Source organism: Vicugna pacos, chromosome 7 (genome assembly GCF_048564905.1).
Source record: "Vicugna pacos chromosome 7, VicPac4, whole genome shotgun sequence".
Lineage (NCBI taxonomy): Eukaryota > Metazoa > Chordata > Mammalia > Artiodactyla > Camelidae > Vicugna > Vicugna pacos.
The window spans coordinates 1,515,516-1,587,604 of record NC_132993.1 but is presented as its reverse complement, the minus strand read 5'-3'; the positions used below and the strand labels follow the sequence as shown (position 1 = coordinate 1,587,604).

At 48.8% G+C, this 72,089-nt stretch overlaps 2 long non-coding RNA genes across 3 annotated transcripts; one reads left to right on the top strand and one right to left on the bottom strand.

Annotated features, from left to right (window-relative positions):
* Window positions 1–7,202: 7,202 nt before the first annotated feature.
* LOC140697264 (uncharacterized) lies at window positions 7,203–16,677 on the top strand. Its single transcript, XR_012074115.1, has 3 exons — window positions 7,203–9,024; window positions 11,582–11,654; window positions 14,813–16,677. It is a non-coding gene; the product is annotated as an uncharacterized lncRNA (long non-coding RNA).
* Window positions 16,678–35,393: 18,716 nt separating this feature from the next.
* LOC140697262 (uncharacterized) lies at window positions 35,394–71,348 on the bottom strand. 2 transcript variants are annotated; one of them, XR_012074113.1, is made up of 5 exons: window positions 70,338–71,348; window positions 57,432–57,629; window positions 36,858–37,053; window positions 35,886–36,397; window positions 35,394–35,806 (listed from the first exon to the last, which is right to left on the bottom strand). It is a non-coding gene; the product is annotated as an uncharacterized lncRNA (long non-coding RNA). The 2 variants fall into 2 exon arrangements; XR_012074112.1 differs by having other exon boundaries at window positions 35,394–36,397.
* Between the last annotated feature and the right edge of the window lie 741 nt (window positions 71,349–72,089).

Sequence of the window (72,089 nt, the reverse complement as noted above, 5' to 3'; positions counted from 1 at the left end):
CAGCCCCAGACGAGCGCGCCTGACACTGAGTGTCCACAGGTCTAACAGCGCAGGGACTCTGTGTGTTCTGCCTTTCTGATCTGTGATGCTTCTCAAAGGCCAGCAGTCCTGATAACACAGACACCACTGAATTCTTCGAGCAAAATGAAATCCCAAAGAAGCTAACGAACAGAAGAACCCTCCAGGCTGGACCAAGGGAGCTCCCAACACGCAGCAGAGGATTCACCGGGCGTGTCGCTCACGTGCCCCGAGGGTGCCGGGAAGGTCGGCACGGGTGGGGACAGACCCTGACTTCAGGGTCTGAGCCCTCTGCACAAAGATGCAGACAAGGACGTCAGTCCACCAGGCCCAGCGCAAACTGTGCTACGACTTTAAACACCGCATATCCAGATACCCGGATACCTGGATTTAGGGTTATTATTTGAGAAGCAGAAACATACAAAAATGTTTGTAGTACCAAAGCCCATCCGAGGCAATTACAAATCTCCAGGCAGATCTGAGACACGGGAGGGACCGGGACGCACTCCCCCAGTCTCCGAACTGATAAAAGAATAACAAATAAAAAAACCTGCCAAACAACAAAGCTTCAATTTATTATACATGCTCATCAATTTAACCCCCCAAAAAACCCCTTAAAAGCCTGAGGGCGACCCAGCCCCTTTAATGCTCGGGCCTGAGCGCACCACAGATCAAGCCCGAGCCCAGCCTGCTTTGTCTGCGGAAGATGAAAGCATGGCGAGGACAGGTGAGGGCTTTTTGACTCATCACCTGCAATTAAGCAAAGGAACACGAAGAGAAGACGGAGGCCGAACTCGCTTCAGAAAGACGCCCTGGACGGAGCAGGCGGACGCTCGCCGTGCTGTCTGCTGACACCCTCTCCCTGGATCTCCTGCCTGGGAAGTGCGGGGGGGCCCGCGCGCGCACCCACACGTGTGCACACACACGCACACCCGCTCACACGTGGCGTCTGCACCTTACTCGTAGCGCTTTACCCGTAGTTTTCAACTGCTTGCCGTGTTTTGGAAACACTGTCCCAAACAACGCAGGTTTGCCTGACTCTTCACTGCATCTAAAACACCAGGTCCTTTGACACTACAGTCAACGATACGGGGTTGCACACTTGAAAGCTGCTAAGAAAGTAAATCTTTTTTTAATTTATTTTTTTAAATCTTTTTATAATTTTTGGGGGGGAAGTTGTGAGAGGTAATTAGGTTTGTTTAATTTTTTCATGAAAGTACTAGGGTTCAAACCCAGGACCTCGTGCATGGGAAGTACACACTTTAACACTGAGCTACACTCTGCCCCCTCCCAGGGAGTAAATCTTCAGAGTTCTCATCGCAAGAAAAGACAAACAGGGCTGTGAGAGGATGACGGTCGCTAGACTTACTGAAGTGATCATGTCCTTGTGTGTGTGTGTGTGTGTGTGTGTGTATCTCACATCCCAAAAGTCTGCTAAATAAATACAAAGGCTCCCCTTTCCACCAACATTCCAATCACTGCACACTAAGGTCTTTTCCAAAGAAGAGCGTGTTTACCCAAAATTTCCAGATCTAACCAATTTCCCATTAACAATATTTCCACAATTACACTCTTCATCCCGAAAGAGCATAGTGATTTTAATCAAGACACTTCAGTACAGTGGAAAAGACTCTGAAAAGAAAACCTATGTGCGTGTACGTCTAACTGAATCGCTTTGCTGTGCACTGAAACTAACACTGTAAATTAACTGCATGGCAACAAAAGATTGTTTAGTTGTTTAAAAGCCATTTCCACCCTACCTTAGAGCACTGCATTGTCATTTTCAGCTTCTTCTAGAAAAGCTGCACCGCTGGGAAGTGTCTGGTGTCCACCTTCATGGATGAAGCGTGCTCTGCTGTAAGTTGTGACCATGGCGTGGCCCACCCACCTCGGCTTTGTCGGAACTCAGAAGAGTCGACTGCGAAAAGGAAACCGACACTCGGTATCGCAGGCGCCCCACTGTGTGCCGCCGGTACGGCGCCCCAGTTAGACCCTCAAGGTAACTTTGACGGCAAACAGAAACCCCGATGTATCAAAAAGAGCAAGCAGTTAATAAGGCCGACTCCTCTCTGTGGCCTTAACCCCAAAAGCATGGTTTTGTCTAAAGATGATCTGGGGAGAAGTTGGCAAGGATGTATTCCCTCCCCGTGTCGGAAGAGAGGTTTGCAAGCTTCTAAAATTCCAGGTGCATTCTGATGGTTTTCATGTCTGGAGACGGATAATGAGAATGGATGTGAGCTTGCTTTCTGTCACTGGGAGGCCAGCCGAGAGAAGGCCTGTCTCTCTGCCTGTACAGAGTGCCTTCTCCAAGGTAATAACTTACTTTTAATCTCACAATTAATGAAGTAAGCAGAGCATCATGGCTGTTGGCTGGATCTTGGCCTCACGCTGGTCCCTAAGGTCCATGTTGGAGTCAGAACTTTCTAAATGTCCTGTGCATCCCCCATGGAAACCACCAGCCACGCTTCCTGTTTCTGTTACTTCTGGCCCCCGCTCTCTGCTCCCTGCTAGGCACTCAACTATAAAGTCCTTGAGGACCCGTGACCCTTCCCAAGTCAAATCAAATGTGTCCAGTTAAACAGACCTGGGTCTCCTGGCTGGAGGAGCATCTGCAGTCCACACCCTGCGAATCCCCAGCCTTTCCGAGCGAAGTGATCAAATATCCAAAGGAGTGGCCTTTCCAAGAACCCTGTCATTTTGCCCAGGAAATGAATATGCAAACCACAGCATGCTGGACAAAACACACTCTTCTTCAGGACAAGTAAAACCAGCGTATCCAAGATAGCACAGCCCTTCTAGTCCGTTCCAGACCTTCCACCACAGGACGTCTTATCAACCACATGTTTCCATCCCAGCAAAGAGTGTCACGTGATGCCCACATTCTCAGCCAGTGTTAAAATATGAAAAATACATGACTGAAGAAAAATCCAACCAAGTGGGTCGTCCAGGTAAAAATCTCAAGGGGTATGTCACGAAGGCGCCAGCTTGGCTTCCTGCAGGGAGGAAATGAATGTTTATGCCCACAAACAGGGGCTTGCAGAACCTGCCAGCTCACACTAAGTGAGAGTGAAGAAGAGACCTGCTGGCTGCTTCCTCCCCAAGTACACAGGTCACCTGACTTGCCAGGACTGAGGCAGCCGCTCCGCTCACGCATGGGATTCAGCAAAACCCCCACCAGAGCCTGGGAACAAATACGGCTGCTCTGGGAGGTGAAGGACGTACTTCAGATTTCCCATCAACAGAGCTGCCCGAGCAGAGGCAGGCTCGCATCCAGACAAGAAGCTGGACCGGGTGCCCCATCCTCGAGGGCCTCACCGACCCTGAGATTTTAGGAAACTTATGAATCTCACAGGCTCTCCATGTGGTTGTCGCTTGGTCAGGATCTGGGGACGTGGGAAGGTCAGGGCCCAATTTATTTCTTCACATTTGGCTCATGCAGCAACTTCCAAGGCGCTCGTTTTTTTCGCTATCACCCAAGGCAATATCAACCTTCCATGTTTTAACAGAAGCCGCGTCCTTTTTTCAAATGTCAACCACAGCTGCACGTGCCACCTCTATTCCTTGTTCGCCTGCCTTGTACATTCCTAGAGCCATAATTTTTTGCTACAGGTATGTTTACAAATGTACCTTCCAACCCCAGAGAAAGCTGGCCCCGGCTGCGCTCACAAGGCATCAGTCCTTCAGCCGCTGACCCGACCCTGGTAACAAGGAGACGGGAAAGGGTGGCCGAGAGCGTGAGCCTCATAACCGACGTCTTCACTTGACCTTCTCAGCCTCCACAGCCCACCTGCAGAAAAGGTGACTTGGCACAATCTGATGTTTGCTTTCAGCATGAACACTTCGTGGATCACACGGAGTCCACACAACAGACGCTGACAGCAGGCTGCCACGTGTCCACGCCACGTGGGCTCCGGAGTGAGCGACAGCCCAGCTGCACTGGGACCACCACCAGGCAGAGGGAGTCAGGAAGTGGGAGGCCCGCTGAGTTAGGGGCTGCCCCTGAGAATGGAGAATGGAAACCCTCTCTGTTTGGGGCAGTTACGAGACAGCTTCCCTGAGGAAGTGACATTTGATCTGGAAGCTGAAGAGAGAGTTGGAAGTGCTCTGCACGCAAGGGACACAGCCTGCCAGACCAGGTGGGCAGCGCGAGCATCGGGGGGCAACGGCCCCCCACCCAGCATGGCACACACGGCGGGAAACATGGCGGGGGGGGAGCGGAGCACCTCGATGCCAGATGAGGATCGCAGACTTCCTCGCCCACTGCCCTTGTACCTGCTAGCACCGACTGTACCCCAGGCACTGACCTCCTCCTGGGAACCCAAACCCCTGCCTCACATTCGAACAGGTAAGACAGACAGTGGTGAAATTAGCAAAATACACCAGCTCAGATGTTATAGAAAAAAAGATAAATGCTATACAAATATGAAAATTAAAAATAAGTATTAAAAAATAAATGCTGTAGAAAAAATACAAATGCTATAGAAAAATATAAAAATATAAATTTTACAGAAATATGAAAATAAAAATAAGTATTAAAAATAAATGCTATATAAATTTTACAGAAATATGAAAATAAAAATAAGTATTAAAAATAAATGCTATAGAAGAAATATAAATGCCATAGAAAACTGTACAGGTGGGAAGCCGCAGAAGGTGCGCCAAGGACGTGGAGATGTGCACCTGTCTAATGACAGAGCTCTCCTTCAGGCTGAGAGCCCTACACCCGGCCTCCCCTACAGCACCACGTGGCGGCTGCCACAACTAAGAACCCAGTGCCACCTACTTGTAGACCCCCAGACTTCGTGCAGGGGTTCCTGGTGGCCCCTTCTGCTCCAGGACCCCAGCCGGTACCCACGTCTCCACAGGCCTCCTGGGTCTCTGTCACCCTGGCGGTCCACACCTCGGTGCAGGTTGTCTGATCTGGTTCTCAGAGTCGGACAGGGGTTATGCATTTCAGAGAAGACTGCCCCAGAGGTGACGTGGTCCTCTCATCACAGTGTATCGGGGGTCAGGGTGCTCGGGACAAGACTCACCAAGACAAAAAGACAGACTCTGAGCAAAGGCCTTAAGGAAGTGGGGGGAGGACACGCAGCTAACAGAGGGAAGAGTGAAGAGCCTGGGAAGGAGCAGGTACAAAGGTCCTGGGGCAGGAAAGGGCTAGGCACAACAGGAGCAGCAGAGAGGCCAGGGTGCCTGGACAGAGCACAGTGCGTGAAAGGAAAAGCAGTGGGTGAATTAGAAGGTGGGTCAGATCATGGAGAATCTTGTAAGAAATGGGAGGGGGTTTTTTTTGAAATTTTTTGTGCAAATGAATGACATGATCAGAACAGGCTCAATGTGCATAAAAGCCTGCCTGCCCCACCCATCCCCCATCTCTGGGAATCCCCTCCTAGTCTGGGGGAGGGGGTGGGAGGACAATTAGTCCCAGGACCCCACCCTCCCTGGCACAGCTACTGAAAGGATCACCTGGCGCCAGGACTCTTCCCAAACCATGTCGAGCTGAGTTGGGTTCAGAATATCCTCAGAAATTTGGGCCAAGAGACACAGAGAGAGTGAAGCAGTGAGTAAAGGGCACTGGGGCTGGGAGAGCCTCCAGACCGGGCGGGGCTGGTTGCACTCAGGCAGGGCAGCCGTCCACCGAATGAGAGGAAAGCAACCGAGACGTGACAGCAGCCGCAGTGGTTTAACCTCGACTGTTGGCTCCCCACTTCCAGCTGTGGTGAGACCCAGCTGTTCTTCATTCCCTGTCTTTGGCTTCTCCAGCTCCTTAAATAAACACCCTTCCCATTTTAACTGTAGCTCGCTTGAATGGGTTTCTGGTTTTTGCAGCTTGAGTAGAAGACTATTGAGCCGGCAGGTGTGCTGGGGGCAGAGTGGAGGCAGGGCCCGGGGACACAGGCAGACCAGTTGTAAGACCTTGACATTTCCTGTGACAAGCAATCACCCTCCCTCTGATCAAAGATGCCCCCCAGGATGAAGAGGTGTGAAAATGAAGGAGTTCCCGCTACCGTGCCAGGAGTGCTGCTCATCATCATTTCCAGGAAGTACTTGAGGTTTTACAAACGAATCCTGGCAATATAACACCTTAACCCTACAGACACAGTCCCTAAGGGTGGAGTTCCAGGCACCAGCGCACGTAGGAATGGGAGATAATTTTGAGCAGGTGACTCTGTGGCCTCCTACAGGTAAGCCTGGTTGTGCCAGCCCCACAGTATTATTATAACACCCTTCACGAGAGGCAGGAAGTCGCGTAAGAAGAAGGCGTCTTGAACACTGCCAAAAGGGTTTACTTAAATCTCAAGCTTTGATCATGAATGTAACAGAAGTATCCGAGGCTGAGGCAGCTTTTTCTTTGCACATACATCAAAGAAGCTATTAGTACAAGAATCTAGAAGCTGGTTAAGATAAATATTCCCAACCAGACCGCCGGAACCGTGATAACGCAGGCACCTGGGCAGGTCGTTCCCGCTGAGCCCAGGCTCGGGGGGCGACGGAGAAACTGCTGCCCTCAGACCAGCACGGCTCACGAGGTCACGGAGCTGGCGGCAGAATCCCAGGGCTGGAAACCCCCAGTCACCTCCGCTCCCCACCGGCTCGCACGCCCGCCCGCCCGCGAGTCCACGCATCACTGACGTCAGCCTCCTGACGGTTCACTGCTCCACCTGGTCAAGGTCAGGCTGCTCCCTGGCCCAGATCAGCGGTTCCAACTGGGCCATTCACATCCCTGCTCTCCTGCTGTCCACACAGCTACTTCTGGGGGTTGGACAAAAACTAGCACGAAGTCTCCCCTCTTCCTTCTCAGAAGGGAAAAGTGAGCCTTCTTGGGGAGGGGGAGTCCGACGCGCACATCCACACCCACCGAGACGCTCCAGCTCCCTCAGCCAGGCAGCCAGCCGTGCGCCCGGGCGGCCCTCGGAGCAGCTCTTGTGTTGCCACGGCCCACCCCGCAGACACTGCGCGGCCTCAGACGTAACACCGGAAAGCCCGAGCACGACCCAAGGCTGTGCCCCACGCAGGTTTCCTCCCGCCTGGGCTCTGACCGCCCACGGAGCGCTGCCCCCGGCCCACAGCACCGCCGGAGCCCCGCCCACAGCACCGCCAGATGCCCCACCCACAGCACCAGTGGAGCCCCGCCCACAGCACCACCGGATGCCCCGCCCACAGCACCTCCGGAGCCCCGCCTCCACAGCGCACTCACCGCCCCTCTTCCCTGCATGTTGGTGTTGCCTCGCCGCAGCCACCTTTCTAACGTCTAACAGTTCAGCTGGGGTTTTGCCAGTCCTCCACTTGTCCCGTGAGCTAAACCCCACACACATCACTCCCAGCTGTCCTCTCCTGCTCCGTCCTCCCCTCTGGCCCCACTGCCCCTTTCCGGCACCGGGGCACTGAAAACAACCCAGGGTGGGGACGACCTGAGGGCTGTCTACCTGGGGAAAACCCACCTGCCTTCCTGCTGGGGGGCATCCCTGCCCCTCCTCCCCCCAGGTCAGGTGGGGGGACCCGCAGTGTCACAGTCAGAAGTGGTGGACTTGGCTCAGGTCAGTGGCAAAGCAGCTAGAAGAGCAGGGGACAGGGAGGGACATTGTGGAAGCAGACAAGCCAGAGGGCGGCTAAGAGAAGGTCACGCAAGCCGACAGCTAAACTACACGTGCACGTGGGGGGCGCAAGGGAGGTCTGCAAAAGTCACAACCGTGGAACATTTGTGAACTGCTGCGCCTCTGAATGCCTCCCTCCGTGCACACACAGCCCAAGTGGCAGGGAGTGCAACCCTCCCTGCAGAACATCGAGCGTAACCTCCGCCCGGCTCGGCGGCTGACGGCTGAGCTGAATAGGCACACGGAGGCCTCCAGGGAGCCAGGCCAGAAAACCCAAGAAAACCAAAACCCTGAGCAGAGCTATCCCTGGCTGTACATTGCTAGAGAGACAGGCAGGTTACTTGCCTTCACCCTCAGTGGAACAAAGCAGAATCGCAGTCACTTCAAGGCATTATCTAAAATGTCGGTTTTCAAATGCAAATTACAAGATATGCAAAAAATAGAAACATGTAACCCATACTCAGGGGAGAAAAAGAACAATTACAGAAAGTGACTCCAAGTGGACCAGAAGTTGAATTTAGCAAAGACCTTTTAAGAAGCTATAAATATGTTCAGAGAACCAAAGGAAAATAGGTTCAAAAAACTGACGGAAAATGTGCTGAGCATTAAGCGAACAGCAAAGGAACGGTGGGAAAATGGAAACTACAAAATAGAACCAAAAAGAAATGTTAGAGCTAAAAGTTATAATAATAAAAATTAAAAATTCACTAGATGAACTTAACAGCAGATATGAGGTGGTAGAAGAATGTATTCAGTCACCTTGAAGGAAGATCAATAGAAATTATTCAGTCCAAAGAACAGATAGCAAAACGATTGAAGAAGAATGAATAGCTCCACAGAGCCTGTGGAACAACATTACATGAACCAACATATGTGCAGTTAGAGTCCCAGAAGCAGAGAGAGAAAAGGAAGAAAATTTATTTGAAATATTGTAAAAAAAAAAAAAAACTCCCCAAATTTGGTGAAAACATTAATCTAGAGATCCAAGAAGTTCACCAAACTCAAGAAGGACAAACAGTAAGAAAAGCACACCTAGACACTCAGTAGTCAAACTGCTGGAAACCAAAGACAAAAGGAAGCTCTGCAACAAAAGAAAAATGACGCATCACACACAGGAACAGAGACACACGTACAGCTGATTCCTCACCACAGACAATGGAGGCCAGAAGATACTGGAATGACATTCAAAGTGCAAGAAAGGATAAAACTCTCAACTGAGAATTCTATACTCAGTTAAATCACCTTTCAGAAATGGTAGTGAAATAAAGATATTTCTAGATGTACAAAACCGACAGAATTTGTTGTCAAAACTGCACTACACGTAATGATAAAGGAAGTCCTCCAGGAGGAAAGAAAATGACACCAGATAGTAACTCAGACTCACAGGGAAGAACGAAGCGCACCAGAAACGGTAAATAGTGCATAAACAGACCCAAAAAAACCTTTCTTCTCTTTCATCTGTTAATCTTAAGAGTGTTTAAAGCAAAAAAAAAAAAAGTTATGTGTTTAACTACTATACGTAAAATAGATTAACAACCAGGACCTACTGTATAGCACAGGGAACTATATTCAACTTCTTGTAACAAGCTATAGTGGAAGAGAATCTGAAAATATGTGTGTGTGTGTGTATACACATACACACAAAATATTCTGGTAAATCCCTCCTATACGTATAACATGAGTTGCTTTGCTGTACACCTGAAATTTACATTGTAAATCAACTACACTTCAATAAAAAATAAAATTTTTTAAAATTATGTTGATAGATTTTAACATACAGAAATATATATATAGTGTGTGTGTGTTTGTAGGTTTATATGTACATATATATGTGTGTATATATACTTAATTCTACATGCTATGTCAGTGCAAAGTACCTATACTTTACTAAAAGAAATCCATGTTAATTTGAAGTAGACTGTAATAAATTTAAAATAACTATGTAACCTCTAAAGCAACCACAAATAATACAAAAGAAAAGCAGGCAAAGAAATATAGGTTAGAAATGAATAAAAATATTAAAATGCTCTATTTAAAAATATTTAACACAAAAGAAGGAAGAACAGGAGAACAAAATGGCAGTCATGAATCCAACCATGTCAATAATTACATTAAATATAAATTTGTTGATCACTCCAATAAAAAAGCAGGGATGATCAGACTGGATCTAAAAGTGAAAACTATATGCTCACCACATGAGACACACTTTAAACTCAAAGATACAAAGATGGTGAAAGTGAAAAAATATGCAAACTTTACACATAGGCTGTGTTAATATCAAATAGTTTTAAAGCTAAAGACTATTACTCAAGAAGGTACATGTCACAATGATGAGATGCTACAGAGAGACATATAATGATTTAGGCTTATATGCACCAAACCACAGAGCTCCAAAACACATGAAGCAAAAGCTGACAGAACTGAGATAGGTTGCAGCTAGAGGTTTTACTGGTTTTCTCCCCATAATTCATAGATTAAGTAGACAGAAAACCAGTAAGGGTACAGATTTAAACAACACTATCAAACAATCAACATCTGTAAAGCATTCCCACCCAACAACAGCAAAACACGCCTTTGTTTCAAACACACATAGAACATTCACCAGGACAGACCATATGCTGGTTCATAAAGCAAGACTCAATAATTAAAAGACTGAAATCATGAAGAGCGTGTTCTCGAACCACAATGTAATTAGATCTTAAACTGATAACAGAAAAAACACTCTGGTAAATACCTAAACATGTAAAAAGTATACAAGATACTTATAAATAGTCAATAAGTCAAAAGATAAGTCATAAGGAAAAATATAGCTTAAACAAGATGAAAATGAAAATATACCATACCAAACTTTGGGAAGTGCAGCTAAAGCAGTGCTCAGAGGGAAATTCATCACTAAAAGTCTGTATTACAAAAGAATAAAGTCTATAATTAGTAACATAAAATTGCACTTTAAGAATCTAGAAAAATAAGAACAAATTAAACCCAGAGTAAGAAGGTAAGAGGTATTAGGATTTGCAGAAATAAGTGTAATGAAAATAGTCAAGTGGTAGATAAAAATCAATGAAATGAAACCAGGTCTTTGAAAATAGCAATAAAATTTATAAACCTTTAGCAAATGTGATTAAATAGTACACACACATCACTGCTGGGTGTAGAAAATGGAAAAAAGTTTGGCAATTTCTTATTAAAATAAGAATAAACTTAACCAGACTCATTAACGTTGCTTCTAGGAATCTACTCAAGAAAAATGAAGAAATACGTGCACATGAAAACTTTCATATGGATGCACATAATAGAAGTATGCATAATATCCAAAAATTGAGGGACCCAAATGTCCATCAACTGGTGAATAGCTAGACAAAACGTAGTACTTCCATGCAATGAAACATCATCCAGCAAAGAAAGGGAATAAACTACTAATGCATGCAGCAAATGGATGAATTTCAAAAACATTATGTTCCTGAAAGAAGCCAGATAGCAAAGACCACACACTGTCTGATCCTGTTTACATGAAATTCTAAGTAAGGTGAAACTATACACAGATCAGTGGTTGCCAGACGCTGACGTTGGGGAAGGAACTACAAAAGGGAATGAAGGAGATGGGGGGCAGGGGTCAAAGTACTCTAAAATTTTATTATGGAGGTAGTTGCATGACCTCACTTAATGAAATTCAGTGAACAGTATACTTAAATGCACAAGTTGTAGTTTATGTAAATTATACATCAATAAAACTATAGTGTGTGTGTGAGTGTGTGTGGGTGTATGTGTGTAAAACCCCACATTGCTTACTTATAAACTACATTTATGCTGCTAGCCAGCACCCTCCACAATCTGACCCTTTTCAGCCTGTTTATTCATTCTTGTCTTTCACACATCTACTTTTTGGGTAATCATAATACATCTTTATTGTTTTCAACCCTCAGTTATTTGCCCCTTCTGATCCAGTTTTGTAAAATCCTATTTTGCAGCACTATTTTCAATAGCCAAGACATGGAAGCAAACTAAATGTCCATCAGCAGATGACTGGATAAAGAAGTTGTGGTATGTATAGATATGTGTATATGCATACACATACACACACACACACACACGCACACACTCAATGGAATATTACTCAGCCATAAAAAGAGTGAAATAGTGCCATTTGTAGCAACATGAATGGACCTAGAGATTATCATACTAAGTGCAGTAAGTCAGACAAAGACAAATATCACACAATATCATTTACATGTGGAATCTAAAAAAATGACACAAATGAACTTATTTACAAAACAGAAACAGACTCACAGACATAGAAAACAAACTTATGGCAACTAAAGGGGAAAGGTGGAGGGTGGAGGTGATAAATTAGGGGTTTGGGATTAACAGACACACTACTTTATATAAAATAGATAAACAACAAGGTCCTACTGTACAGCACAGGGACTTTTACTCAGTATCTTGTAATAACCTATAATGAAAAAGAGTCTGATAAAAAATATACAGATGTATGTATAACTGAACCACTATACTGTGCACTAGAAACTAACACAACACTGTAAATCAACTACACTTCAAAATCAATCAATCAATCAAATCCTATTTCACCATCTCTAGATGTTCGAATCCTAGTAATCTACCAATCCCCGACCCTTTCTTCCCCATACCTGGCACATTTCTCATCCTCTTCACCTTCCTTCCCACCTGGACCCTCTGAACTTCCCAAGCTGGAAGCAGTATTTCCCTCCTCTGAACACCAGCAGCCTCTCCTTGCCCCTTCATTCCCCCCCCCCCACGTGCCCTCTGTTCTGGTTATTTGTGCAAATCTCTGAGTTTCCTGCACAGAGGAGTTGCTACGTTAATCACTCTCACATCCCAAATACCAGAACAGTCTGCACTTGAGAAGCAGCTGCTGCACAAATTCTCATCTTGCCGTCTGCGTTCCCTCCTAGTGCCCCCGCAAGCTGGTCCTGACGGACCTCCTCCCTGCCAGAGTCCAAGGTTTCAGGACCCTTCTCCTTGACCAGCAGGGTCTGGAGGCCACGCTCACTCCTGAGACGCCTCCAGCCACTGGCCCCTCCAAAGTTCCTCACCTGTTTCCAGCCCTCTCCCTCCTCCCTGCCCAGAGCCCTGGACCTTCCCAACGTTCTGCCTTGGCGTGGCTTCCTATAAATTTTTGATCAAAGAACTTATCACACAGTTTCACAGCAGCTCCCTGAGAGTGGCTTGCAAATCTCTGTCTCAAGTCCTTAAACAGTCGTCCAGCCTCCAGCCTCACACCTCCATCCACTTCTTGACTCACCCAATAAAACCATGCTCAAAACAACTGGAACCCCACACAGCATCCTCCCTCCCAAGCCACCATTAACTGCAGCATCTCTACTGTGTGGACCAGCGGGTCCCCCACACTCCAAAGCTTGTGCTTGCTGTGTATTTATCTCAGCCTGATTCTGTGGCTGCAAAGATATGGAGGTCAGTCTGAGTCCTGTTTTCAGATCTCAACATGGTGAAGATAGTTCCTTACGCATCGAAAGCAAACCACAAGCATTTCTGAATTAAAATGCCCCACCTTTGTCTCTGTAGCCAGCGACTCCATGACGTATCCCTTTCAACTGTCTCTTCTGTTTGTTCCTTCCTGTCCTTCCCATCCCTGCCGCCGTCCCTCCGGTGTGTCTCACATTTAAATTACAGCCGCTGGTTACTGTGCACATTCTGGTTTCCTTGTTAGAGACCTGCCTGTCATCCAAACCATTAATGCTAGACTCATATTTATACCACTCTTCTCAACCCAAAGAGCCCTTCTCTTATAATGCAGGATGTGTCCCCACTTGGGGCTTTTTTTCCAGGGTCCTCTGCATCCCACCTTTGCTGTCCTCCTTCCTGTAACAGCCATCTGCCTGCTCACTTAGCCTCATTCCCACCCTACAAGGTCCAGATCAATACCTCCCTCCATTAGGGAGCTTTTCCGTCCTCTCAAAGTCCAGGGCATTTATTGTCTCCACCAATCTCACCCACTTTAATATTTCAGATGCGAGAATTTTCTACTTCTAAGATTATACACTCCTTGAAGTGGAGGGCAGTGCTTAACTGGGTAGCCCTCATAACTCCCAGAACAGTGTTCAAGACAGGACAGTAGGACCTAGGGCACCAAATTAAAAGATGACTGTGGTCCCCGATGCCCAGCAGAGCGCACACGGGCTGGGCTGAGAAGGATGGGCGTGCAGTTCCCAGATCTCCCCGGTGGGCTTCTTTCATGGAAATTTCATTAAGCTGGGACCCTAGATGTTTTCCCAGAATTACCAACAATTTTGTTTCCATTACATTTGTTTTTCCCAAGAAATAGATCCAGGGTATTATGTTTGTTTATGTAATAATTTAGAGGTAAAAACATTAGTGCAAATGCTTGAGATATAAGGTTTAGAAAACTGAAAAGTGTGTTTGAGTCTTCAAATAGCCCACCATAAGGTGTCTCCTAGTCCTTAAAGGCCACGCCCAACAAAAGCCACCGCCACCAAGAGAAGGCTCACACGGGAGAGCGGTCACAAAGCGCGGTGGCGGGGCTCCGGCAGGGTCTGGCTGGGGTCCCAGACCCCCGGGGGTCCACGGAGCCTGGCTCCTGCACCTCCGAACTGTGTAAGCTCAGGAAGCTCCTCTGTCTGTGCCTCAGCTTCCCTCTAAGAAATGGGAGTGCTAACAATACTTTGTGTTATAAGGCACAGAAAAGTCCTAGAGCAGTGCCCGGCACAGGTGAGCACCCCGCGCGCGCCCCACTGACCTCGCGGTTGTCACAACTCAGCCTCCCCCAGCCGCGCAGGCCCGGCCCCACCAGCCCCACACTGCCCTCCCGGCGTTCCTGCCCTGGCATTGTCGCGGGCAGGCACCTGAGCCGGACGGGGCACACACAACTTGTTCTGTAAAGATTCTGGCACCCAGACCAGAACAGCTGGACAAGCAGGACCCCAGAGAGACGGCGGCCGTAACGAGCCTTTCTCCTTAGCATCGGTGACCACACATAACGCTCAGTCATTTCGGGTCAGAACTACCAAACTGGGAAACCTTATTTTCGTCTGTCTAACTTCTTTATCATCAGCACTCCTTGTTTATAATTCTGTCTGACGCTGCCGTAGGGCAGCCACCAATGCCATCGCTGACGTGACTGGGCAGCCTAAGCACACAGCGTTTTGTTTTAATCCTGCTCACTGACTTGCCTTTTCTTACAGCTCTACAGAAAGGGCTTTAAAGCCAAGACACGTAACTGTCCTCTCCATCCAAACACAGCAAGAATCTTCATGAGAGGAAGGTGGCCGTCTAAGTGAGGGGAGTGATCCAGGTCCACTCCATCAGTCAAGACAGTCCTCTCCTGCGAACGTCAAGGTGTCAGGCACTCCGGCAGTCTGATCCTTCCTCAAGGACAACACGCTGTAAACATGTTTACAGTGACCCGTCACCATCTGTCCCCGTCTAGCACCCTGCCCCACCCCTTTGCCTGCTCTGGAACCTGGAGGAGGGTTTAGACAGGAGGGCTGGACCCCCACCCCTCCCCACCCCAGTCCTGGTAGAGACTGAGCGCTCCCTGTGAGGGACCTGGCCACGGGGAAGACAGGGCCGTGTCCGGCCAGTCTTGCATTTCCACTGAGGGGGGCCCTGCATGGGGTCGCTCTGTGACTCCTCTCCTCAGACCCCCGGGACCACTGCACCTCCATCCCTTAAGTCAAACTTGGGAACCCCACCACCACATCTCTCCAATAATTCCTCCTCTTTTTTCTGATTTTAAATGGTCATAACTTCTACTGCTGTCAACTAAGAACCTTGGCTAAACCAGTGGTTTAAGGCTGAGGATTTGTTATCATGAAGGAGCTGACATTTGCTCACTCTCACACTGAGGCCATGCTGTCCCCCCCGCCAAGGGCCCCATGCGCCCTCTCGACTGGAGAAGGCAGCATGGGCTGGGAGACTGTGGAGGGTGGGCTGGGACAGAGGGCCCACAAGATGGTGTCCCTTTTGTGCCCTAGAGACAAGGAGAAACAAGGCAGGCATTTTCTGGGGCTCTCCACACCCCCACAGCCCCTCCCCTCCCCAACTGCCACTGCCTTAGTGGAGGACACACACTCTGTGTGTCCCGGGCCCAGGGTGAGTCCATGTCAGTCCATGCCCCACAGGTACCACCCCTGAGAGCAGATCACACACAGAGGAGAATCCAGAGTCAGGACAACAGGTCGATTACCACTGAGTTACCCACCCCAGGAGCCCCAGGGCAGGAAGCAGAAGAGCAGACAAAGTCCTGATGGGCCACGAGGACAGAGCCGCAGGGCGGTGGCCACTGGAGGGCCAGCTGCAGTGGCTGAGTGGAGGACCACTGGGGACGAAGGCCCAGAAGAGGAGGTGGGCGGGGTGGCAGCAGCACACAAGCACTGAGCGGGGCGCACTCGCTCATGCTCCTCAAGAGGCGGCCTGGTCATAACCAAGCGTCTTCCTGGGCACCTCCTTTCTCCCCGCTCCACAGACGCGTGGGGGCCTTTAAAAGGGACCAACTCCCAGCAGGACAGCCTCAGCTGGTAAACCACCCTCAAATCCCCTCCTCCAGTCCTTCTTTCTCAGAGTCTGTCCCCAAAACAGATACAATTGTCTCAAACCTTCCTTCGGAAATCTTTCAGACCACCATCACCTATTGCTGGAGGAAATGTGAAATGGTTCACCTGCTACGGGAAGAAATTTAGCAATTTCCCAAAAAGCTAAATATAGAAACACCATATGACTCAGTGATTCTGCTCCTAGCTATATACTCAAAAGAACTGAAAACAGGGCTTCAAAACAAAATCTTTGCACACCAATGTTCACAGCAGCACTACTCACAATAGCCAAAAGGTGGAAATGACCCAAACGTCCACCAGCTGATGAATGTACAAACAAAACGTGGTACGTCTGCCCAATGAAATATTACTCAGCCATTAAAAAAAGAAGAAAATTCTGCCATTTTTAACAACATGGATGGACCTGGAAAGTATTATGTTTAGCAAAATAAGACAGAGAAAGACAAATATTGTATGTTATAGCTTATATGTGGAATTTTTAAAAATAAAACAAACAAATGAATATAACAAAAGAGAGACTCACGGATACAGAGAACCAGTGGTACCAGTGGGGAGAGGGAAGGGGGAGGGGCAAGATGGGGGAGGGGGTCAAGAGGAACAAACTACTAAGTCTAAAACAAATAAGCTGCAAAGATCTACAGTACAGCACCGGCGTACGCAGCCACTACTGTGTGCCTTTAAATGGAACAGAATCTATAAAAGCTCTGAGTCACTATGTTGTACACCTGCAACTAGTTTTATATTTTAAGTCAACTATACCTTAATTAATTAATTAAAGGCAAAGAAAGAAAGAAATGACAAAAGAAAGAAAAAAGGGAGGGAGGGAGGAAAGAAGAGAGAAAGAGAGAGAGAGAGAGAGAGAAAGAAAGAGAAAGAGAGAAAGAGAGAGAGAAAGAAAGAGAGAAAGAAAGAGAGAGAGAAAGAAAGAAAGAAAGAAAGAAAGAAAGAAAGGAAGGAAGGAAGGAAGGAGAGAAAGAAAATATAACCCAAGGAAGCAGTATTTCCATTTTACAAAAGAGGAAAGAAAGACTGAGAACATGGCTACACTCAGGTCTAGACCCAGAGGCCCCCCAGAACATACTAGCTGCAGCGTCTCAAGCCCAAGGACGGCTCAGGTGAGAGAAGGGAGGCTTTCCCACACAAAGTGTGCGTGTGAGCGTGTGTGTGCGTGGGGGGGGGGTCAGCTCTATCTGGATGCAGGCAGCGTTACAGGTCAGACACCTGCAGGCTGAGGGAACCTCGGGGCCCGGCCTCGCGGGACGGGGCTGTCAGGCACCCCGCTACTGATGATGCGGGAACACGTTTCAGTGTCTCCTACCTACATGAATAACATCTGATAATGATAAATATCTCAGAAACAAAGAAAAGTCAGGGTGTTTCTACAGGTTTATTTCGCTTCTACCTTAAATGCAAGACTTGCCTCCTTTTCCCTCCTCCTCCTTCTCATTTGTGCTTTGAATTACTTGAAATTTGTTCCATTATGGTAACACTTTTTTTACGTCTTATGCTTTCACAGGCCTATTAGTTTTTCAGTATCGAACAGAAGTATTTTTAGCTTCCTAATGCTATTGATTTAGTTACTTTTAATTTGATGATCTGCACTTGACATGTTTTTGACCTTATGTTCAAAATCAAAGTCCTCGTTACGTTCACTTTTTAAAAAAATCATAGCAGAGTTTTCTTTGATTATTGGCCAAATGGTGCCATAAAAGAAGAGCCAGGCGTCAGACAAGAGGTGCTAAGTATCAAACGGGTTACACTGGAAGAAAACACAAAGACTAGATAGCTAATGTACACAGTCCGATCTTCAGGCGAACTCATTTTCCATCCTAGTTAAAAACAAAAATGTCAATCTAATAGCAGAAATACATCAGCACTGTTTATCATCTGCCAAGCGATAGGGTTATAAATAAAAATAATTCTGTGTCCCTGTAAAGCGTCTTGACACCAGTAAATCATTACGTTAGGAAGTAGAATTTCATGCCCTGCGCTGCGGGCTGTCCCATCCGTTCAACACAGCTTATCAGGGGCTAGAGACAAACTCAAATAAATCCTCCCAGATCCTTACAGTAACTCCTCTTTGCCTTGGACCCAGAGGTGTTAAATTTGTGCCTCTTCCACCCAGCACTCAACAACATGCCTTAACCCTTGGACAGCACTGACTTTCAAAGAAATCAATAACCATAAACACTTCTTTCAGTACTTTCTTTAACCTGTAGAAATAAAGATGGAAAGAAGTCCGCTAACAAATCCATGACTTTCAGAAAAACTTTCAAGTAAAAGTTATTTCCGGGAGGAATAAATGCTACAAAGGGCAAGAAACTCTAAATCGAGAGAAATTAATAAATATGCAAAGTACATATTATAATAAACACCACCACAGCAAACCGCTCAAGAATTTATCAAACCCTGATAGGGTCTGAATAACTGTGATTACTTAGTACAATTATATTTGTAGAAAGTTAGAATTTCAGAGAAAAAAATTACTCCTTGCGTATATGGTTTTTCTTTTCTAAGTGAAATAGGTGGTCACTGTGTTGATAAAACTGAGTGAATGCACAGCACACAGTGCTTGGAACAGCATGAGGCACAGAGGGAGAGCTCAGTGAGTGCTGGAGGTTTGTATAAAGTTCCAGGGGGCGGATGCAGCTCAGTGGGAGAGGGCGTGTTTACATGCACAGGGTCCTGGGTCAAGCCCCAGCACCTCCTTTAACAAATAAATAAATAAACCTAATTACCTTCCCCTCTCAAGGAAAAATGATTTTTAAATAAAACTGCAAATGCCTCCAAACACATTATCTCATTTGACTTTCAGATGACACCCTGGAGGCTGGTAAAATGCCTTGATGCATCCTTTTAACAAACGTTTCTCACCAGCTCTCCTGTGGGAGGCACTATGCCGGCCTTCAAGGAGCTCACACCCCAGGGGAAAAGACGGGCGTGTAAACAAAAGATTACCAAATGACACAGAAAATGCAAAGAAGGGCTTTCCCCGGGTGACAGGGTGACTCATAAGGGTCTTCCGAGGACGAGGCCACCTCTAAGTACAGGACAAAGCAGCTGCAGATGCATCAAGCAGTCAGGCAAACACAGAGTTCACACTCCGCTCGGCCCTGCCGAGGTGAGACGTGATGCTGACGCACCAGGCCCCCTCGGGGACGTGCCTGACAGTGGAGAAGGCAAGCCGGGAGGGAGGCCCGCAGCCCCAGGGGCAGCTGGGGACTGTTCGTACCCCTGTCGACGTGGCTCTGACAGAGAGTCAGGCAGACGTGGAGCTTTGGAAATGATGCACCCTCCCCGGTCCAGAGCAAACAGCCCCGCCAGACCCGGACAGACCTCGCCCGGATCCATCCCCCCACCAGGATGGAGAATGTCAAGTCATAACCTGACTGTCCTCCCCTAAGTCCAAACTCCAGGGCCAAAGCGAGAGAAGCTGGATTGAAGCATGTGTGTTTATTTCTTCTACTGCCAGGAAGTCCTCCCCACCTTCTACATTTCCGGTTTCAGTGGACGTAACTGTGCAGGCAGGGTTTGACTGTACGTCTCATTTCTTTTCATTAGTCAGTTCATTTGTGTTTGTCCGGCTCCGGCTTCATCATAAACAGTCAGAAGAATCTTATAAATTCCTCAGACTGTGTAGCCCACACTCAGCATACACTCAGGATGTCGTTAACCTGAGCAAATTAGGAGAAAGAGCAGAGAAAGACGAGAAAGATGCAACACGAGGGAAGAGAAGACAGGAAACACGTGCTTCCTCCTCAGAAACGGAGAAACCAAGGGCCAGGAAGAAAACACATCAGCTGAGGACACGCCAAGGAGCACGACGTCAGGCGCCGTGAGACATCACTGTCGGGGCACCGCCCGAGTGTGTGACTGTGGGTCCTACCGTACGCTTCCGAGCAGCAGCAGCGGCAAAATCCCCAGAAGGAGAAAGAGCCAGTGACCTATTTTCTGTAATGAAGAAAGGCGGGAAGTCAGGCAGACACGGCGCTCAGCCGTGCATCCAGGAGCGAGAACGTGCAGCGAGACGGGACGGGTTACGTGCCACTTCTGTGATGCACACGTTTTACCCACTTGTCCACTGACGGACACTTCGGCCGTTTCCATGCCTTGGCTGTTGTAAGTAACACTACCGTGAACACAGCGGCGAACATATCTTTTTGAGTTAGTATTACTGTTTTCTTCAGGTAAATGCCCAGAAGTGAAATCACTGGAAATACGGTAGCTCTATGTTTAGTTTTTTAAGGAACCTCCAAACTACATCTGCACCAGTTTACATTCCCACCAACAGTGTACAAATGTCCTCTTCCTCCACATCCTCACCAACACTGACTTCCTATCTTTCTGGTAACATCCACTCTGACAGGTGTGAGATGCTGTCTCAACGTGGTGTTGATGTGCATTTCCCTGATGATCGGTGATGCTGAGCACCTTTTTCATGTACTTATTGGCCATTTGCATGTCTTCTTTGGGAAAATGTCTACTCAGGTCTTCTGCCCTTTTTTAAATCATATTCTTCATTTGTTGCTATTGAGTTGTATGAGTTCTTTATATATTTTGGATATTAAACCCTTATCAGATACATGATTTGCAAATATTTCCCACTCAGTAGGTTGCTTTTTCATTTTGTTGATTGATCCCTTTACATACAGAAGTTTTTTAGTTTGATATAATCCCATTTACTTTTTTAATATTCACAATCTTTCGTGGTTTCATACACACTTTAGGGTTCATCCTATTTCTGTGAAGAATGCTGCTGGGATGTTGATAGATTACACTGAATTGGCGGACTGCTTTGGTGGGCACGGACACCCTAACACCCGAGTTCACAGTACGCAGAAGTAGCATTTACCGAGTTCCGTGAGCCGAACATGGAGCTGAGAGCTTTACCTGCCCACCTGCGGAGACCGCCAGCAGCAGTTAGCGAGGCCCTTTCATTCCCTCCGTCCTCCATCCAGGCAGATGGAGGTGCGGTTCACTCATCCACTTGGTGGCCGAATGAGGACTCTGTCCCCGTGGCCACACCTCTATGGCAACCTCACGTACAAAATGAAATTTGCTTTCAGAATCATGACCCAGACAAACTGCAAGATTCTTAGTCACACAGGGAAGACTGAATTTCTCTCGCTGGCTATTGATCTCTTTAACAGAAGCAGCAGCAGAGCTCACACCTCCGACAAGGACTTTCACAGCTGACGAGGAAAAGTAACAGGGCGCCTGGTCGGTGCGCGGGTTACCGGCAACGGGGAGTGCACAGCTCCTGGGTTCTGGATAAACAAGGCTTTGTGGCAGCTTTGGGCTCCAAGGTTAAACCTCCTTATGCCAACTTCCCTCACTACATTCTGTGAAAATTTGAATTTTGATCTCAGATAGGCGCCGGTGGCCCATGAATTTTTAAAGATGACTAAATGAGGTTGCTCGTTAAACCTTAACATTAAAAACTGCATGTCCAACCACAGGAGGTTATTAATAACTAGGTTCACTGCTTTTCCCCCCCTTGGAATTCTGACTCTTAAAAACCAAATAAGTATTATTGTAATTATCACCCACTGCTGCTCTAAGTGGTCGTATTTTAGGCTTTACAAGTGGATTTACAATTTACAGGCTAAGTTTACTGGTGCTAATTTTGTGTCCCAATTTCATCTCCTTCATAGAATATTAATTATTCCATTTATTTATCATAACAGCTCCACAATTCTAGTTTGCTGTATAAGGTTTGGTTTAGAGGGCCTGACAGCACACATATTCGACAAAACCTGAACAACAGACTGGAGGATGGTATAGCACCACTTCCTAGAAACAGCCTAGCCCGAGGTCACAGAGGCGGCGCAGCACTAGAAGGATACGCAGGCACGAGAAAATCAGACAAGGCGCCCTCCCAGGGGCCCGGGAGTAGGCGTTCGCCTGGCCTTACACCTGAAAACGGAGGTTCCCAAGGGCCTTGGAGGGTCACCTAGTACAGCACTTTCTAAGTATTTTTTCTGAAGCAGCGTCACAGAACATTAAAGGACATCACACAAAAAAATGTTTAAGGGGGTGGGGGAGGGTGTAGCTCAGTGGTAGAGCGCAGGCGTAGCGTGCATGAGGTCCTGGGTTCAGTCCCCAGCATCTCCTCTAAAAATAAATAAATACATGAAACTAATTACCTACCCCCCCAACAAAAAAATTTTTAAAAGAAGGGGGGACAGACAGACAAATAATTACAGGAAATTAAAGTTTTCTTTAATTCAGAGCATTTAAAGACACTGTGGTTCTCAAAGTAGGAGATAAAACGTTCACTGTTTCCCAAACGTATGTGACCACGAGACTCCTTTCCCACGGACCATCTGACAGGCCTGGTGCTTTCAGGGAATAGAGGTGGGGACCCTCATCCAGGTGAGTCCCTCTCCACCCAGATGGGACGAGGAACTGGGCACAGGGGGCTATCCCGGGGCCAGAGGGCAGGTCCCCTGCGTCCCCACCCGATCCTCCTTGCAGCCTCCACGTGTATTGTGTCACGGTTCCCGCACACAGAATTAACCACGTATAAGCGGTCTCCGGACAGAGTCTCCTTCAGTTCAATCCGACACCACAGTCGCTGAAGCCCTGTATCAACGACGTCAGTCAGTCGCTCACCTGTTCATGACAGAAACTGCGGACCCCTACCGAGCGCCTACCACGTGGCAGGTGCAGTACAAAACACCTCCGTGACAGCGGTGCTAGTGTCAGCTCCACTTCCCAAATGAGGAGCTGCGCCTTCACTGCCCAGGTCAGTACGAAAGCGGCAGACGGAGATGCAAGCCCAACGCAAGCATGTCCATCAAAACACACACACACACACACACACACACACACAGGTGTGTGAGACCACCTCTCTGGTTTAGCACTCGATTTCTGTTAATGGTAACAGGTGACGAGTGACACGAGTGACTCCTTGCTCGGAGTCACCAAGGTCCGGAGGGGGCTCGCCTCCCGTTTCCAGGGCGCTGCGGGGCCGAGCGGAGCCCTGGGAGACCTCGGTTTTGTCCTGCATCTTGCGTTTCTACGCGGCCAGGCTCCCCTTCCCCTGAAATGATGCCCTGGGGGGACTCCACGGAGACCGCTCTCCTCTGTCCTTCATGCCTCGTTTGGGATCTAAGGTCAAATTCTTCAAGGAAGTAAAGGATGCAAAGTACTTCCCAGAAAAATGGCGACAAGAGAAGCCAGGTGCCTTGTGCCGTAAATTCTGTCTTTAAGAGAGCCTCTGTTTTTCTTTAAGTGCAAAATTAATCAAGATGGTAAAACTGGCCTTCCTTCTCATCCTTCACTTGCTATTCAAAAATGAAGAAGGTTTTCTCGGTCACCCCGCAATCATTACGGTCTGTGGCTACCATGTATTTGGAGCATTATGGTGGTTTTCAGAGACGAAAAAATGTATATGACACTATCTACAGCCTTTCGGGGGCCAAGCATTTACTTGCAGAGATCAGAAACCCAGAACTTGTCAAAAATACAGAATTCAAGTTGTGGCAGACGTCACAAGGCAACTTTTTACAGCAAATGTCATGATTTTTAAAGGCTATACTCCATTCATAGTTACTGTACAACACTGGCGACACTCCTCATGTTGTACAGTAATATGTAAACACAGCTTAGTTTATGCCTAATAGTTTGCATCTCTTAACCCCCGAGATGGACCTTATTTAGAAAGTGCTTTGGGATTCGAGTCTCAGAACATCAGAGATTTGAGAGCAGGACGAGATCCTGAAGCTCAGGTAAAATCTTTTGAAGCTGAGAACACTGCCTGCCGGGCAGAATGTCAGCGTAAACGTTTACTGACGGAGGCAAACACTCAGAGGGTGTGCCCAGGCGAGGCCCAAAGACAGATGTCCACACCGAGGCCCCCTTCCACTCCCGAGGCGGCTGTGTCGTCCATGGCCCCATCAGCACCTCTCAGCTCCGTGACCTCGGATACCCTGGCCCACCATCCCCACACCAACCCCACCCTTCTCTGCGCTGCTCTGTGCTTCCCTGGGCCCATGACTTCTGGCTTCCGGTGGAGTCCACAGGGAGATTCTGGAGACAGATCATGCCAAGTAGCTGTGTGGACAGGGCCTCTGGTCCCCTGGCTTCTGGAAGCACAGTCCCTTTCGCTCCTGGCCCTGGCTCACGGGGCTCCCTGCTGTCCCTGGTGTGTCCCCTGCACTCGCCACCTGCTTAGTAACCCCTCACTAAGGCTCTGCTTCCACCAGAGCTCTGACCAGCAGGATGTTCTCGTTACGTCATTACAAATGAGGCACTTGCAACACTAGGAAGTCTGGCAAACGCACCGTAGGCCCTACTAACCTGAACTCAAGAACCTGAAGTCATCGCTACCGCAGTTCAGCATCTTCCAATGGTGCGTCTCAGACGCCCACGGTCCCCACAGGGCCACACCTTTCATCATGATGCCCTTTAAACCACGACGGCTCTGTCAGCCAAGACTCAGACACCCACACAGCATGGCTGCTCCAGGCCCACCTGCTCCATGTCTACACCCGGAAAAGGGGAGGGTCAGAGAGGGCAGACACCCCAGGGGCCTGCTCCCTCCGCTCTGGCACCCCCACGTGACTCCTGCTGCTGGGAAAACACTGCATCCTCTCAGGGGTGGCAGATAAAAATGAGGGCAGTGCAGCCTCAGGCTGGGACCCCATGCCTTTGACTCAGTCTAAGGAGCTGCTAAGGACCCAGCATTCTGCTCACAGGGGTTTGTAAACCAGGGCCCGTCCGAGAAGCTTCTCCTACATATGGCTAGAGACCACAAGACGTCAGCTGTGAGTTGATTAAAAAAACGGAAAAACGCATTTTTTAAAATCAAACAACCCTAACAGTTACATAAGTCTAACAGTGAAACATAAGGAAGCCACTATCTCTAGGAGCCAAAGACATCTCCTAGAGAAAAATAATTCTCAGTTTATTTAGTAGGAAAAGAAATTTTCGTTTGAAACAGTGAGTCTCAAATTCCCGATTTTCCTGTGGACTCTGCGAATCATCTAAGACCCACCAAGACATTCATGCTCCGAACACCCCTAAGCCACCTCGGGGGTGACACGCCATCTCCCTCCCTCACTTGCGCTGCGGACCTTCCGAATTTCTCCGCCTTTGTGCTCCCCTCAGACAGACCCACCCAGCATGGACGTTCTCAGCTCCCGAGCCGGCCTCCTTAGGGCTGGCCGGCGCCCAGAGCGACCCGACAGCGAGACCTGACCTGAGCGGAGCCCAGGCGCGCGCGCAGGCAGGGAGCCGCGCCCCGGCCCGGGCGGGAGGCCCCGGCGCACCTGGCGCTCCCCCCCACTCCGCCTGCGCGCCGCCTTCTTCTCCCGGAAGCCGTCTCCTCTTCAGGCAGCCGACGCGGAACGTGTGACAGGACCGCGTCGCCGAGCGGGGAGGACGCCAGAGTCACGTCACGTCCTTGCGTCTTGACGCAGTAGGATGGGGCGGATGCGCGTCACAGCCCACGCCGCGGCCGCACTACAGAGGCCCGCAGCGACGCCGGCAGGGCTCCCGGCCTCTCCGGAGACGACGACGCGGCGTCGTCAAGCCCCCAGCGCTCACGCCCTGGCGCGCAGCAGTCCCACAGCTGAGAGGCGCTCACGGCCCGCCCCGCGCTTCAGGGGCGGGGGGCCAATGAGGCACCTTTGGGCTCTTTACCCGCCTTCCAGCAGCGGACGTCCCCACCCCCCTGTCCGCTCAAGTCCCCCTGGAGTGTTAGCAAACGTTAGTGCTGTGTCTCTCAGACAGCTGTTGGGTTTGGGGGCTTTTTTCCATTCAGTACCAAACCACGGAAAATTTCCAATGTGTCTAATGTTGGAATTTCGAAGTCTCTCCCAGAAAGTTTGGCAGGCCTTTGGGAGTCTTCCAAGACATACTTCAGTTGACCCCAAATGTAGACACCTCTCTGTTCTGCCTCCCTAGAGTCAAACCCTTTCTAAAAAGAATGTTCTAGCCCTACCTACAAAGTTAAAACTCAAAAATTAAGACAAAGTCTAATATACCAGGCTGCTATAACAAAATACCATACACTGGGCAGCTTATAAAGAACAGAAATTTATTTCTCATGTTCAAGAGGCTGGGCTGGGAGTCAGAAACACAAAGGCGTCGGCACATCTGGTGTCTGGTAAGGACCCACTTCCTGGTTTACAGATGGTGCCTGCCCAGTTTGCCCTCACACGGTGCAAGGGACGAGGGAGCTCTCTGGGGACTTTTTTACAAGGACAGTAATCCCATTCATGAAGCTCCAACCTTGTGACCTAATAACCTCCCAGATGCTCCACCTCAGGAGTTAGATTCAATGTATAAATCTGAATCTGTGGGGACACAAACATTCAGATCACAGCAAGAGGCAACATTCTGATGGAAATGTTTTCCATTAGAGGATGCCCAGAATTTCTCCTGGCTATAAAATCAGTTCCATCTCTGGAAAAGATTTACAGCCATGCTTCATGATTTAAACCAGCCCCATCAGTGCACTTCCAGCCAACCCAGGGTGGAGCCTGTGTCTGCACCACTTCTCCCTCTAAGACACTCATCAGCACAGGAACATCCTCCAGGATAGATCACATGCTTGGCCACAAAACAAGTCTCAATATATTTAAGAAAACTGAAACCATATCAAGTATCTTTTCTGACCACAACACTATGAACCAGAGATCAACTACAAGAAAAAAAACTGCAAAAAACACAAACATGTGGAGACTAAACAATATGTTTCTAAACAGTCAATACGTCACTAAAAAATCAAAGAAATTTTTTTAAATACCTGGAGATGGGGGGAGGGTATAGGTCAGGTGGTAGAGCATGTGCTTAGCATGCACAAGGTCCTGGGTTCAATCCCTAATACCTTCTCCAAAAAATAAATACATACATAAGTAAACCTAATTACCTTCCCCCTCCAAAAAAAAGTACCTGAAAACAAAGGAAAACACAACAATCCAAAACCTATGGGAAGCAGCAAAAGCAGTTCAGTTCTAAGGGGAAGTTCATAGCAATACAAGCCCAAGTCAGGAGACAAGAAAAATCTCAAACAATCTAAACTTACACCTAAAGGAACTAGAAAAAGATGAACAAATAAAATCCAAAGTTAGTAAAAGGGAAGAAATCATAAAGATTAAAGCAGAAATAAATGAAACAGAATTTTAAAAACCAATAGAAAAAGATCAATAAAACTAAGAGCTAGTTATTTAAAAAGATAAACAAAACTGATAAACCTTTAGCCAGAATTACCAAGAAAAAATGAGAGGGCCCAATCAATAAAACCAGAAATGAAAAAGAAGTTACAACCATCACTAAAGAAAGAGAAAAAATCATGAGAGATTACTACAAACAATTACACACCAAAAAATGAACAATCCAGGTGAGATTAATATTCCTAGAAACATACAATCTCCTAAGGCTGAATAGGGAAAAAACAGAAAATACAAACAGACCAATTACCAGTAATGAAATGCAATCAGTAATTTTTTTAAATCCCAACAAACAAAAGTTCAGGACCAGAAAGCTACACTGGTGAATTCTACAAGGCATTTGAAGAAGAGTTAACACCTATCCTTCTTGAACTATTCAAAAAAAAAAAATTGAAGGGGAAGGAATAGTTCCAAATTCATTCTATGAGGCCAGCCTCACCTTGATACCCAAACCAGACAAAAACACCACAAAAAAAGAAAATTACAGGCCAATATCACTGATAAAAATAGGTGCAGAAATTCTCAACAAAATATTAGCAAACTAAATTCAACAATACATTAAAAGGATCATACACCATGATCAAGCAAGATTTATCCCAAGGATGCAAAATGGTTCAGTATTTGCAAATCAATCAATGCGATACACCACATTAACAAGCTGAAGAATAAAAATCATGTGATCTTCCTAACAAACACAGAAAAACCTTCTGACAAAATTCAACATCCATCTACAACAAAAACTCTCAACAGTGAGTACAGAGGTAACACACCTCAACATAATAAAGGCCATATAAAACAATCCTACAGGCGACATCATACTCAGTGATGAAAAGCTGAAAGTCTCCCCTGTAAGGTCAGGAGCAAGACAAGGACAACCACTCCCACCACTGGATTCAACATAGCACTGGACGTTCTAGCCAGAGCGATCAGACAAGGAAAAGAAATAAGAGGAGTCCAAATTGGAGGGAAAAAAAAGTAAAACTGTTACTGTTTATGGATGACATGATACACTTTACAGAAAATCCTAAAGACGCCACCAAAAACCGTTAGAACTAACAAATGAATTCAGTAAATTGCAGGATACAAAATTAATATACAGAAATCTGTTTTGTTTCTATACTTTAACAACGATCTACCAGTAAGAGAAATTAATAAAACAATCTCATTCACAACTGCATCAAAAAGAATAAAATACCTAGGAATAAATCCAACCAACGAGGTACAAGACCTGTCCTTGGGGAACTAGAAGACACTGATGGGAGATACTAAAGACAACACAAACAGCGGGAAAGAATACCATGTCCATGAATTGGAATAATTAATGCTGTGACAATGACCATACTACCCAATTTACAGACTCAGTGCAATTCCTAGCAAAATACCAATGACATTTTCATAGAATTAGAACAAATAATTCTGAAACTTAAATGGAAACACAAAAGACCCTGAACAGCCACAACAGTCTTGAGAAAGAACAAAGCTGGAGGCATCACACTCCGATATCAAACTATACCACTGAGCTACAGTAATCAAATAGTACGGGACCGGCATAAGAACTGACACTGACCAACGGGACAAAGCAGAGCCTTGAAATAAACCCAGGTTATACAGTCAACCAACCTATGACAAGTGAGGCAAGAACAGACAGTGGGACGCACAGCCTCTTCAATAAGCGGTGCTGGGAAACTGGACAGCTACGTGCAAAAGAATCAAACTAGACTACTTTTTCACACCACATACAAAAATAAACTCAGAAAGGATTAAAGACTTACATGTAAGACCTGAAGCCATAAAGCACCTATAAGAAAACACAGGCAGTAAGCTCTTTGATATCTACCTTAGCAATAATTTTTGGATATGTCTCCTCAGGCAAGGGAAATGAAAGCAAAAATAAACAAATGGAACTACATCAAACTAAAAAGCTTTTGCACAGCAAATGAAACTAACAACAAAACAAAAAGGCAGCCTACTGAATGGGAGAAGATACTTCTAACTGATGTATCTGATAAGGAGCCAACATCCAAAATATATGAAGAACTCATACAACTTAACGTCAGAAAAAATAAACAACCTGGTTAAAAAACAAGAAGACCTGAATAGATATTTTTCCAAAGAAGACATACAGATGGTCAACAGGTACATGAAAAGATGTTCAACATCACTAATCATCAGGGAAATGAAAATCAAAACCACAATGAGACACCACCTCACACCTGTGAGAATGGTTATCACCAAAAAGAGAACAAGTGTTGGTGAAGATGTGGAAAAAATGGGAACCCTCCTGCACTGTTGGTGGGAATGCAAACTGGTGCAGCCACTATGGAGAACAGTATGGAGGTTCCTCAAAAAATTAAAAATACAACTACTATATGATCCAGCCATTTCATTTCTGAGTATCCACCTGAAGAAAACAAAAGCATCAATTCCAAAAGATACATGCACCCCTCTGCTCACTGCAGCGTTACTCACAGTAGCCAAGATACAGATGCAACCTGTGTCCACCAGCAGATGAACGGATGAAGATGAGGTAGCTATGTATGTGTATACACACACACAGTGGAACATTACTCAGCCACAAAGAACGAAATCTTGCCATTTGTGACAATATAGATGGACCTAGAGGGTATTAACCTAGTGAAGTCAGTCAGAAAAAGACAAATAGCACACGACCTCCCTTACATGTGAAACCTAAAACACAAAACAAGCAAACTAAAACAGGCTCACAGATACAAAGAGCAAGCGGGTAGCTGCCCAACGGGAAGGCGGAAGTGGGTCAGGAGGGCAGGCAAAACAGGGCAGGGGATTAAGGGCACAAGCCTACAGTTACACAGCAAGTAAGTCACAGGGGTACAAAGGTCAATGATACCGGAATAACTTGTATGGGGACAGGGGGTCACTAGGCTTACCGTGGGGATCATTTCACAACGTTTGCAAATGTCAAATCAGCGTGCAGCACCCCTGAAACTAAGACAATACCGCGTGTCAACTGTATGTGAGTAAAAACTCAGAAAGTAACAACAAAACCAAAACAAAGTCCGTTTTTAGCCTATTTTCTGCTTCAGCGAGATTCCCTTTACTGTGGTTTTTACAGAATCTCTGTTCCTCTATCTTTTTAAATAAAATTTGCCTCCCTTTGTTTTAATTAGAGTACAGCTGATTCACAGTGTCGTGCTAGTTTCTGGTGCACAGCACAGTGATTCAGTTACACATACACAGATTCTTTTTCAGATTCTTTTCCATGATAGGTTATTACAAGATACTGAACGTAGTTCCCTGTGCTGTACATCTCTCTTTCCTAAGGGAGCATTCACAAATCGCCCTGAAACATGGCCTCTGGCTTGGTGTGCACCTGCATCTCAGTATTATTCAAAGCCATTCCTCCATCTCAGGACAGCTCAGAAATCCAAAATAGCGTCCCTGATTGCAGCCTGCCCAGGGCCACCCAGCTGGGCCAGCTCGGGTCCCTGACACACAGACGCCCGAGCAGCGTCCGAAGGGCAGATCTGCGGGGGAGCTGCTGCGGGAGGCAGGGGAGGGGCGCAGCGCACAGACCTGACACCGGCAGGAGGAGAAGCGGAGGGAAGCCTGCCCAAGACGGGCCTTGTGACGGACAGAAGCGGCCTGGGGGCCCACGCCAGCCACAGGCCCCGGGCAGGAGCCACCAGAGGAGCGGGCTCTGCTCGAGCGCACCAAGCTCGGAGGGGCCGCCTCCCCCAGAGGGAAGTCTGAGCAGCGCAGCCCCGTGCGGCCCCTGCCACCGCCGCCTGCGTCCGAGAGCTCCCGGGCCCCGCTGCCGTGGGCCTCTCCTCCTGAGGGAGGCCCGCGGGGGGAGTCACGGCCCGCCGCTGCGGGCGGCCCCGGCTGTACCTGGGAGCCACCCCCAAGGCTAAGAACGCCACCGCAGGGGCTCCAACTCTGCGTGTCCGTCTCCCGCTCATCTCGGTCTCTGCCACTCAGCCTCCCAAGCTGCAGTTACTAACGAGGTGCCGACACCTGCAAAGTCTGTATTTCCACTCAAGACTGGTCTCCTAAAACTCAGACACACCATACATCGCCTCTTCCGTACATCACAGCACTTCAAACCCAGCCTACAAAGGAACTCGTGAACTCCCCCATCCAGTCCGCTCCCCCTCCAATCTTTCCGTCTTAGTAAACGGCACCGCTACCCCGCTGTCCCGTCAACCACAAACTCTTACACAGTTCTCGCTTTGTTCACGATCTCCACCTTAACCCAAGGAATCCTTGTCTTTCTCGGACAGCAGCTTCCTAGCTGGCCTTTCTGTCTTCAGCACAATCCACCTCTGCACCACTTTCCATTCTGCAAATAGGGTGATGATTCAAAAGACATTTGTCTGTTTAAAGTAGGTAAGAAATAACGTCTAAAGTCATGAATCTAGGTGAAAAACGCCCTTTTATGTGACCAGAACTGAAGAGAGTCTGAAAATCAAAACTAATGAAAAATAGATGAAGGAACCGAAACAGAATGTGTGGTTCAGGGAAAACGTGGGGGGAGGCTGTGACGGTCCCTGTCAATTTCCTGCAGCTCTGATTCTTCTTCCTTACATATCTACTTCCTCCAAATGTAATTCATTTGGGGGTATAAAGTGAGCACCTAAGTTGACTTTAATTTAAAACAATATTAAAACTAGTAGCCAACTGTCACTAACAGAACATACGGCACACTTATGCACAAAATACAACCATAAATTCAAAATGAATACATTTGAAACTCTTTGGTTTTCAACTCATTTATTTTCTTGAACTGCTATCACAACTGACCAAGTACCTTCATAGCAAATTTCAATATCTTGTAGGGCTGGTATCCCCTTACCATTTTTTTAAACTTTCATAATTACTCATAGTTATTCTCTTCCAAATTCAAGGAAAATAGCTTAAAATAATCTGGCAAGTAGTAATCACTAAATAAATGTTAGTTGTTTTTATTAATATTATTGCTTATTAGGTTTATTCTGTCAGATGAGTTTTAAAAAGAATTTTGTCAACTCAACGAAGTAAAGAGGAGGGATCTCAGTCTGATTTTTATTATTTTATTCCCCACAAATAATTTGGAGAAACTGACATCTGCACAGCGTTCAGTCTCCCTACGCATCAGCAAGGACTGCTTCTCTGCTCACTCTGTCTCTGTTTCTATTGTTCAGTAGAACAGATGAGGACTCCCCTCTGGAAGGCTTAGTGTTACCATTTCAGGCAGGAATCACTGGCTTCAATGAAAAGAAAATACTCAAACTAAGAAAAAAAGGAAGAGGCTGCTGTTAGGCTGCGTCTCACAGAACTGACAGACAAACACCACAGGCCGATGTCGCAGGACTGAACAGGACAGCCGGGAACCCAGGCTCTTCCCTCCACCTCGCTCCCCGGAGCCCCGCGGGTTCTCCCTGCGGCTGTCCTCAGGGACCCGCTTCACGCTCAGGCTTCCCTCTTCGGGCCCACCTCTCTGCTCGTCATGGTTTTGGTCTCCCCATTATTCCAGTGGCCATGTGGCAGGGTTTCCCATGGCCCACTTCCACCCATAACTCTCCATGACTCTACCTCTGCTTCCCTCCACTGATAAAAGATACAGTCTCTGTGTCTCTTAGCTCAAATTCCTAAGACACAAAATCTGATGTGTTGTTGGCTAGTCAATGTCTGGTTTGGGTTAGCACTCTCCCTCCTGGACCAGTCAGTCACATCTGGGATCCAGGGGTGGTGCCGTGGAAGAGCAGCGCACATGCTGCGACAGGAAGGAGGGCTGTGTGCAGAGTGGTGGGCATGCAGACCAGGTCTCCAGGAGGGCCGCCAGCAGATCAGCACGTGGCAGATCTACCCGACGCTGCTCCTCTGTACGTAATACATGAGTCTGTTACCATGAGCAGGACTTCTCTTCATCACTTATCCACGAGGCATCCCTATACGGAGTAACGGTCATGACGTTTGTGTATTTATCACGTATCCAGCAACTTTACATACCAAACCCAACAGTCTCTCACTCACTCCTGCCAGAGTTTTCAGTTCTAACATTTACAACAGTGATCGATTTTTGTCCTCTATTTTTAAACTTTATCCTTATTATCATGCCATTTTTGCAATTTATAGAATATTCAGAAAAGCATTAAATAATACTGAAATTACCAGGCACTCATGGCTTTTCATGTTTTTAGCAGATGTCCTCTAACATTTTACTGTTAAGCAACACGTAAGAAACTAGGAGACGGTATGGCACACGCTTCCGAAATGTAGGAGAGTGATGCCAGTGCAGCACAGATGCTACAAGACACGGTGTCGGGGACCAGCGCGCAGCTCCCAGACCGAAGGACACATCCTGAGAGCGAGACGAGGACACGAGCTGGGAGCAGACCACAAGACAAAGTGGGAAACACCCACTGCTCACTGAGTATTTGAGAGTGGGCCATCCTGAAGCCCCAGGCTTCACACAGCAGCCACATGAAGCAGAAATCCTGAAGCTCAGACGGGCACATGCGCTAAGGCGGTGGTGGCCTTCTGAGAAGGGTGTGGGGCGTAGCCTTCTGTCCCCTGACAGTGGCGGCCGGCCAGAGAGACGAACGCACAAGCCAGCCCCTGGTGTGACAGCGGCTTCACCAGCTCCAAGCATCTTTAAAAAATTGGTTGTAGGGGATGAGGGAGCAAAGGAGAGTTTGGAAAGGATAAAAATATGCTTGAAAATAATTACCCTGCCCCAGAAATCCGTACCTTATGTACTATTGTGAAACAGAGTTTTTCAAAAAATTACAGCATGCTATTAGCCAAAGTCCTTTCTTTTTTATAGTCATTAATTTGGTCAAACATTTTTATTTTGTACATGGGGTTAAGTCAGTTTGGTTGATTATAGCTTGATGTAATTAGCATTATATTTATCTGCTGCCCCTCCAAGTAGATAAGATCCTGGAACAGGAACCATGGCTTACACTTCTTTTATATTCTACACAACAGTTATCACTTAGCTATAACTATGACAGGCAATCAATAAATACTTACTGATTATAAATAAAATTATAAAAAGCTACTGATAGCCAGGGATCCCATTACTCACCTGGTCATTATCTCATAAACACTTGCTGTTGGTGTTAAGTCCCACAGAGTGCAAGTGAGTAGGGACAGGCTAGTACAAACCCATTATCCATCCCAATTTGCGAAAGTCACCCTGTAACAGAGTTGAGAACCAGAGAACGTGGTCGGAGCGTGCGTGTGTGTCTGTGCCTGTGTGTGCATGTGCATGCAAGTACAGGCAAATGTCGATTCTGTTCCACATGGTTTTTGTTTGGAGGAGAAGTGGGGAATGAATAGCCCCTACGAGACCAAAGCGCAAAGTCCGTAAGATAATTCTCCAGGCGTTCACTCAGAGTAAACTCCTTTTTTACTTTGCACATAATTTCAATAGTCTTAGTGTCTGTCAAGTTTTTGCAGTAACTATTTTACATAATATATATAAAAGTGTCATTTTTAAAATAAAATCCAAAGCCTCTGTCATCTCCTGCCAAGAACTGCAATGTGTTTGGGACCAGAGGTGGAATAAAAACACTGTTTTCTTGGGTTTATTTACAATGCACTTAAATCAGAAAAACAGGTTTCCATTTTTTTAAGGTAGAAACCAAATGGGTGACTGGGTATCAGACACACAAACAAACACAAACACCGGGAGTGCTAAATTTGGAGGCAGCAGGGAGGGTGCATGCAGGCAGCCCCCCAGAGCGCAGGGCGGCGGCGGCTCGCGTGCCCCCGACCAGCGGCCGCTCAGTGACGCCCCCCTACCCCCCCGTGACGTGCCGGCCGCCATGTCAGCTCGCCCAGCGCACAGGCTCGTGGGCCTGCTCGGGGATTTATGACACCTATTACAGAGCCGTAGATCAAGCTGGATATTACATGTCAGTGTAAACACCTTTTCACACTCTTCACCGTATAACTTGTCATTTTTAATCTCCTACACTGATGTTAAGCATCCCCTTACTATCAAACTGTAAATACAGCAAGGACCGTATTTCCTATGTGACAAAAAAGAATGATTGAAGAGCTGATTGAAAAAAAAATTCCTTGATTTATTTCACCTGAGGTTCCCCAGGAATATGCTGTGATTTATGCCCCAGCACAGGCTGTCTGATTAGTTCACTCTGGGCTAAAAAGGCAGACCATTAAAGGCATTAAAATTTCAACAAGAATGTTATCTGCACAGTAAGCACAACAGTGACATCTTGTGCCTATGAGCACACGCGATACCAGCAGCCCTGCCATCTCGCAGTGGAAACCTGGGGCCTGATGAATCAGCACTGAGCCAGTGTGATCCAATTCAAGCACTAAAACTGCTTTAAAATGCTGCGAGGGCCTCTGTGCCTGAATGAACCGCGCAGGGGAGGAGGCGTCTGACTTTCCACTTCGCATACACGGCACACAAGTGTGGGGTCTCACAGCTTTCTTCATTACGCAAGGATGCCTGGATGTACAAAAAAGAGCATTGGACCAAGAGCTGGGAGCCCGGGGTCCCTGCCGCAGCCCCGCCAGTATCCACTCACCGTGCTGTCCCCTCGCCTGTAAAAAGGAGGCCTGACGTCTGAAGTCAACCCTAGGCGCACTTTCATACTGACAACCCTTGGATCATTTGATTCGTTGTTAACACAGGATTTTGTGTCACGTTGAGTTGAGACTCAGGCCTGACTCAATCACTGACAGCTGTCACGATTACCCATGATGCCCCGTAATGAATAACCATGAACTTTGGGAGCAAAGAGCAAGCGCGTGTTTGGCTCAAACATCTGAAGGTCAGCGAGGGGTCGGCTGATGAAGGCTGGGTCCAGCTGAGCGGCTCAGCTCTGCGCCCCTTGTCTCTGTCCAGAAACAGCCGGCGGACCCACCAAGTTCCTGATGCTGCAGGGCAGGCGCTGAGACACACGGGCCTCCGGGCACAGGCTTGGAGCCGCAGCATCACACAATCACACGTCCAAACCCAGAGTCAAGTGCGGGGAGCAACAGCGTCCCTTCAGTGGGGGCGGGGACGGGCACTGCAAGTCAGGTGATGAGCCACGTGCTAGAAAGAGAAGCAAAGACGCGGGCAAGAACGCTGTCCGTCAGGCCAACACACAAGAGGAAAGGTGGCAACTTCAGTCCACACTCCATTCTCCCATACAGAGTAAACACTCCGACCCAGCCCTGGAATCCACTGCCTTAATTTAATTTAGTAACTATTTGTTGTGACTCCCTCTGGACAAGACTTGGAGTGGGTTCAACAACCTCCCAGAACCCTTGAACTCAGGCCCACGCACATTCACTGCCCAGGTAACGTGGGCACATGTGTGATGAGGGGTCCACACAGTTACTTCTCACTACACCCAACGCTGGAAAAGACACATGACACGAGTGCAAATTTCCTGCAACGTCTCTTCTCAAACACACATTCAAAATGAAAATAAGCAGTCAAGCATATCTGTAATCCGAACCAAAAAATTACAAATTATCTCTTTATAAAGAATGTTAGAGTAAGAACCTACATGTGAGAAACTTGGAAATAACTCAGTTGACAATCTGGGTGTGAAAGTATCTTCAATTTGCTGGGACTGGAGTCTTGTTTCCTCTCCCAGCACTGCGACACGTTTATCCCTGCACGTTGTTGCAGACTTCGTGCTCTGTTATCCAGTATCCATGCAACGTGGCGAGAGGACTTGAAGGGTCTACTAATGTCAGAGTCTGGGCAGAGAAAATACCATATTGACGCAGTTTAACAATTTAAAATATTTAAGTGTTAGCTGAAGAGGAACAAATAAAATACACACAGTGTCCCTGGGGAAGGAAATTGAGCGATATGGGTCTGGTCGGTTGTTAGCAGACGGTGGCAGGAAACACCGTGAGTGTTGGCCTCACTGTCGCCTTGGGACTGTCCCCTCTGCTGTAACTGCCATCCTGTGAACCGTCAGAAAGCAGTTACAGATGCTAAGGACAACCGGGGGGCGTGGCTACAAAATGATACCTGTCACCCATCGAAGGTCGGGTCATTTCAAAGCTCTAAAGACCCTCTTGGAGATACATGCTGATGAATTAAGGGGAGAAGTGACATAAAGCCTGAAATTAGCTTTCAAGTGGCTCAGGAAGGCGTCCAAGTGCCCTTCTGTCTGTCTTGAAACCCCTCCTCTGTGTCTCAAATGCTAAAATGCTGAGAACAACAAATAAACATCCGCAGAGGTTTCCACGCGAGGCACACAGCAGCCAGCTTTTGAGGAAGCTTCTCAGCCCCAACCTGAACATCGTGGACAAAATCAAACAAGCAAGCAAGCAAACAAACAAACACAAACAAGGCACGCTGAAGCTCAAAGCGGGCCAAACAGCTCTGTGCACCCAGGGAGACACACAAATGGAAGCTGCGAGCAGGATGCAGCCGCAGGCTTGCCAGGAGCCAGGTCTGGAACAGCCGGCCAACGGTGACTCAGCGTCCCTGAGGCAGCGGAGCAGAGAGGGCTCCCACGGGCGAGGATCGGAGTGTCTGGTTCCCGCAACACGGCCCACAGAACATTAACAACACAGCCAGAGACCAGCCGACTCCCTTCCTCCTTTTGATCATAAATGTAAAAATTCCAAATAAAATATTAGCAAATCGGCAGCGTATAAAGATAAGTTATCATGGCAGAGGAAGGTTTAGCTTAAGGACATAAAATGGTGCAGCACCAGAATCTCTAATCAGGTAATCTCCCCATTAGCCTAACAGATTAAAGAAGAAAAGCCATATAGTCACCTCAGTGGGTTCTGAAAAATTATTGCATAAAATTAACAATCATTCCTGTGTTTAAACAATAGAGAAAATGGAAAGGAATGTCCTTAACTCTATCCCCATACCCCCACCGGAAAAAGGGAACAACCCACGGCACGCTTCCCTCCCGGCTATGGTGAAGGCAGGAGTTGGTGGCAAACCAACGTTTCTGCCAAGAACAGAAAATCTGGAAAAAATACCCCACCAATTCCGTTTGAAAGCACTGGAGAGTGCTGAGGCAACCAGGAACAAGACAGTGGGGAAGGGAGTCCCAGGGAGAGGGGGGTCGACACGTGCCACCTTCCCCATCGAGGTGTTGGCCGGCTCTGGTACGAGCAAGACCGTGGGCCCACACAAAGGGCCCCGGGAAGGGGCAGGGTCGCCCACCCCGGTTCCGGCAGCCTCACAAGGACGGAGAGCTAGAAACCAGAGGCGTGAGTGGCCAGGACCCCAGGGCGAAAAGAAGGGCTAAAAACTGGCCCTGGCAGCCCACCAGTTTTCTCCTCCGGGTGTTTGCTGGCTTTTGAAGCCAGGAAGGTGGGAAGCCCTAAGCCAAAAAGAACATCCCAGGACACAACAGTGAATATTAAGCCAATAACTAAGAAGTCACGGGCTGGAGATGAGGCTGGGCAGGGGAAGGACCCCGGTGATCACTGCGGGCTTCCAGCCGAGACATCTGGGAGACGAGACTTGCAGCCCAGCCTCCAGTCAGTCATCCCACAGCCACATAAAGGCCACCACACCCCCCTGACTTCCCAGCAAAGAAAGGAACCCCTGTCCGGGGCAAGACAGCATCAGAGGTTCCACAGTCATTCACACAATGTGCAGCAGTCGTGAAAACAATTACTCACTTGTAAAAAGACAGAGCCGTCTGACCAAAAATCAAGGAAAACAAGCCAACAGTAACAGACCCACACTGGATGGAAATACTGAGATTATCAGATAAAGAACCTGAAGTAGTAAAGAACATGTTCAAGGAAATGATGGAGAGAATGAAGAAAAAGAACAGTCTCACCAGAGATCTGAAGTCTACTGAAAGGAACCAAACGGAAATTTTAGAACTGAAATATACAGTAACTGAAATTAAGAACTCCAAGGATGAGCGTAACAGGAGATGACACGTGACATAAGAAAAGCCCCATGAACTAGAAGCCAGGTCAAATGGAAGGGTCCAAACAGAGCACAGTCAGAAAGAGAGAGAATACAGGAAAGAGCCGGGGAGACTCGTGGGACTTCCGGGGGAAGGTCTAACATACGTGTAACTGGAGTCCCAGAAAGAAAGGGCAGGTGTAATGCAGGAAAAACACCGTCTGAACAGACAACGACTCACAATTTCCTAAAACGGATGAAAGACATGACCAGCCCACGGAGCCGAGGACAGCTGGAGGGGTGGGGTCCCTCAGGAAGCACCATGCTTCCTGGGGAAAGTCTGGAGCACAGCAGAGGAGCGCTAAACAGGTCACAGCCTGAAAGAAGACTTCTGCAATCCGCAAAACCAGCAGAAGATTAAAAACCACATTACCTTTCTTAAAAGTCGACAAATCAGTTTTTAAAAAAACAAGCAAACTATCTGCTTTCAGGCCCCAAAGGCCCCTCGTTCCTTCTGCACCTACATGTACACCAGCCTGAGCTCTGCCTGCTCTCCCAGTGTTGGGCTGGGAGTAGGAAGGAAGGACCAGCACTCACCAGTTTATTTCTTCCTAGGCTGCCTCCCCTGGAGTTACAGGCTCCACGAGCCCACAGTCAGTCTCCCGGGTTCCAGGCTATCACAGGCAAAAACGTGTCTTCCCATGACCTATGCAGGGCACCACACTGTCTGTTTCTTCACACCTGCTACCTCACCACTAAGCCAACGCACACATTTTTTGGGGTTTTGTTATAGCAGAACCCCACTTGCAGGCTCAGATTTCTGACGAGGGCCAAGGAGACCCAAAAATACAGTGGGATAAGTAAGATAGCAGCTTATTTTTCTCTCATGTCACGATTCAGACACAGTCAGTGTGTGGAGGACTTCAGCATGATGTCACTCAAGGGCCCAGGCTGGCCCATCAGCTCTGCTGAGCTCACACACGACCACTTCTGTGTCCATGAACACAGTCGCTCCACTTTCTGGCCAGCAGGCGGTGAAGAGAGAGTCCAGGGAGAGGACGCTCTTACGTCTGTACCCCTCCATCGCCCGACCTGGCTGCACAGCCACACCCACTGCCTGAGTGCCTTCGAAACGCAGCACAGCTTTCCAGCATCTGCAAGACAGAAGGACGGGGCAAGGCTGGCAGAGCCCACTCGGGGCACCAGCAGACCAACTCTGTGATCCCACAAAGCACACCCCTTCCCAAGGAGGCAGGTGTGCTTAAGGAGCTGGGCTGGGCTGGGCTGGGCTGGGCGGCGAGATTCATCCCTTCGCAGACTCGCAACCACGTTCCTCACCACTTCCTCCCAGGACCCTGCCGGGTTCGTGTGCCATTCTCCCCTCTTCCTGCCACCAGGACAAACCAACTGCAGGGACCTGAGAGGCCCAGAATCAGCTTGGGTGCCCACCTCTTAAGCCTAGACAGGTCCCCCTTGCTCCAAATCCAGGAAAGAAAAGGTCGAGATGCTGTCTCCCCCCAGAGGATCCTGGACTCCTGCAAATAGCAAACCCCTTCCCAAACTCCACATTCCAATGGAAGGAGCTGAATTAATATGTCAAGCTCAGGTCCTGATAGCCAATCTTGCCAAGGCAGGGGTGTAACTAAGAGATACTGATTTATAGAAGGAAAAGAATTTCTTCTAATCTGCATCTATCCATAAAGAAAATCAACTAGCAACATCTTTTGCCTACACAGACACACCATACACACATACACATACACACATGTGCTTGTGTACACACACACACCACACATGTACACACACGCACCACAGACATGTGCATACACGCATGCACCACACACGTGTACATACACACACGCACCACGCATGCACACACATACATAAAAATATGCGTGCGCATCACTCACATGTACATACACATACATACACACTACACACATGTACACACACACAAACACCACATACACACAAGCACCACACACACGTACATACACACACATACACACACAGTTAAGCTCTGGTGACACCCCTACCCACCACTTGAGGAATTCCATTACACAGCAAATAGTAAATGCCACGCAGGGATAGAAAAGAAGACTGAAATAAGAGAATGCACACTTTTTGTTCCTGAATGGGAAAATTTGACATTGTGAAACATTAGTTCTTCCAAAATTAATAACATAATTTCCATCTGAATCTTAATGAGATGATTTTAGGAACGTGAAAACTTGATTTCACAGTTTACCAGGAATCTCACACATACGCACAGAAAGAGAAATCAGGGAAGCGTGTGGTACCTGATAATAAAAAATGCAGCCAGTAATCACAACAGCCTAGAGCAGGTGGAAGAAATGAAGCTGTTACATGCATCAATGGAACAAAACAAACAGTTGATCCTAGTACATATGGGAATTAAATACACAATTAAAGAAGTTCTTTAAATCACTGTAGCAAAGGTGACCTATTCAAGAAATTGTTCTTACAACAATTTTATGGGTATTTGCAGTATTTATATATATCTGTATATCGGATCTACATCTCACAATTTTCATTAAAATAAATTACAGGTAGACTAAAGATGGAAGGAGGTGAGACCATAAAGATAACAGATATCAAAAAGATAATAGGGAAATACTATGAACTACTTTATGAGAACGATTTAACAATTTAAGCAAAAATGAATTCCACGAAGCACACAAACAGCCAACTGAAGAAGAAATGAAAAATGTACAGAGACAAAAGAAAGAAATTGAGTTTGTAATTCAAAGCCTTCCTATAAAACTTTGTTTTATAAAATAACGCCTAAAGTGGGAAAGACTTTGAAGAAACAGGCATTCTTACATGTTGTTGAAATACATGCAAATCGAGACAGGCTTTCTGCAGGGAAGTTTAACAATGTTTGCCCGTTTTTTTAAATTTGTGCAACCTTTGACAGTGACCACGTTTCTCTGTAGGATGAAGAGTGTGGATATGAACACGGCTGTTCAGGCCTACTGACCTGAGAAGCAGACGTGCTGAGTGTCCGAGACTGTCCATCACAAGGTCGCTTCTATTTCCAAAACCAAAAGGAAACAAAGTGAATGACAAAAGATATCATTAAATTAATCAATATTAAAACAAGGTAGTTAAATACGTTAGTGTCCATCCACTACATTCACACAGCGGAAGGACTGGTTGGCAGGCGTCAGTGTATTTATTCAATTAGAAATATGTTCAAAAGAGAACATGATATTTCAAAAGGTTATGAACTAATATACCTGGTATAAATAAGCTTTGCTTTCTTTGAGAGCGACTTTGTATGTTTTCACAGCAAAAACAGTTTCATCTGGAAGGGCTTTTACCAAGACACTAGTGGTGATTATTAACGGACAGCACATCTGGGTGACGTCTCCTTTTTCCTTTAAAGCTGTCTCTGTTATCCGAATTTTTTAATATGAGCGTATATTTTTTATTTTTTGTTGGGGGAGGTTAATTAGCTTTATCTATCTTTATTTTATTTATTTTTTAACGGAGGCACTGGGGACGGAAGCCAGGACCTCGTGCACACTGAGCACACGTTCTACCCCTGAGCTCTACCCACCCCAGACATTAATTTGTAATGCACAGTTTCAGTTGCAGATTTAAAGATACGCATGAGTACACGCAAGCCCCTGCCCTCCCCACGTCAGCGCCTGATGAAACGCAGCTGCAAGACGTGTTAAACTGAGCGGCAGCCCCGCCGCCCGGTCCTGCCGACCCCCTTGCGGCCACCCTGCGGGCTCACCTGCCGGCGCGGGCATCGCCCAGGCCGGCCGCCGCCTGCCTAGGGGGCTGCGAGGAGGCAGGCCGAGGCGGCAGCGGCACTGAGGCAGCGGCGAGGGAGGGAGGAGGAAAAGGAGCGGGAAGGAAAGCGTTCTAAAGAGCACCGGGGAAGCGAACAAAACCACGGCATCGTGAATTTCTCGTCGGAGCGTTCCGGAATCCCACGGCGCAGGCACCACCACCGCGTCGGTCACCAGCCAGGTGCCGCCTCGGGTCCCCTACGCCTGGGAACCCAGCTGAGCAGCGCCCGCCAGGGCATGAGGGTGTTTCCCACAGAACGTGACTGTCTTCCTTGAGAAACAGAGCCAGAGGCGACAGCACTTGTGTTTCGGACCCGGCCAGGAACCTGGGTAGCACCGGACAGGCTGGCGCGGCTGGCTCGGAGGGGCGTGTTCAGGTATCGCTCTTGCCGTTTTCAGTCTTAAATGAAGTAAAGTCGTCACCAAAACAACGAGACTCTCGCTTCTCCGACGGGAGCAGAGGAGCTGGTGGGAGCCACGCCCCGCTTCCGGCGCAGAAGCCTCGGGCAGGCCGCGAGCGCCGCCTTAGAGGGCGGAGCGGCGGGGCCGGGGGGCCGCGTCCCGCAGGACGCGCGGGCCTGGCCGGGCCTCGGCCCGCTCCACTACGCGCGTGGCTTGCTCTGGGTCCAACCTGACCGTCCGTCAAGAGCCACAACCGGCCGAAAATGAAGGCCCAGCAACAGACCAGCTGGATCCACCTCACACCCGGACGTCCCGGGAAGGCGGTCCTCGGCCGAGAGGGGTGAGGGCCGCTCCGTCCATTCCCGTCCGGTCTGCGCCGCCCAGATTAGAGCCTCCTTGAGCAACTGACGGCCCCTGGAGGAGAGGGGACGGCTCCCGGGCTAACCAGCTGGACGGAGCCTCACAGGACGGACCCGCGTGTCTCGAAGAAGGACCTGGGAGTCTACGTCTTGAGTGACAGTGAAACCCAAACGAAAGGGGGACGTTCACTTCGAGCCAGCCCCAGCCGGCACTGCCCCGGGCGGAGAGCGCTTTGAGGATCCCAGGCCTCTTGGCCAAGGCGCCGCGAGGTGAGCTGCGTGCTGGGTTACAGAACACGGACTTCCGGCTCTCACCCCGGTGACACGACCTCCCCAGGCGGTGCCCGTGACGTCCCCGGAGACAGGCCCCCTCCGCCCACGACTCTGTAGGAGGTCCACGGGGAGAAAGCGTGCTCTGCGCGTGGACGTTTTTGCACTCTCAGACCCCTAGCTGCTGCTTTGCATTGTAAATTAAGCGACACTCCGGTCCTACGCACGTGTCTCGCGAGTTTATTTAGGGTCATCTGGTCCCTGAGACTCAGAACTGTCTCAAGTTAGATTCTGAACCCGAAGGAATCACGATGCCGTCTGGGCTGGGAGAGCGCCAGCGGGCAGGATCCCTCGGCAACCCCGTTAGCCCGGGCGCGGCGACGCGCACTGAATTCCCACAGCTCCCCAGACAGTCCGAGCTCCTTTGCGGGCGCGAGAGCCCCCAGCACCCGGCCCCGCCCGCCTTACCCTGTGCTCTGCGGCAGCTCTCAGCTGCTTGATCTGGGGACACACACACCCGCCCCCCATTCACAAGTGTGCCTCCACGCCTCTGCCTTGCTGAAACCCCAGCCTTCACCTCAGAAGCTCACTCAGCTTCCGTTTTGGCAACGCTGCATCCTCTACGCCCCAGCCCGAGGCCCTGGGAGCCCCCCACTTCGGGCCGCTCCTGCTCTTGGCCCTGCCCCCCACCCCCGCGGCAGGGATCTCATCGTGACGTGTGGTTTGTATCTTCCCCTGGATGGGAGGCTCCAGCGAGGGACTCCAGCGTGTGCCTGTTGCATCCCTGGGACTCACGGCCCTCGAAGGGCGCGTCCGTCCGCACTTATCAAGCATCGAACGAAGAACCAGAACAAGGCTTACCTACATCTCAGGGAAGCGCACTGCAGTGAGCCTCCTGGCTCCTTTCTCACAGCCCTGGGAACGGGGGTGGGGAGAGGTGGGCTGGGGGCTGAAGAAGCCAGAGGAGGGGGCGCACCGTCCGCCCAGCCCCTCTCCCGACCCTGCTGGGAGGCGGCTCCAGGAGGGGACACGTGGCAGCGAGAGCTGGGCGGGGACTCATGCCAGCAGGGCGGGCCCCCAGTGACGGAGCACGAGGAAGGAAGACCCGACGTGTGTGCCCCGGGCTAGAAGGGAGGGGACATCCACTGCCCCGTGAAGGGACCTGCGTCTGAAACTGCCTGGAAAATCAGACATATCTTCTCCTGACAATTTTTCAAAATTGGGTAAAGAACAATATTAAACCCAATTTATAATGTAATGAATTGTCCAACTTTGAAAACCTACTTGATATTCCACAGGGGAGACTCGGGCTGGAGGCACCCCGCCGCGCCCTGCACCTGCTCCTGCAGACTGCTTTCTGACTGCGCTCATTTTATGGTCCCATGTTTCTAAGTGATATCCTGAACGAAGGAATAATTCGGACAATAAATCCATTTCAATTACTGTCCATTAGAAGACAGAAAAACATTAAACCCAACCGAAGCTCACGGGAATCACAGGTTGCCCTTTCAGGTGAACGTTAACTGAATGCGTCCACAGGTACCACCACCCGGCAGGAACCCTTTCTTCTGAAAAGAGCACCTTCCATTCAGACAACGTGGTTCTCCGCTCTCCCGGCACAAAGTCAGAGCCCGCGGCAGAAGGCAGGACAGCGGGGCGCACACCTTCTCTGACGCCCTGTCCCCGCCCTCCCCTTCTCTCCCCTCCTCTTCTCAGCTGTCCTACAGCTCATGAGATCTTCCTCCACGTCCAGACCGAAGCAGACAACTAGATTTGGGGGGAGTGGCTTTAATTTCAAATCTCTTGGAGAACATGACAACTGAGCCCTGGCCAGCGTCCACCTCGGTCCAATCCACTGGGGCCATGGTGGCCAGACCATATCAAACAAACGTGTCTGTGTGCAAAGCACCTGGACAGGTAAGAGGCTCAGAGAAAGGAGGCTGGCTCAGAGGTCAAGTTACTGCCCCCAAAATGGGTCTATTTCAGGGATTCCCCCCACAAGTCCCCCAAAGCTTTTAGGAAGGAATAAATTTCAAATGAATGTTTCCTGCGAACACCTATTACACGGTGGAGAGATGAGCTTCTCCCATTTCACCATGACCATGAGCGTATGTGTGCCATCACCGTCCTTTCTACACAGTGAGGACCACATGGCAGGGAGTCCACCCAACCCTGTCCTCGGGGCAGCCCCCATCCCTCACACTCCACAGGGGTGAGCAGGTGAATGGCAGGGAGGTTCTTCTGCACGTTCACAATAACCGTGGGAGAGTCCTCGTGAATTTAGTAATTCCAGGAGGCTTTTAAGATGATTGATCAGAACCATGAAGAAGGAGCTGGCCAGGCTGATCACCTGCCTGTCCCAGGAAATGGAGACGTGTGTCCTCCCCGAATCACGCTGCCTTCCCTCCTCCCCTCGCCCACTGTCTTCACCCCAAGGCCCGCCTGCAGCAGCACCTGCCCCTGACAAGTTCCACAGGCCCAACAGGTGGCCCATGGCCTGAACTCATTAGCTTGGATGGTGACGGAAGCAGGACTGTCAGTGGACTCAAGAACGGCTGGGAGGACCTGCCGACATGCAAGCCACAAACAGCTGCTCACAGGAGCCAGGTGCACCTAACTTCGAAAGATGCTGGTTTTAGAGCTAATCCTGAGCCCAGGCTCCCACAGGCAGGACTGAATCAGGAAGCACGAAGAAAGAGAGAAGGCTCTTCAGATGGCGAAAACAGAAGGAATGGAATGGCGGTGACCAGAAGGAGAGGCTGGGCTCAGAGGTAGGAAAGAACCCATCACACAGACGAGAGAAAGATTCACCTCATGACTGAGGTTCCTGTCCTTAGATGTCAACCTGAAAGTCACCTCCTTAGGAGTTGTGGTGTGTGTGTGTATACACACACACACACACATATACACAACGGAATACTACTCAGCCATAAAAAGAATAAACCAATGCCATTTGTAGCAACAAGGATGGGCCTAGAGATTATCACACTAAGTGAAGTAAGCCAGCAAGAGAAAAAAAAAATACCATGTGATATGACTCATATGTGGATTCTAAAAAAAAAAGTCAACTGAATTTATTTACAAAACAGAAACAGACTCACACACAGAAAACAAACTTATGGTTACCAGGAGTTAAAGGGGTGGGAAGAGATAAGTTGGGAGTTTGAGATTAACAGATATTAATGACTATATATAAAATAGATACACAACAAGGATCTTCTGTATCGCACAGGAAACTATACTCGATACGTTGTAGTTATCTATAATGAAAAAGAATCTGAAAAGGAAAGTATGTGTTTATCGGTATGACTGAGACATGATGCTGTGCACCAGAAACAGACACACTGTAACCAACTAGACTTCAATAAGAAAAAGTCACCTCTTTGGGAAGGTTCATAGGCCTAACACTGGACTTGCAGGTTGTGCCCCAGAAAACAGGATGTTCTGTTTTCTGACCATCAGTCATCACCAGCAGCAAGAGCAACCCAGGCACCCTCATTTACCCCTTCCCCATTTGAACATGGGGGTTTCTGTGTTCTTCTCATCTGGAAACCTTATTTATCTTTCTGATTTTAAGACACTCTTTACATATCAAGGATATGAATCATTGTCATTTCTGTTCAAATTATTTCTTCTGCCTTTTTTTAAATTAAAATTTTTCTTTAAAAAAAAAGTCATCTCTTTAGGAAGATCTTCCCTGAATGGCCAACTTAAGGAGGTCCTGGTCACTTTCTATCATTACATGTTTTCATAACTGTACTTACTGTAAATGAACAGGACCCTGGGGGGCCTTCCTGGGACAGAGCCCCCAACCAGGTCCACCACCTGCCTCTAGTCCATAGAAAAACTTTAGCCTTCTAGGCTTCCCTGAGTTCCAAAGAGTACATTTAATCAGAGAAGTGAGAAAATGCAGAAAGAAAGAAAAACAGTCAAGCAAGACAAAATAATAATAGTTTAGCCATAACACAACGTCAAGGAACTTTAGCTCCTCCTCAGATCATATTACAGAGCCTATTCTGAGCTGCATCCTTTGAGCTATTTTGCAGACACTGAAACCCCCACCAGGTGGGAGAAGTTAACTGCATGCTGCCCCCCAGCACGTGGACCCCAGACAGGTTGGAACCAGAAGGTTGCCGATGTTGACTCCCGGTGACCTCCCCACCAGCCGATCAGAAGAACGTCCAAGAGATGATCACACACCCACAGCCCCCCGCTCCCAACCTGGTCTTTAAAAACCTTTCCCTGAAAGCCTTCGGGGAGGTCGGGTCTCTTAAGCACCAGCTGCCTGGACTCCTTGCTTGGCTCCTGCAATAAATGCTGCACTTTCCTTCACCACCACCCGGGGTCAGTAGACTGGCTTTACTGCACGCGGGCGAGCGGAGCGAGCTTGGTTTGCTAACGTTATCGCTAGAAATATACTTAAGTATATACCTGACTGTCTGCCACTGGAGGTGTGGAGAGTGTCCCTTGGTACACAACAGGCATGCAGTCTGTGCTCACAGAAGGAAGGACGTACTGCGGTTCAGGACACGTGACCTCCTCTATTAGGAAGGCCTTCCACCCCGCTTCCCCATATCTCAATACCACACATATTTAAACCCCAATGTGGGGCAGGGTAGAGCTCAAGTGGTAGAGCGCATGCTCAGCATGCATGAGGTCCTGGGTTCAATCCCCAGCACCTCCTCTGAAAATAAAGAAATAAATAAACCTAATTAACCCCTCCCAAAAAACCTAAAAATGAAATTAATAAAACTAATTACCTCCTCCACAAAAAATTAAATTTTTTTTAATTTTTAAAGAACTATTCTAAGTCTTTTTTAAATAAATAAAATTAATCCCAACAAACACCCCAACCTTCACTCACATCATTGCCATTATCAGAAAGAGATACAACATTTAACTGCAAACAGACATTTCAAAATCATGATCTTCTACTCAGCCATGCTAGAGCAAGGGCCCCGCTGCACAGGCCACACTTTTAGTCCTGAACAGAGCAAAGCAGTCTGGCTGAGAGGGTAGAGCGCAAGGGTAGAATGGGTGCTTACCATACACAAGGTCCTGGGTTCAATCCCCAGTCCCTCCATTAAAAATAAATGAATAAATCAGCCTAATTATCCTCATAAATAAATAAATACAAAGAAAATAGACAGAAACTGCCACTTTAAAACATAAAAATTAACAGAAGCAAGCAAAAACAGGGAATCAGTCCGGAAATCACCACGCCAGAAGAGATTTTCCTGTAGGTTATGGGTTCCCAGAGTGTGGGAACTTTTCCATCTCTATTGCCCCAATTCCTGGCACACAGATACTAGCTAATTCAACATTAGTCATTACTGAAGGAGTCAAGTACTTTTATTGCATCATACCAAAGCATTCACTAAAACTTTCAGGTCAGTAAATAACAGCGCCCACTTTCCGAGCAGCTCCTGTGTGTGAGAGCACACTGCACCCAGTTTCATCCCTGCAAGAAGACTCTGCAGCACAGATTAGAATGATAAATACACAAGATTAAGTAATTTGCCTGAGCTCAAAAAGCTGGTGAGTGACGGAACTGGTCTTCAAATCCAGGTCTTTCTGATTTCAGATAAAAGTTAAAAATGAATGATCTTTCCTGGTTAACAGTCAACTAATCAGCACATTCATTTAAACATGGCGCCCCAGTCGCAGAACGTGGTACCTCGAGGAGACCAACAAAACCACGCTGAGCTGAAAGCGTCAGCACACGTCTTCCTCACTGACTCGGGAACATACCCGGTGACCTGCATTCCCAACCTGAGACCCTTCTGCTTAACCTCCTGGTTCCTTGGGTCGGGGGAACATATATTTTTGCCCTGATGCTTGCTTACAATGACAACATGGAGACAGAGGGGTTTCAGTTCCATGACGTTACCTGGCAGTTGGCAAACACAACCACCTAAAGATTCCCCTACAACGACCCTTCCCGAGCATCTGTGGCTTCATGGACATTGGCAACTAGAGTCAGGAGCGGAACCCGGCACTGACACTGAGTATCTGCTACGTGTGGGTCTGCTGTTCTCAGGCTGCATCACTTCTCACACCTTCAGTCCAAGACTGTAAGGGGCGCCAGGCGGTGGTGATCGGGTGCGCCCTCAAGTGCGGGGCACCGCCTCCTCCCCACCAGCGTCCCTCCTGCCCTCTTCGTCCTTGCTCTGAGGAACGAAGCCCTGGACCTGGGTTGGATGGCTAATACCTTGGGGTCCAAACCCTGCCCACCTCCCGTGAGGTCAGCCGTTCGTTCCCAAGACAGTGGGGAAACAATGTGGACACACCAGCCCACCCCCATCTTAGAGCAAGGGCTTTGCAGATGTGGCCTGAAGTCCATGTCCCCAAGCTGCCGCTGCCCCAAACCAGGGGGTGCTCCACACCGCACACCCCCCGTCTCCCCTGCACCAGGGGCACTGAGCCTCCAAGCTCCATCCAAGGCCACTTGCAACAGTATCAAAACGTCCGCACCTCTGATCCGATTCCACAACACGTTTCTGGTCTAGAAAGCACGCAGACACAGTCGGCATCGAAGCACCACAGATTGTTCGTTTAAAAGCTCCTGATTTCTCAGCTTAAAGCAGCCCGCTCACCCAAAACAGGTGTCTATGTATTTTTAATTTACATAACCAAGAAAAGTAAACTTCATTTACTTTAAAACATAAATTAAAATTCCTTTTTTCCCTCTAAGTATATAAAACACTTTTGGGCCACACTTCTCATTTTCTTGGCACAGCCTGAAAATAAATTCACTTTTAAAATGTTCTAGGTTGACAAATAGAGACCAAAAGAATTTGTGGGAGAAAAGTCATAATTGGACTAATCACTGGGGGCATCAAAAATCTTGTCACTGAAGGAGAAACTCTGAATGAGGTCTGCGGCAGTGGAATCCACAGTCTTTTCTCCAGAACTGAGACCACGGAGACCCATAAAAGATTAATCAGGACAAGCAATCAATAACTTCTCTAGCGCTAATAAGCACTGCCTCGTTCTGTGATGTGGTGGGCAGTTTATCATGTTTAGCCACACGAAGATTTACAGGAAATCCACAGTTAAAACCAAAGGATGAGGTAATGCAGCACTTAGCAAATGGAGCCCAATTCAAATTTATGCTCGGTATCAGGCATTCCAAAGATCCGCAAAAACCGTTTTTGATCCCCATTCCCCTTTTCCAGAATAAAAAGAGGTAGGTATGTCACCTCCCCAGTGTTGCTGGGGACATAATTTTTTAAAGTGTGACGCTGTTCAAATGACTGTGCGCCTGTCACGCAGTGAAAGGCAATACATGCCTTAGAAATTAATGAACTTTTTGCCCACTCTCTTTTTCATCTGAGGATCAACTTTTCCTGGAAAATTTTGAAAGTTCTGTAAAATATCTTTTAGGATCATTCAGGTCTCTCCTCTCCATCAAGCTGATGGATCAACAGGTCGAGTGAGCGGATGAGTTAATGGGGAACTAATGGTTCATAAATTGTAGGTCTTGGCCACTAGGTTACATCCCCGAACTCCGCTCTGTGCAGGCTATTGATTAAAAGTGTCAGTTGTATGTTTTGTAAATTAATCTCTGAAGCAATATTATAATCATGAGATTATATGGGTCACCATAAGTGTTTTCTTAAATTTGGAAACATAACCTAACTGTAAGTAATTACAGACAAGGAGATGGCGGGGTTTGGGAGAGGGTGCCAAGTCTCCTTCAGTGTCAACAATTACAAAGATCAGAAAACCTACACAAGATACCTATGAAATCACTAGTTGAACCAAGGTTTAGGATGAAGATAGGCAAAAAGTGCGGAAGAGGCCAAATTTTCTCAAAAAAAAAAATAAAGTGGGCCACCACACCAAACTGGGAGACAACACCTTCTAAACAGATAATGTGATAGATTCTTGAAGACAAGGAAGGAATTTCCCAGGGAGAATTCTGGTATTTATACCTCCTGGTCCAGTTACATTGCGAATTTTTTTAATCAGAAAATTCTGGTGCATAATGTAACAGAAAAGCCCGTTAACAAGGGCTACTCCACGTTAAAAGGTCCACAAATGATAACTGCTGGAAACGGTGTGGATAAAAGGGAGCCCTGCTGCACTGCTGATGGGGATGCAGTTTGGTGCAGCTGTTGTGGAAAACAGTATGGACATTCCTCAAAAAACTGAAAATAGACTTACCCTATGATCCAGCAATCCCACTCCTGGGTATATATCCAGAAGTAACCTTAATTCAAAAAGACACCTGCACCCCAATGTTCACAGCAGCACTATTTACAATAGCCAAGACATAGAAAGAGCCTAAATGTCCACCGACAGAGGACTGGATACAGAAGCTGTGGTGTATTTATACAATGGAATACTACTCAGCCATAAAAAAAGAATGAAATAATGCCATTCACAGCAACATGGATGGACCTAGAGATCATCATTCTAAGTGAAGTAAGCCAGAAAGAGAAAGAAAAATACCATATGATATCACTCATATGTGGAATCAAAAAAAAAAAAAGAGGACACTAATGAACCCACTTACAAAACAGAACAAATTTATACTGTAGAGTACAGGGAACTAATTTTGATATCTTATAGTAGCTTAAAGTGAAAAAGAATATGAAAATGAATATATATATTCATGTATGACTGAAGCATTGTGCTGCATACCAGAAATTGACACAGCACTGTAAACTAACTATACCTCAATTTTTTAAAAAGTTAAAAAAAAAAACCAGAAACAGACTCACAGACATAGTAAACACTCACAGCTACTGGGGTAAAGGTGGGGAGGGATAAATTTGGGAGTCTGAGCTCTGCAAATGTTAGCCACTGTGTATAAAAACAGATTTTAAAAAATTTCTTCTGTATAGCACAGGGAACTATATTCAATATCTTGTAATAACCTTTAATGAAAAAGAATATGAAAACAAATATATGTATATGCATGCCTGAGACATTATGCTGTCCACCAAAATTGACACATTGTAACTGACTGTGTTTCAATTAAAAAAAAAGAAAAGAAAAAAACAAACTGTCATTCTGAAAAAAAAAAAGGCTACTGAGATGAGTAACCAGTTCCACACACGCTGACACAGACGTCTAAACACTTGCCCTACCCTGGGCACTTGCTGGAACTTATTTGAAACGCCTGCTCTGCAGATCTGACGGTTCCAACAGCGTGGACTCCTTCCACTCACAGCTCAGAGTGACGTGGGACTGGCTGTAAGTGACTGAGTAGCAGGCAGAGGAAACAAGTGGGTGCGTTTCTCCCCATTGGAAGGTGCCCGAGGACAGGGCTGTGTGCGGACTGGCGTCATCCACATCCCTGAATGTGCCTTCACCTCCAGGTAACAGAAAACGCAACCTGCCAGTCACCTGGGTTGAGGGCCAATCCAGTGGTTCAGTGACGACATCACGGCCCCGAACGACTTCCCCCCCGCGGCAGACCCCCTGGGCTGGACCTCAGGTGTGGTCACCAGCTGGGTCCCCGCAGTGGTCTCGGCACCATGCGTCCCCCCACAAGATTCTACAGAAGGAGGAGAGGTTATCCCGCGACTCCAAGGGAGGAAGAGCCTTCCCCGCAGCCCCCAGGAAACTTCTGCGGCTCCCTGGCTGGGACTGGCCACGTTCACAGTCCCACCGCGGCCGGCGAGAGGGCTCACGGACTCACTCCTGGGTCATTCAGGCCAATGGTCGAGGTCAACGCGTGACGGGCAGCTGATCTTCAACGAGCTCCAGACCAGCGTGGGCGGAGGCCAAGGCCGCGGAGCACACAGCGAGCGGCCAGCAGTCGGGCTCAGCGGTCCAGGAGGGGGTCGAGCGCGCCGCGTTGAGGGGAGAACCGGTGTCACCACAATTCCGCGCTGCGGTCCTCACGTGTGTGGACTTACAGGATCTGCCTCGGTGATTTAATTACACCAGAAACCATACTAATTAGTAAGGTACAGTTCACAGTCACAGCCTCAGTCACAGGATAATCACCTCTGCCGCGTGAATCGCATCGCTCTGATGAAATGTCAAAGCTGCAAGGCAAATAAACACCTACTTGCCGGGTGAGTTCAATGCGATTATTATTAAGCAATCATCAGAACATAAAGTCACTGCTCAGTGTGGCTGTACCGATCAGCGCTGTTGCTGCTGGAAGACTCACACGGCTGCTCAGTGTTGTGTGACAGGAAGACAATGCCGCAGAGCACTACGCAGAGGAGCTGTTCGACAGCCTGTGCCTGGTTGCTGTCTGGGGAGTCTGTTACCAAACAGGGCCAGGGTTCAACTCGTGGCAACTTAAAACACACACACACACACACACAAAAACAACCCCACATTGTAGGGAAAAAACAACAAAGGAACATGAAGAAAAACAGAAATAAGCAAAAAACCTCGGATTTAAAAAAAAAGAATATTAAAACAGTCTGTGATCAGGAAGGCATCCAGAAAACAGCTGAAGAGCCGAGGGCTCCGATCACGAGCCATCACTGAGTTTTTCAGAATTTCAGGTGCGAGAGAGACCCCTCCTCATCTGCTCCGGGAGACGAGGAAGCAGGCGGCCACAAGCCTCTCTTCACCGAAACCACTTACACAGGAAGGCTCGGGGCCAGTGAGGAGCCGGACACGCACCACTCAGCATGGATGTGCTCTCCCACGAAGCCAAAGCAAAACAAGTCTCACAAAAAAATAACTTACGACCAGTTGCTGGGACCCACGCCCATCGGGACAAGTAAGAAAAAATCACGAGTTTGCGAGGGAGGGTATAGCTGCGTGGTAGAGTGGGTGCTCGGCACGCACGGGGCCTGGCTCAGCTCCCAGCACCTCCCTAAAACAGTGATGCATTTGTTCAGACTGATGGCCTGCATGGGCCCCACTCTGTCATAATTATCTCCACTCTACTCCTCAGCTCTTTTTCCCAATCACTTTATGTTCTCAGCTCCCCAGCCTGACAAACACCGCCCATACAAGCTTCCGCGGACGCCGGGCTCCGGAAGTTGTGCACATTTCATTCACGATCGAGAGCGTCTTCCACCCTCCAGAGGCACTGGCATCACATCAAAATTAGGCTGAAAGTTCAGGTCAAGCACCACGAGGAGAAAGGAGTAAACCGGCGTTTGTCCAAAACAGGAGAGGGAGGGCGGTGGGGCAGGAGGACACTGAGAGTCTGCTCTCGCCCCTCTGGCACGCCACGTCCGCACGTTCGCACCCCGGCGTCGGATCTCCGTCCCGGCCAGCCTCCCGTTTCCCCAGGCCGCCGGGACCTGCCTGCACCCTCAGAGGCACCCTGAGTCCCTGCTGTTCCTCCTTCACTCATGCCCAATAATCCATCTGAGCCTCCTGCTCTGTTTCTTCACAAACCTCCTCCATCCTTCCGTCCCGCTCTGTCATGCCCACTGGCCCCCGACCAGTCTTCCCACACGTGCATGAATGACAGATCTAAAGGGACTACTTGATCATACGACTCCCCCACTCAAAGAAACATCCCCCAAAGTCCCCTTCATCTAAGGCCAAGGTTCCAGCACTTACAGCGACACACAGGTGCACCCACTTTATTTCGTCCAATCACAGTCAAGGCTCCAAGGTCCTCTTTCCTGAAACTTAGTTTGACCGTGAGGATGTACGTTAAACACCTTCTTCTCTGAAATCTTGCTGAAATTACCGTCACCTTCAGAGGCTTGGTGTTTAACTAAGGACAGACCTGTATTGTTACAACACTATTTTTTTATTTTTTTGTCTCCACCAATGGAACGGTGAACCTGAAATCTATTTTTCATTATTCTTACCACTGAACATACAGTAGGTATGTACTAAATATTAAACGCTATCTTACTCATTCAGCAAATATACAGAGAGACCTCCAGAGGCACGGGAGCTATGCCGGGCACGGAGGGACAGGGCGGGAAGAAGGGCACAAGTCTCCAGGAGGGGGTTCCACCCAGTGAGTGCGCTGCGGGTGAGCGGTCACAGACACGCCGCTGCGGGAAGCGCGCTCCTGGGGGCGCGGCGAGACCCCGGGCTTGGAGAGACTCTGCCACACCGACCCACTCAACGTCCTAACCCATCTCTGCACCAAGAAGCCATCCGTCTTCTCGCTTCAACTGCCCCTCAACTTTCATGAATGCCCTTTTAGCAAGCCTGGTCACTGGTGTCAGAAACCAAAAGGCTGAAGTCCAAGCGTGCAGGGGTCACATTCATTTTCACGCACTGATGCATATTTCTGAAAATCAGAAACGCCTCCAAGTACAAGTCATGGTTTTCCTCTCGATTGTGCAGACTCCCCAGATCCCTCCCACTTCAGTCTGGAGTCTCTGCAGTAGAACATAAGTCACAGCAGTGACAGGCGCAGACCACAGCGTGGTGACCTCGGTCGGTCACCCCAGGCTGGGCCGGGTCCCGCTGCACGGAGGACGGTTTCTGAAGAGCAGGTGGAATCCACCACACAGCCCCAAACACTAACAGGAAGTCAGATCCTGGTCCATCAGGGACCCTGCGCATGGGCCACAACACCTGCTGGCAAGGCGGTGGAAGCTTTGTTTCTGAAACTGTCACCTGCATCGTGTTTGCCTCCTCAGGGCTCATCTCAGCTTCATTAAGAACGGTCCATGCAGGTGTCCCAGTGAGGTCTCTCTCCTGCACTGAAACCCAAGCCCCACGGTGGGGACCATTTCTCTCTTGTTCATTACATCACTGACCAGTGCCCAGCCCACTGGGCTTGTTGACTAAAAACACAGGTGTGCCAGGTTCCAAGGCAGAAGAGCAGGAGTTAAAGAAACACAACACAGCTTCCCCTCCCTCAGGGAGCTGACAGGCCCAGCTGGGTGGACAAAATGTCACAAAAGATGAGACAAAAGATCATTTTCAGAGCAGATTCAGTGTAAGAGAAATGGCGAGTGACCAGCTCATGACTGCAGTAGGCATGCCACACATACTGTTACAACACACACCTTTGTGCACAGAGCCCACAGTGCGAAGCTGCACTCTTAAGTGACTCTCCCAGGGCTGGAATGGTTTGGAAGTAGTCTACAGAGAAACAACACTAACCCCCTTTTTGCAAAAAAATAGTAATAAATTAAGTAAAAGATGGTAATATTTGGAATATCCTAAACAAACTTCTGGTTTTAAATGTTTATAAGATAGTTCAGCAGAACATTATTTCAATGTATGAAAAAACAGACAAGTAGACAAAGATAAAACCTTTAAAACAATTCCTCACCACTTTAATTGCTCCGATTCCAACGTGCAAAGAGCTTAGACGCTGTGCCTTTCGGCCTTACAACGAGAAAAAAGTTGAGCAAACTGAAAAGCAATTACCTGTCTTGGATCATCAGAAAACTGAGGTCAGAGGACCAACCACTGGAAACGGAAACCTGGAGACGGCAGAGTACAGAGACCACAGCGAGATGCCCTTACCTGGAGCAGAAGCACTTCGGCCAGAACTGGAACAGCACAAGGATGGCTTCGAGAAATCGCTGGGGCTACAGGCAGAGGAGCTGGAGAGGAGAGACCCCGGGACCGCAGTCCTGGGGGGACCCCACGCTGTCACGGGCGGTGTGTGCAGGGACACCTTCAGTTCTCGGGTGAAGCGCCACCAAAAGTCCTCCCGTGTTTCTGGTAAGAGAGGAGGGGAGAGAAACCACGTTGAGAAGACACGCAGAGCTCTCGCCTTCACAAAGGCCGCCCTGCAGGGAAAGATGCGTCCTGCCTCGGGGAGCACTGACCACCGGCCCTGCCCGGACTTCCTTTCTCACCTGCAGACACGACAGGTCAGAGCCCCTGACAGGGCCTACTCACAGAGCATCACAGAAGTGAGAAATGAGGAAAAGGAAAACCACCTTTTTCGTAGTCTTAGCTGACGTCACAGGTAAGTGTGCGTTCAGAGCCGCGCGGCAGCACGGGCTTAGGTGACAGCAGTATCCGGATAGCGCATGGACGACAGTGGTATTATCGGGGGGGGGGGGAGGGACCAGGGCACCAGGCTGCACAGGTAAAAGGGACCTGCCCCACCTCCTGAGGCAGGATAGTGTTACGTGAAAATGAACTTGGATGAGCTGCAAATGCAAGTTGCAAACTGTCGGGAACCATTAAAAAAAATTTCTACCTAAGAGAGGGTAGAAACTGGGGTCATGTGACATTTTGATCACATAACATCAGTTAAAACCAGAGAATCACTATCTAATCACTATCTAACAGAGAACTACACACCTGTGACTCAAGTCTCCAGAGTCATCCTGCCCCAGGGATCCCATCTTCCCTACGGAAGTTATGACACCCACAGCCTGGTGTGGTCTGTGGCACCCAGTTTGAAGACATGGCTGAATTTTGGGAACCAGACCATCCAAGCAGCCCAGCCTGGAACGGTCACCAGGAAAGACGGTGGCCTGGGTGCCGGGAATCCAGGCTCCAAGTCTGATCGCCTGCTAAACAGCCACTAATTAACCTGAGCCAGCGTCTTCGCTTCTCCAGCCTCGTTTCAGCCGTGTTTAAAGTGAGCCAACACACTCTAGATAACCTCTAATGCTCTCTACAAATTCACAGCTCTTGCTTCCTAAATTGATGAAAATAATACAAGAATTATTAAACGTGCACAACTGCACTGTGCGTTCTAAGCTGCACAAGCGTGCATGCGGGGACAGCACAGAACACACCTAGGGCAGTCCCCATGCCCTTCACTCACGTCGTCTTACAGTTTGAAGGTTCTTTTCATCAAATGTAAACACAACATACATAAAGATAGCCCAGCCTACACCGTATCTGCTACCTCTCTTCACTCCTGAACTTAAGTCTTCATTAACACCACATTTCTTGACAACAAGCCAACTTTCAAACTTCTCCACTCATTTATCCTGAATTCTTTTTTAATTCTTTTTTTTTGAAGTGTAGTTGATTTACGACGATGGTTTCATGTGTACAGCAAAGCAATTCAGTTATACATATGTATATAGTCAGATTATTTCCCATTACAGCTCATTACAAGAAACTGAATACACTTCCCTGTGCTCTACAGCAGGTCCTTGCTGTTTATCTATTTTATATACAGTAGTGTGTGTGTATCTGTTAAGCCCAAACTCCTAATCTATCCCTCCCCCTCCCCGCCGATAACCATAAGTTTGTTTCCTATGTCCATGAGTCTATTTCTGGTTTGTAAATAAAATTTGTATTTTTTTAGATTCTGTGTATAACTGATATCATAGGATATTTGTCTTTCTCCATCTGACTTACTTCACTTTGATTGATCATCTCCAGATCCATCCATGTTGCTGCAAATGGCATTATTTCATTCTTTCTTGGCTGAGTAGTATTCCATTGAAATACACCACAGCTTCTTTACCCAGTCACCTGCCGATGGACATTTAAGCTGTTTCCATGTCTTGGCTACTGTAAATAGTGCTGCAGTGAACACTGGGGCGCATGTGTCTTTTAATTTCCTCCAGATACATGCCCAGGAGATCCTGAACTCTTAACTCTTGGTTTGACTGGTTCAAAGCCAAGAGCCCTGTCACGTTTCACAATACAAGACTCATATGCACCACCGCTACACTCTGCACGACACCCAGTGGCGTGTACCTTACTTCACTTACTCTTCATGACGGTCTGAGAAGCAGGTACTATCCATGCTAAATCCACAGAGAAGCTGAGTCCCAGGGAAGCTAGGTAACTTGGCCCATGTCATAAGTCCAGAACATTTCAGAGCCAAAATTCAATCCAGATCTCCCTGAGCTCACTCGACACTCTCTTCACCCCATCATGACCACCTTCTGGGAAAAAAAGGCACGTGGAACCTCTGCAGACAACACAAGCAGCACTGACAGTGTACTGGACTTTCATAACAGAAAGAAACACACCGATGTCTTGTGGTGACGACTTCTGTGCCATCCGGCATTGCTGCGACATGAGCGGCTTCTTCCGGCCCCCGCCCACTGACTGCTGGGCCCCATTCTGGCCCTGCAGCACCCAACACAGCTGCAAAAGCAGCGGGTTTTCAACGTTTTCTTACGTCACAGTTGCAAGCTACGGCTCAAACTGATGCAGAAGTTTGAAAGAAGATGAGGGGGGAACTATAAAAACAAGAAAAGAAGTCACAAACTCACACTAGGTACTCCACCAACCTAAAACACAAGCTTGCCGCCAAGAAGCAGGCCTGTCTGGGGTCACACCGCAGGCTGCCGGGCTCTCACCAGGTCGCGTCCAAATCCACACCCCGAAGCTCGTCGCGCATCTCCCCGAGCCAGCAGGCAGTACACACTGGTGTATATGCTCAGGCGGCATAACTTGGTACAGAATTTGATGTGAGTAACAATCAGAAGCATGAATTTAAAAAAAAAAGAAGAAGAAAAAAGATAATTTAAGAGCTAAAACATTAAAATTAATGATAAAATTACGGCGTTATAAGAATGGCCCCAAGTGGCAGGGTAGTCTTTATCTTAGAGACCGCCCAAAAGAAATTAGTCTGGAAGCATCAATCAGTGTCCTAGTGGTTCGATGTTTTCCAATGGATTAAAACATGGAATATTCTGCAATCTGAGGACATTATTCTTACCATTTCTTAAAAAAGAGCTTAAATTCTCTATGAAGACACACGTTCACAGCCCCACACTAACACACGCCGCCCTGCTGCCGTGGGGTCGGCCGTGATCGGAGCGCACCCGCAGGACCGCCAGGTGCCGAGCGCTCGATGCGCCTGGGACGACGAACGAGCTCCTCAGACAGAACCAGCCACCCCGCTCCATCAGCTGCTTCTCCTTCTGGGGAGCTGTCCCGGCCCTGCTGCTCTGGGGCTTTTCAGGGCCCCCTTTGAGGTGGGGTGCTAAACTGGTATTCTGTAGGCTATCAGAGGCTTGCCGAGTGCCAAAAGTAAAACAGCAGAGAAACTGGTTCCAAAGATTTTCTTAAATAACATATAGTTTTAGTGCTGAGTAATTTATTAACAAAACTACTAATGCCTAAAATGTTTTTGTCAAGTTTTGCAAAAATGGCCTAAATGTTTAAGATGCCATCCACACGGGCTGACTGCCAGGAAAAAGCAGTCCCATTACATAGGACTTTACGGAATATTTATAAGATCCCATTTAAAACAATTCCAGGCAGTAGGCCAAAGTGCAAGGCAGCTGCTTCGTTTTTATAATTCAAGTGCTTTATGAACTTCAACACAACAGAAGCGATTTGAACTATTTTAGGTGCCCCGATAACACTCCTCTCGAGACTGTCGAGTGTACCTGCAGAGGTATTTTCTACAGTTATCCATTTCCTCCCAAAGAATCCCTGAGATGTCCTGTGAACTCACACTGCAAAAAACACTTGGGCCCTGATGGATTTTCAGCTTAGTCAACATACAACAGAAACCAGAGAGACTGCATGATGAGGTCCCTAGACGTGGACGTGGAATTATCAGACTAGGAGACAAATCACACACGGAAAAAGTCACAGTGGACAGAGCCCCTAAACACGACAGCCCGGCACTGCCCTGCAATGGGGACCATCGCCGCCAGCTTCACCTTTTAGGCTCATCCTCCTCAAAGATGACACTGAGCCGGGTGGGACACAGGGCATCCGGAGTGGAGGGCACCCCGAGCGAGGAGGAAGGACGCCAACGCTTCCCTGGGGAAAGTGCAGCCCGAACGAGCCCTATGAACCTGTCCCTTCTAAATCCAGACTCACTCCAGGCCAGCTGACAGGGTGTCAGTCACCTAATAAAACAAAATTTGTGCCTTGATGAGGCAGAATACCGTGGCCCACTTCCAGGCACTTGGGGGCCGAGAGTTATGGAAACAAGACATCTCCCACTAAATTACATGGAGAACTGGTTTAAAATAACACTTTTAAAAAACACATAGCTGAGCTCAACAAAAAGAATAGAAAACCCCAGAGGTGACGAGTAAAGGAGAAGGCAGAGGAGGACGTCGCCAGACAGCACTTCGGTGACCCGAGGCCCCAGGCGCCGGAGACTGGGCGGCCTGAGCCTGGAGTGGGGAGCTGGGGTCCAGCAGGGGTGACCCCAGTACCCCCAGAGGACACCGAGGAGCGAAGCAGGCAAAGATGCTAGCTGTCTCCACGGGGTTTGGAGAGAGGTCGTCCGGGAGACACAGGATGGCCATGCCTGCAGCACCAGAAGGTGAGACCGCCCACACCTGCAGGGAGCCGAACCCCGAGCAGGGGCATCACCTTCAGGCTCGGACCCGCTCCACTGCGCCCGCGTCCGGCCTCCAAAGAAGCCAAGAGGAAAACACTCTGGATGGGGAGTTCCAAACCAGGGCAGGTGGAAATCACACACACTCAACACCACACACCTTCATACACACTACACACGCCCCCACACCCCTCACACATATGCCAGTTGGGGAAACTGAGTCACCGAGGAATCAGGCGACTCCCCCACTGTCAAAGAGCCAGAGCCAGTAAGCAATGCAGCGGGTATCTGAACCCAGGCACTGCGGCTACAGAGATTCTAAAACACAGCATTTAAATCCAGCGTTTAATCTGCACAAGTGTTGCACTCCCACGGCTGAACGAGATGAGAGGAAAATCTCTCTGGGCCGACAGGTGTCACTTTGAAATTACAAATTTAGAACCAAATGAAAATGGATATAATGCATTTCCAAATCTTGGGGAAACAGCTCACATGGTACCTGAAGAAAAATATTCAGCCTGATGTGCGTGTATGAGAAAAAAATAAAAAATTAATGAGCTAAGCCTCCTGCTTAAGCTATTAAGTCTCAAGGAGAGGGACGGTGATGAGAATTGAACGTGCGTCCTCCCGAAATTCATGTGCTGAGGCCCCGACCCCCAGTGTGGCTGGACTTGGAGATGGGGCCTCTAGGGAAATAACTAAGGTTAAACAGGGTCAGGAGGGCAGGACCCCCATCCAAGAGGGTTAGTGTCCTTACAGGAGGCGACACCAGAGAGCTCCCCCTGCACGCAGTGAGGAAAGGCCTGGTGAGACGGGAGCGAGAAGGCAGCTGTCTGCAAGCCGCCCATCAGTGGTGTCTGCCAGGCCGGCCTTGTTGACCGACGCGGGAGGATGCAGCAGAGTGCGACGTGGAAAATAAAAGATGCTACGTGGCGTTCCACAGCCCGTGGCCACCGTGAGCTGCGCAGGCACCTCCCACCCCCAGTAGCTCTGGGTGTCTGCAAACCGCCGTTCTCCTCCCAGTTCTCTTCTTGAAAACCGCCTTTGCTATTCCTGGCCTTTTCCATTTTCATACGCATTTTTAAACCAGCCTATCAATTTCCATAAACTACTGCAGGATTTTTATTGGAACTGCACTGAATCTGCAGATGTAGTCAGACACACCAACATTTTTACAAAAGCGTGTCCTCTGATCCGCAGATACAGCAAGTCTCTCCACACAGCAGGGTCTTCCTTCCATTTTTCAGCCATGCTTTCTGGCTCTCAGCACAGAGATCTTGCACAACTTTCACTAGATTGACTGCTAGGTGTTTCGTATTTGTGATGCTACGGGTAATTTATTACAACTTCATCTCAAGTTATCTACTGACCCTATATAGAAATGCAAGTCTTAACCTTGAAAACTTAACCTATTAATTCTAATACTTCACCGGGAAATTCTGATTCCACATACACTGCTCAGTACAGTATCTGAACACACGGAATCCAACATCTGAGCTATTTTCTGTCTCCTGAGTGATTCCCTCAGCAGCCGTGATGACTCTATTTTTAAAGGCGTATTTAGAAGTTATGCTTTCGGTTTCCTTAAATTAGATTACAGTACATTAGAAGAACTAGGATTCTTCCCTGCCTCCCCCACCTTCGCCCTTCCCGCAGGTGCGGACAGCGTGCCGTGCGGTATCTGTCCTTCTGGAAAGGTCTGCGTGTGAGATCATCTCCCCCTTCCTGTCTTCCCTTGTCCTGAACACAAGGCCTGTCTTCTTCATTTCTGTACCTCTACACCCACTGGAAGGTAACAAGCTCTCGATAAATATCTATGGAACCAGAGGGTCAACCTAGGTGATCTGAGTCCAACAATGGCCCAGGGTCTCACTCAATGATCTCATTCAGTCTTCACGGAAACCCACGAGGTGGGAAGGGCAGGTGTAATTAACTGGGTTACAGGACACTACGGGTCAAAACCGTAACTGAGGGGGAACTGGTTACAAGGTTACTGGTTACAAGGCCAGTCTGGGGCCACCCCGGGCCCAGGGCTCGTGCACTTCACACTTCCCCTTCAGGTGGGCTGTTCCACCCAACACAGACAGTGCTGCGCACACCTAATAACAGGCACTCCTGACACGGGTCGGTCCCCAGAACCCACGTCTTCAGGGATGACAGCCACTGTAGCAGGAGGGAGTCCCCACTCTTGTTTAAAACTGACCACAACTAGGCTACAAGCTCAAGTCTTCAGATCACTATAGTCAAAGTGGGGTGTTATCGATGGAAGTGCATCCCCCAAAATTCATTAAGTGGAATCCTGAACCCCAGATGTGACTACATTTAGAGATGGGGCCTTTAAAGAGGCAATGAAGGTTAAATGAGGGTAGAGGGGTGGGGCTCTGATCCAGTGGGAGAAGAGGGAGAAATATCAGGAACTGGCCCAGAGAAGAGGCTGTGTGGGGACCCAGCAAGAAGCCAAGGGGGGGCCTCAGGAGAAACCCCACCTGCTGGCACCCTGATCTTGGATTCCAGCCTCCAGACATGTGAGAGGTGAGCTCTGTTGGTTTAACCACCCCGTCTGCGGTGCTGTTAGGACCGCATGAGCTGACGGACACGTGGCCCTCAGCAGAACTACGGGACAAAGGCCCTCTGGCGGGATGGCAGCTCCCTGCTCCACCCCTCCCCTCCGTCTGTGTCCTCCCCCTGCACTTCTGGGCACCAGGACACTGATGCACAGCACTTCCCGCACACACCTGTCCCTCTAGCGGCCGCTGCACTGGACCTCCTCCCACCCTGAATCCCAGAAGCCCCACCCTACACGTGCAGCCTTCTGCGTGGAAGCACAGGGGCCAAGGGAGGGGGCGGACAACGGGGGCGCCACTGAGATGTGCAAGTGGGCCCCTGTAAGAGAGCTCGCCACGCCCACACCCAGACAAGGCAGCTACTGCGATGACCCCTGTCCCCCCGCCAGTCCTTCTGGACGATGCTGAGAGGAGAGGACGACACCCAAAGGACGGAACGCCCAGCTGGTTCTGACTCCAAGCCAACGCCTGGTTCACCCAGCGCAGTGACAGCGGTGGAGCACACCAGGCGGGTGGAGACATGACTGTGAGACCCACCACCAAGGTGTTCTCGGCCCAGTCACTGGAGACACCACCTGCCTGCTGTCCCCACAATTCCACACACACGTGCTTGTAGTTAGACTGTTGTGCAAAACTCTTCATTTTTATCAACATTTAAATTCATACAAAAATTTCGCATTCTTTTGCTTCTTCTCTTGACTTCACCAGGTTCCCACCTATGATCTCCTTCAGGACGATCTTGGTGTGACCATCACTGGGGTCAAATTAGGCTCAGGCTTCTGTCCTCACACCTACACGAGGACGCGTTCGCGGCTCTCGGCAGTCTGTGGTGATACCACCAAGGCTGAGCGGTTGTCTTCCAACTGTGTGCAGACCAAATCTCCCTTCTATAATCCAAACTTTGCATGAGCCTCACGTCTTGTTCTCACGACATCTGAACCAGTGAAATCCAGAGCGACAGCCGTTTACTTCACGGTGCTGTGCCAGTGTTAACCCCCTAGGTGTTTTCTCAGCTTTGATCACTACCTGATGGTTATATGTTAACATTAGAGGAAGTCAGGTGAAAGGCACGGGTATAGTATCTCGAAACTCTTCCTTAAGTCTCAAATCATCTCAAAATAAAAAGTTCACAAAAACAGACACGGGCTGGAGCTGGCCTGGGAAGGGGAGTGGAGGAAACATTAAGGTGTTGCCTGCTCTCCGGCTCAGGAGTTGAGGGATGGTGGTCCCACTCTAGTTAATAAGGAACTCTATGTTTACTAAGAAAACACTGGCATACAATAAAACTGCATTTCTCCCTCAAATGCCGGTCTAGGCGGGGCTCCTTGTCTTCAGTTCCTGGCTGCTGGGGTCTCTCAATGCGTCAGCATTAATGGCAGAGGAAGAGAGATCAGAGGCTGGCCCAGGAGTTTCGCAGCCAGACCAGAAGCAGACGCACCACTTCTGCTTAAATGCCATTGGGTACCGCCCAGTCATGTGGTCACTTTCCACTAAAAGAAAGCCAGGACGCATAGCCGTCCAGTGCGTCCAGGGCACAGATGCATGAGTCCAGCCGGTGAGGGGGGACCTGCCCTGGTCACTGGGGCTCCTTTCACACCATCACAGCCCCACAGAGACACAAGTGGGACGTAATAAGGCCATGCTCTGACCTCTGAGACCTTCCTGGACCTCGGGAACCATCCTGTCGTGATGGGATCAAAGACACCCGTCACAGGGGACCAGTTCAAAGCTCTTAGTCATGGTCCCAGGGTCAGGAGTAAGGACACCACCAAGTCACCATCAGCCACACTCAGCTGGCAGCTCTAATCCAGCAGCTGGGCAGGAGCGAGGGCGGGGAGGCACAGCTCTGGGACGCGCCTCTGAAGGAGGCCAGTTCCGGGTAAGGGAGGGCCTGGCACTCACGGAGCCCCGTGTCCCCACAGCCCGTCGCTGGGTGTGTGACACATGTCACCAGGTTAACACTCAAGACCACCCTGTGAATCCAGGACTGATGTGCTCATTTCAGGACCGAGGAGTCCATCGTGCCAAGTCCTGGGAATCCACGGAAGGGGGACAAGACACCATCCCTGTGGCCAGGGCTGCCCACTCCCTCTCGGGGCTTCCGGCCACCACGTGTGAAGTCCAGAGCTCGAGGCCACATCCACACCCGCCCACATCCCTGCAGGGTCCTGGTTGGAAAGGACCCATGTGATCCCCCGCCCGGAGCCCTTCACATCATGATCACCGGCAGGGGCACATTTCTCAGATCCTACAAGAAACATAAACGTCATGTTTGAAACCTGGGCCCCAGGACATCCCCTTGGCATTACTTCAAACTTTTTTTGGTGAACCTCCAACTATTGGTAGTTAACAACCTCAGCTCCCCAACTTTGCTGACTTACTGGAGGTAACTGTTCCTTTAAAAAAAAATGCTGAATGGAAAAGAAACTCAGTGTCCACATCTCATGTTTCAACCCTGGCCCTCCTGTGCCACCGACATGTGCCCGTTTAGACCTGAACATGTGCACTTTGAGACTAAAACAGCTGGACAGACGCCTGGACCAGACATCGAGGCCAGGACACCTCACCCTCCCGTGGTCCCCGCACCACTTCTCCTCCTTTAGAATTAATTCCTCAGCAGCGAGGTCCTACTGTGTAGCACAGGGAACTATATTCAATACCTTGTAATGGCCTACAATGAAAATGAATCAGAAAAGGGTTATACATACGTACGTACAGATGAATCACTATGCTGCACACAGGAAATCACAGCATCATAACTGCAAACCAACTATGCTTCAACAAAAAGAAATTTTTTTTAATTTTTGAAAAAGGAATTAATTCCTTCGGGCTTTTCAGCCCCTTCTCAGGACCAGAAGACTCCCCACAAAGTGCTCCGGGGACTTCAGTCCTTTCTTTCTTTATTTCTCTTTCTGTTTTCCTAAAGAGCGCGGCCCGGGTGATGACAGCAGGGTGTTCCAGGAAGTGAGTGGCTGACTGCAGGATGGCTTCTTTCAGGGGCCTGACCCACAAAAGCCCCCCAGCAGCCCCAGAACATGAGCAGACAAGCTCCCTCTCTTCAGTGGTGCTGATGGTGACATGAGCTGGGGCCGTCCAGGAACTGGGGCCACAGGGATGTGTCACTGGCCACTGACCAACAGGACTTACTCACCACAAGTGCTAAGACCTTGGAAAGGACATCCATTCCCGAGTAGTATTTCCTCCAAGGCTAATTTTTTTTAGTTGAAGTACAGTCAGTGTACAATGCTGTGTCAGCTTCTGGTGCACAACATAATGTCCCAGTCATACATGTGCAGACATACATTCATTTTCATATTCTTTTTCATTATAGGTGACTACAAGATACTTAATATAGTTTCCTGTGCTATACAGAAAAAACTTGTTTCTAATCTTTTTTTACATGTAGTAGTTAATATTTGATCTTGGAACAATCGGGTTTCCCTCCTAAGAAGCGCAATGGAGAGAAAAAAAGAGCAAGCTTTTAGACAAAATAAATGAGAGGAAGAATCGAATTCAGTCTCAACTAATTTCACAGATTTTTTTGATTTAGGGATTTAAAGAGGGCCCGTGGCTTCACGTGTTTGTCCCTGTGACTTTAGGCAAATCCAGCTGACAACGACCAAGCACTTCCTTTGTCCCCACATCAGTCAATCTAAAGGGGACACCACGTTTACTAGCAGCTTAATCTATTTACCACAGATACTCCATCACATTCTTTTCCTCCATCAGAAACAAAACAAAAAAGCCTTCAAAAATCTCACAGAACATTCCCAAGTCATCAGCTGGCCCGGCGAGCCAGGAGATGGCTGCATGCATCTTAGCTGCACAAACTCGCCTCAGTCAGTTCCCTAATCTTCCTCCCTCTGCGAAAACTTAGGACCAGAAGCTGGCATTTCAGGTCCTGGTCTCCATTTTTGCAACTTTGCATCGTGCCAACAATAAAATACCAATGAAGGCTCACGTCGATCCAAAGAAATCCCTTCCTCTCAGAATCAGCCGAAAGGAGAGCAACGTTAAGTTCTGCAGAACACTGACCGTAAGCTTAGTTAGACTTGATGTGTTTAATAAGCAAACAGTGGCTTGCAATTTCATAGAATAAACCAAGTTTGCTTTTCTTTAGCTATGACAGAGTCGTATGAGGAAACATCTGATTCTACCAAAGTGACCAGCTGCATGGAACAGTTGATATCAGATTTGGAAAAGAAATATAGTATAATTTAAATACTTATTTGCTTATATTTTACTTTAAATACAGAGTAATCCTTTAAATTGAATTTAAATGTAAAACTCCTATAAAATAAAAATGCATGATCTCATAAAATCAAATCCGTCTTTAATTGTAATAATAAAAATTACCTTTCAGTAATGGTGCCTCTGCGTTACTAGCACCATAAAATAGCACTGAAAAGCCAACCTCTGCCACCTTAGCAACTACTTCTCTAACACTTCTGGAATTAAAAGAAGAAGCTCTGATACAGACTCTGATTGTGCCCTGACCTGGCAGAATCCCATCTGGAGTGAACCCCGACCTGGCCCACCGGGAAGTGGTGAAGTGACATCAGAGTGAAGCCCTGCTCCCGTGGGCTCAGAAGGGGTTACTCATTCTAACTAGATTCCAGAGTAAAATGGCAACATCAAACCAGGAAACTTTTTCTAAAAATCTGTGTCAACTTTGGACTTACTCCTAAAGATGGAATTACATTTTGTTGTTTTTCACTGCACAGTGAACAGCATTTCCCAGGATTACAGTTACTGCTAGCTTGTGGATTACGGGACTTTAAAGTATGCTCCTCATCTCTGAATGCATCACCAAGCAAGCCGAGGAGGCATTTCTACTTCAAGATGAACTTTATTTCCAAGAAAATCTCCTATTTGTTTAAATCTTCAAGGCAACACATGTTACTTCTGTACCTCAAGGGAGACTCAGCAGAGTGAAAAGGCAGCTCATGGAATGGGAAAAAAATATTTGCAAATCTTATGTTTCATAAGGGATTAATATCCCAAACTCCTAAAACTCAGCAACAACAAAAGCGAACAACCCAATTCAAAATTCACCAAAAAAAATTAGACTATTCAAAGCACATTCACCCTTTCCAAGGTTCCAACCTTTTTACCCACCCAATTATTGAGCAAAGCTACTTGCGAAAAGCAGGACTAACTAGTGCCTCTGCTTTAAATCACTGGCAAAAAGCTGGTCTCTGAACTACCTGGTCCCTACAGCGAGAGGATGCTCTTAATGAACGAAAATAAAGACAATAGGGAACCACGTGGTGATCCTCAGGCGGGGGACCCAGGGACGCCCAAGTCTCACCCCTCGCAACTACCGTCAGTCCCCACGAGCCCCTGCGGAGTCTGTGTGGGCGGCAGTGACCAGTCAAGTGGATCTTCACTGTGTCCTTGGCCATTGGCCCCGACCCCAGTGCACAACCTAGTAAATCCGGCTGGACCGCAGTGCCTTTTTCCCTCAACTACTCTGGAGCAGATGACTTTAAACCACGGCTGCTTATTCATTCTCTGCCTTCACCCTCCGCACCCCGAGGCTCGGGACCACAGCCTCGACGGCATCACTGCGACACAAGACAGGCCGGCGCAGTTCCGCCCGCTGGGCCAGGACCGCAGGTCACCTACCGAATGCTTGTCGCCGCCTCTGAAACAGCCTGACTTTCGCACGTGACTTTACTCCCAGGAAGGAAAGACGACCTTTTCCATCGTCCCTGGAGACGAGGGCCTAAGTTCTGGCCGCAGGTGTGGGAGCCCACGTGCTCTGGGGAGCCTCCCTCGGGTGCCAGGCGTCACCTCCTTGTTCTTCCGTCCTTTCCTTCCTCGTTGGTGTTATCACGACGGCTGGAGCTTCGGACGCTGTTTCAGACCCTGAGTGACCTTGAGGATGTAAGCCGCCCAGCAAAGCCGAAGGGGAAGGATCCCGAGGTCAGACTGTCCGGCGGCGCTCCGGGGCGGCCTCCGTCTGCCCGATTTCTCGTGCGTTGAAGTGGCTCTGGTCGTCTGCAGGGACACATACCCAGCCGGTGCTCCGCGCCACCCGCCCCCACGCGGGACAAGCGGAGGCCGCACCAGCCGGGCCCGGGGCGCGCGCGGCGGAGGCGCCGCTCCGGGGAGCCGCGGGGCGACACTGAGCCGGGGTCTCGGTGCCCCGCGCCTCCCCCGAGGGGTCGTCTTCTCCTCGGGGCGGAAGCAAGGCAGCAGAAGGCTGCGACGAGCACCTCGACATCTTCTGGAAGCGGTCACTTGCCTTCTGCAGCTCAAGTTAGCCTTCCGGAGCGCAAGAAATCCTGAAGGAATGGTCCTAGACGAGAATCCTGACAACGTCCGGAGGAGAAGGTCACTCCAGGACCAGGCGACGCTCGGCAGCGAGGTCACAGCAGTGCGGCTGGACAGAGCGGCGGCAGCACCTCGGCGCGGGACACACGTGCGGTCACCACGCGCGCCCGGGGCCAGGGCATCCGCGCCGCAGCCCGGGGTCCGGACCCAAGTCCCCGCGCCCCCGCCGCCGTGCCGTCGCGTCGCGTCACGTCACGTCACGTGCAAGGGGGCTCTGAGGGTGGGTGCGGGGGGGCGTCACACGGGCAGCGCCTGAGCATGCGCGGGGCGGGAGGAGCGCCGAGGCAGGAGCCCCCCGCGGTGGGGTGAGGGGCGCGGGGCCCGGCGGGCGGCCCCGGAGGCAGAGACCGCGCGTGTCGCGTCGGGGCCCCCTCGGCCAAGGCTGCCAGGGCGACGGAGCCGCGGAGTGAGGTTCCCGGAAGGGAGGACCCCGCCGCCTGCTCACTGGTGTCGTCACTGATGGGCCGAGTACTTCATCCTTTTTTTTGGAATGTGCAGTATTTTTGCGGCGATGTTAGCTAAATGAACTCTCTTACCTAACGTTGGAATCCAAACGTAACTTACGAATACTTGTATGACAAGTTCCCCCAAAACCCAAGCCCGACTCACACGGCGTCTTGGGAAAGGCCCCCACGGCTGGCAGCGCCTTGACAGGGAGAACCTGCTGGACCCCCGCGCCGGGAGGCCGCGCGCGGACAGCGTCACAGCCGGACCGCGGCCTGAAGCGCGGCCGCGAGCCGCCCAGCACCGCCGCGGCCGGACCGGCGCCGGGCTCGCCGCCTGCCTCGCAGGGAGCAGGGGGGCGCGGAGGGCGCGGCCGCCCGGGAGCCGCGGAAGCGCGCCCAGGCCGGCGTGTGCCTGCGCGGCACCCGAGCCTACGGCGGCGCCGACACCGGCGCACAGGCACCGTTAACGCGGGGCCATCGGCACAGAAGAGAAGCGTCTGCCCTCCCACGTCGGTGAGTGAGGGCTTCTGCCTGTCCGTCCGTCCGTCTCTGCCTCCCACAGACACGTTGCGCAGCTGCCCTGGACTGGCACGCT